The 60,948-nt window shown below is 41.2% G+C and overlaps 2 protein-coding genes across 2 annotated transcripts; one reads left to right on the plus strand and one right to left on the minus strand.

The window, feature by feature from the left end:
* The first annotated feature begins 23,926 nt into the window (after positions 1-23,926).
* On the plus strand, positions 23,927-35,524 carry SBSPON (somatomedin B and thrombospondin type 1 domain containing). The gene is made up of 5 exons (XM_076329553.1): positions 23,927-24,143; positions 32,297-32,491; positions 33,052-33,142; positions 33,976-34,152; positions 34,837-35,524. Exons 1-5 carry the CDS (start codon positions 23,927-23,929, stop codon positions 34,952-34,954), a joined length of 798 nt encoding a protein of 265 aa, XP_076185668.1. The 3' UTR covers positions 34,955-35,524.
* A 1,408-nt stretch (positions 35,525-36,932) lies between these two features.
* Positions 36,933-60,698, minus strand: TERF1 (telomeric repeat binding factor 1). The gene is made up of 10 exons (XM_076329552.1): positions 60,419-60,698; positions 56,719-56,814; positions 54,384-54,514; positions 53,618-53,704; positions 52,096-52,245; positions 48,456-48,562; positions 47,301-47,366; positions 47,170-47,213; positions 45,383-45,447; positions 36,933-37,664 (listed from the first exon to the last, which is right to left on the minus strand). Exons 1-10 carry the CDS (start codon positions 60,696-60,698, stop codon positions 37,506-37,508), a joined length of 1,185 nt encoding a protein of 394 aa, XP_076185667.1. The 3' UTR covers positions 36,933-37,505.
* Positions 60,699-60,948: the final 250 nt, after the last annotated feature.

The following is a 60,948-nucleotide window of genomic DNA, read 5'->3' on the forward strand; positions in this document are numbered from 1 at the left end:
TGCTTACTAAAATACTTTGCAGAAAGAAGGCTTATTTTCCTAAGCTTTTCAGTTTAAATTAGCCAGAAGAACCCTTTGGACTGTATTATCTTACAAAAAGGTATGCTCTTATAAAAAATGCTGTGTAATCTTATTAAAAGTCATCCTCTGTAGCTCCACCCAGCTGGGATATACATCCTCAGAGGGACTGGGGAACTACTGTCAGTATCTACCAAAACCACAAATGATGTAACTAAAGAAAAAGAACTGGTGAAAATGTGCAAAGAATTGACTTCAAATCAACTGCCTGTAGAGAAATATTCAAAACTACAGATGACTCTAGGGCTTAGGGCCCAGCCTACCTCCTATTGGTGAATGCAGAATAACTCCTTCAAAGGCATCAGGATTGTGTTCATATATTTTCGGCTTTTAAGAAGCTATTCCCTCTTCCCAGTGTGTAACATACATCCAGATACTTCATATGGTGTTACATGATTTAATGAAGTTGTGACTACCCGTGGCTATAAAGGACAAATTCTGAACAGATTCTCAGTAGAGAAATAGTATGCTAGCAAAGGAACTTCCCTGGCTACTCAATCATTATCACTTGCCTAAGCAATACTGTGGCAATATTGCTGTTGCCTAAGCAATATCGTTTGGCCTGTTAGAACCACCATAAGGTTAATGAGAATGTATGCGCGTTGTGCTTGCAGAATGCAGGGGGAATGTTTGTGCGTGGTATTAAAGAGCTATAATCTGTGGGATCTGACTGAAGAACAATGGTCTTGTGAAGGTTCAGCTGGTCCAACCCTCAGCATAAGATAAGAGGAAGAGCTGCAGGAGACAGCTGGTCTCACACAGGACTGATGTTCTTAATAGGATTAAGAAAAATTGATGCCATTGATAAGACCAAGAAAGAGCAATGCCACTGAAGTAACAGATGTGTCAAGATGGGTAATCTTTCAAAGAACAGGGACTGCAATCTGAAAGATAAATGACACTTGTGGGTATTCTCCACATGAACATTGAAGGAGCATCCAAGTGCTCTGGACAGCAATCTGGCTCCACTTCCCAGTGACTTGGTTAGCCACCAGACAGCACGGTGGACAGCTGAGACTGGTGAATTGTAGAGACTAAGTGAGCATATGTTTGTTCCTGCAAGTAGTTTTTGCTAAAAAGAGGCTCTTCCTCTTGTAATAATCTTGCTTATTTAAGACACAATGACTACTAACGTTAAGAACTGTTGGTACTCAAAGGTAATCGTGTAACTTGGCATTGTGCAGACATCTCTCTTCTTCATGGTCAAACTCCCTTCATTCCAGTTACTTTCAGACCTTTTGACTATGGAACTGCAAAAATTACAACCTGATCTGAGTGTTTTATTTTTGCTAAATGCTAACCACAATCATTTCACCAAAATACAATGTGCAACATCTGACACGTTTGCATTTTGTGATCTGACTGGAAAATTATTAAACATATATTAGGTTATATTCATGGACATGTAGTCTGGAGAAAGTATGCCAAAACTGATGGTTTGCGTCTCTTACTGTGACAATAGCTACCTGTAGCTACCAGTGTCTACAAAGTATTTTACACATAAATATGAGCTCTTTCTCCCTGTCCTCTCGCCAGGCACAAATCTCTTGGCTATGTCATTGTGGCACCGAACCCCAGCTAACAGACAGGGTATTTTAATGTCGGCTTAGGGATGCATTTAGCATAGCCACATAATTCCTGGTCAGTAGGCAGTGTGAGCTCATGCCTGTACTCAAATAATTGTGCAGACATGCTTTCTGTTGCATTTCTGTAAGACCGAGAAAAAAGTCAAACAATGACCATCATTTACCAGATGAACAAACTTTGAGATCTTAGGGGCTAATCCCATCCCTGCTGGTACATCCAGTTCTGAACCAAATCCTTTTTAAGGCAACATCTGTTTACAAAGCATGCTATTCTCATAGCTTGTTCAGCTTATGTGACTTTGTCAAATCATATGTTTCCTCTCATCGTTTATCTGCATTCTTCATGTAATGTGAACCAAATGGCTGTACATTTGGACAACAAGGAACTCTTATTTAATACAAATGAGATACAACGAAATGAAGGTGCCCCAGTTCGGCAGCATTTAACCTCCTCTCAACACACCACCGTGGCTTCTTACTCCTTCTTCTAGCTCTGATCTTTCACTGCTTGCAGTGTTTCACACAGGGAGGCATAAGTCCATCAGTGAACTAGACCAAGTCTTGCTCTACCCAAATCAATAGGAGTTTTGCTTTATTGTAAGCAATTTTGAATAAAAGAGATAAATATATATATTGGTTTGAATACATTCACAAAGGTTTATTTGAGCAATAACGACATAATTAAAAATCCAAACACATTTCAATACCTTTTGTATCTAACAGTTTTTTCTCTTCCCTCTCAATTCAGACTGCTTTGTCTCAGCCATCTCTCAGTAATTCTCTTTTTGGCCTATCAGTACTGTTAGTTGTCTATTCTTCTTGGACAGTAAATAAACTTTGTATTTCAGGATGACTTTCAAGCACCATCTTACTGGATAACAGCTAAACCTTTATCTTTGCTGACCCATACTCTACCTGAAAACAACTGGGAGGTCCTTTTCAGATAAGCATTTTGGCAGTTAATGTTGGATTGCAGTATTTTTATTAGCACTGAATGAATCCCTCAACACACTTTGACAAGTAAATGAGAGAGAAATCATTAAACATATCTGTGCAATTAATTACCCTAATGTATTGCAAGCAAAAATTATGTCATGAGTAGCTGAACAAATGAAGTCTAGTTTCCTATGGATCTGTGTGTTACATTTACTCAGTCCCCTCTCCGCGCTGCGGTATAATCAGCTCCTTTGCTAACTGCTTTCTGTTTGACTGAACAAGAAGTAGCAGGGTGCATTGGTCAAATGGATGCTGCACCACAGAGTAGAAACACAGCTATATTAAAATTGCCTTTCCTTGGTAGGGGAACTACTTTGCTCTTTCTATACACCTTCTGATTTTCCTAAAGCTTACAGGGATTCAATGTATTGAAGGTTTCTCTCTGTCAAACATACTTGAGGTCTCTATAATTTTTTTTCCAAATATATGTAAAATCTCCACCTCTTTGTCAAACCAATGAAAATATAAAAGAGGGACAGACAGTCAGGGTGTGTAAGTCTTGCTTCCTTGTAAAGCCTGGCAAAAAATACCCGCTCTTACAGGAGACTGCATGAATATTTCTCCTAAGTTCTCATGCGACGTGTTTAAACTGTCTTACCAAAATATACTTTGGAGTTGTCAGAAATGTTCTCCTCAGTTATTTGTGTTATTGTGTTAAGCTGGACAAACACATTTTAACATTTAACCTCTCTGTTTGAAACATTTGGGAAAATTCTGCCCGCTTTTTATTTCCAAATCAAAACTGGCACAAGTATATTCCTACTCTTTAATGTAAAAAAGGTAATTAAAATTAAATGCATTGTCAATGCAAGATGTTCAAGAATTTATGATAACAAAATTATTTGCTAACATCTTTGGCCATAGTTTTGTGATTATGTTAGCTTCAGCCTGGCCAAAGTCCTGCAGGACAACCCCATAAAAGTCCTGTAGGACCGCCCCATAAAAGTTAGTCCAGAACTGCAGCTGGAAAACCCTTAGTGATTCCTCGTTATTTTCAAACATTAAATTAGGAAGTTTGTTCTGCGATTTTTCTAGAAAACTTCGCAAATTGATTTTCCAGGTATTAGGGAGAGCCTTCTGCTGCTGGCAGAGCAATACAGAAATGGACATATTTTGAGGAGAAAGAAGACATCAGTTCCCTGTGCTGCTCTGGGAAAAAGTGGGCTATGGAAAACCCGCTAGGAACCTACTGAGAAGTAAGTGGGCTATTGCTAAAAGTCCATTCTTAGCTGGACTGAGCACCTCTTTCCAGACGTCTGCTGTACCACTAGAATCAAATGCAGTGGGAATGTTTTGCCCATTTCTAATCCTTGCAGGAGCCATTCACTGTTGCTGGAAGGTATTTACCTTTGGGCTAAGAGCATTCATGCACATCAACTGGGTCCAGGACACTTTGGCACAAAAAATATGCCGGAATAAGGTTGGAGAAAAGATGTTAATTGCTATCCAGCAGAGAAAAAGCAACATTATTGGCACGAGAAAGCGTATTTCAAGAGGTGGTCTGGCATCTCATTTGCAGCCTATTTGAACGCCATTTCTTTCTTTGTGAGCAGGGATCATGTCGGATTTTTTTTTCATATGAAGGGCTTATGTTAAACACAACATGAACTTTCAGCTCCAAGTTCCTTTATACTAATGGAAGTCTAGAGTTAACTCCACAGCCTTCTGAATCTGGTTTATAGAGCTTAATCAAAAGAGCTGCATAGCTCTTCTCATGTATTTAAAAGGATTGCAATATAAATGAAGTGAAGGAAAAATTGGGTCACAACTTTGGCAACCCTTTTTCCTTCCCTCTATTTTTGGTCTCAGAGTCAAAGCCTTCAACATTTCCTTGTATGGACAAAAAAATTAATAAAAAAACAAACCTTACAGTGGAGGCAACCATACAATTAAAATGGCTTTACTTTACCAGTGAGGAAAATACATAAAAATGGGCAACAGCCTGTAAAAGCCCCAATATCATACCACATATGGTGTGAACTGATAAAATTAGCGTAGGTGATCTGCAGATAATGTCTGGGAAATGTTAACAGTAAAACTGTATGTGCCGAAGGCCTCCAAAGTTTAAATAAATATTCCAAGTAAATGTTATGAAAACCTTTACTCCTTTCATGAGAACCTGTTCCAAGCAGGCTAAATGAGATATAGTTTATTTACATGAATCCCATTTTGATCTTAAATAAAAATAAAGTACAGGCTGTGTTGGACAGGATGGTATTGCACACCCAGCAGGACAGGGCACAATTCTCGTTCATCCCAGAGATATGCCCAGCCTGTGGAAACAGGAGATACTGTCCTCCTAGGAAAGCAAGCAAAATTTTGTTCTATGCATGCTCCAGTTTTGCAGCCTCTAGGGCGCTTAAAAATGCAGGTTTGATTGATCCTCCTGTAGGCGAGAATCTAATTCCAGTTTATTCCCTTTAGGAAAGCTATAAAAAGCCAAAGGGAGGGGAACATGTTGTGAAATGCTGTGTCCACACACAAGGCCAAAAAAGGCCCCCTGGTCAGCAGGGAGAGCGTTCCCCTGATCCCAGCCCAGCAGGACACTGTCATTTGCTTTGCAGACCTAATGTTTGCCTTGGGTTAAGCACAGCCTGAGTTGGAAGCAAGAGCAGAGGAGGTTTCGTGAGATGAGGGGAAGGTGGAATTGGGACACTGAAGCAGGTCCATGATGTTTCTGGGGCTGGTGAACCTAACAAAGCTTTAGGTGGGCATAGGGACAAGAAGAGGTTGCAGGCGCTGCAAATGGGAAAATATTTCTTGAGAAACTACAGGAACAAGGTTTCTTTCTTCATCTCCCATCTTCCCAAGAACTCTCTCCCTCACACAAAATGCCCAGCCGCCCTCTTGTACCTCCCCACTTGTGTGGCATGTGTGGCTAAAGGAAGAGGACGGAGGGAGGAAAAGGATAGGGTCGAGGACCATTTCCCCTCGTCAGGGGAGGGACAGAAACACAGCTGGGCTAGAGAGCCAGCAGGAGAGGCCCAGGGGGGTGCGCTGCTTCTCTCCCTGTGCTGGTGGACCTCTACAGAGGGCAAAACCAGCTGGAGGAGGGAGAGGCAGAGGAGGAGGCTTGTTGCCAGCCTGGGGTGGGCTGGCTGAGGGTCGGGGTGGCAGTGCCTCTGCAAGCAGGGAGCCACAGCCAGCCTCGCTGCTTGAGAGTCCCTCCAGGACTTCAGATCGGGGCCAGGAGAAGCCCCCAGCAGGATGAATGCAAAGGCTGGCTGAAGCCAGCTTTCCTATCATTGCTCCCCTTCACCCCTACTGCTCCAGACTTCATTTACGCTTGACCGGAAGTCCCGCTGTGTTTTATTTACAAATGAACAAATTCCTTGTAGTTTCTGGACAAAAGTTTCCACAACCCCTGACTTTCAAGTGGAAATGATCCTTTCAACATGGTGGATCACCAATGCATGTTGTGGGTTGTTATCGATGGGCTTGGGCAGTGGGATCATGCCTTGATACTGTAATTTCGAGACATTTTGAGGTAGCATAGAGGTGGGGACAATGCAGAAAGCAAAAGCAGATGCTGGGGCCGTGGAGAGGGCAGAACTGCCTCCCTCAGGGCCAGCTTACGCCATTTTCTGTCTGAGAGAACGAGGCCATTTGATTCACCTGCAAAAATCACTTTTTTATAGATTCAAACCATGGCACGACAAAGCGGGTAGAATCAAACCTGAGTGACCCACATTTTCAATTCTTGATTATTAAATGCTAAAAATCTGAAATCCCAACAGAATCATGTTTGTCAAGTTTTAATTTAAATGAATGTCTTCAGTTTCATAAACCAGTTTGCTTTCGGGCTGGTAGTATATGTGTCAGGTTTCGTATTTATGACTGAGTTACAGACCCTGAATTAAATAAATAGTAAGGAACCATGAACACATTCTACTTTTGTAGCAATTTTTACTTTGTAGAAATATAAAAATAAATATATGTGTTTTATTAATAAGTTTTAGCTTGGTTGCGTAACTGTGTCGTTAACTTTTCTTTGTGTTCATTTAGTATAAATTAAATGGCAGAGAAAAAGTATGTCTCATGACAGCCATGTAAAATACTCCAACAACAGAGTTTCTCCATTTACTGGATAAGCAAATTGCTCCTTGGATTTTTGTGGTGCATAACTTATGGGGAATACCTAAAGACAGGACATAAATAAACTTTTATACTTTGCCAGGCTGTGTGTCTATCTATAAACAGGTCAAATTGATGGGGGAAATAACAGTGGAGAACATTCAAAAAACCAGTTTTTCACTTCTGGCTTGCGCTCGTGCCTGTTTCGTGCATGATCCAGTTTTTAAAACCTGAATGCTAAAGAGAATGTGAACTGTACATTGCCTCTGCTAACATCATAATATGATAAAATAATTTCTGAGGATTTTTTTTTCCAATATTAACATTTCAATGGGTATATTTTCCACAGGTAGGGTAGGATTTTCTTTTATTTATCTACATCATTACATTTGATATTCCCAGATGATTCACTGAATACAGAAATTTTACTATCAGATGAAGTATCTTTGACAGAACAAACAGCAACATTTAACTTTTGGAAAGCTGGTAGTTTCAAAAAACTCCTTTGTAGTACTTAGAGATTGCCAACCTCAATGACCTAGGGTTAAAATAATATTAAGCTGAAATAAACTAAAAATATCAACAACTTGGGTATTACTTAAACATCATGCTTCCCTTGACACAAAAGCAATTTCATCCATCTGCACCATTTCCTTTCGTTTTTATTAGCTGTCCAAATCCTGGAGGCAGCTCTGCAAATCCCAGTCCTACTTTTTTTCAATTTGATAGGTCACACTGAAAACTGATAAAAGATGCTCATGTTTTTTCCTGCTACATTTGCAGTGCTGCCAACTGCAAACTTAAAGAAAACAAGAATATAATCCCCGTAGTCTTGAAATGGCATAAAAGTCATGAAGAAGAAAAAGAAAGGTGGGTTATTCACATCTGACTTGGGAGTTTTAAGCTCTGAAACTATAATTGCCTCACATTCTTCATACTTCGTCTGCAAGTGAAAAAGACAGAAGCTTTGCTTTTAATGCAAGGGGAGATTCTTATGAAATAGAAAAGTTTTAGATTTCTCTCAGCCAGAATCTTGAGGCTTTAAGAAAAAACATAAGTAGTGAGACTCGTGAAATTGTGAGAGCTGGCAACACCTCAATCAAGCTTGTTCTTCATTTCCGTTGAAGTTGAAAGGAAAAATGCCAAAACCATACTTCTGGTTGAAAAAGTGATAAACTAGCAGGAAACAGTCTTGCCCAGTCAGCTTTTTCCCTGAAATGAAAGACAAGCATCTTGTAAAAGGTCTGCTCAGAGTTCCAATGAAGTCAAATTGCAAAATAGGCTCTCACTGACTCCAGCGTTAAAATAGTGTGCTCACTTAAGGGGTTGTTCAAGGAAAGAGAGGGTACTCTGCTATCAAATTGAAATTTGGATATTCTTGGACTTGATAAGCCTGTAGCTCTTCAGAAGCAGGCTAATGTAGACAAATATTTTTCTTATTGCCTCCTTACCAAGATGAACTTCTGCTGCTGGCTTTGCTGTGAAATATTCAAAAGTGACACTGAATACTGTGTTTCTGTTTATGTTTAAGAGAAGCTGAATTTTCCAAGCTAAATTAAATATTTAATAGAAGTTGAAGTTAGCAAGCTAAATTAAATTTTTTCAATTTATTCAAGAAAGCAAGTTTATTGGGTAAAGCGTACAAACCTAATAGGATGAGATAAGTTAAAACAGTGTAGGTTTAAGGGTAAATATGGCACCATGATTAATAACATATAAAGCTGTATAGTCATTATCTTTAAAACATGATGGCAATGCTAGTGCCAAGTCATATTCAGCATCACAATATGCTTTCTACAGGTGGTGTCTTAATCCAATGCAAGGTCATGTTGCCATCAAAGATGCCTGTGCAATCATCTGTGCTCCAGTTGTGTGTGCCCACCATGTCTTTCTCATTAGCATTGGCAGTTAAGCAATCTCAGAGCTGTTGGATCTGCTTGCACAGCTGCTTGAAAATCAGCTCATCAAAAAAAACCCCCAAAACCAAAAAGAAAATAGGTTAGCATTTAGCTGAATCAGTAAGCTGACCTGACTCTCTATTTGGCCCAAATATCAGACCCGGGTGGTACCAGAAATATGCACGTGGTGACAGTGGGAAGGTAGGACTACCCTCTCCTCAGAAGCACAGGCTTAAAAAAGCTTAAGCTAATCATTGAACTGGACCTTGGCATTACAAGTTTGTCTGGGGTAACAAGGTCTGGCTGGTTCTAACTGTGCTGCCTTTCCACCACCTTGCACTTTAGGAAACCCTTCCAACCTGTGCAAACTGGGCTTAAAAAACAGAGCAGATGAACTGACAGTTCTCTGTTGGCAGTGCTTTCTATCTGCTTCCTGCAGGTGTAAATAACTCCACCAGGTGCTAAGCAGAAAGCCCAAGGGCTGGATTCATTTTTCTTCCTTAAGATTGCTTTGTACTACAGTAGTAAAAACGAATATGATCATAGTAAAAAACTGCAGGTCATGACAGTATCTAGCTCAGCATTAGCTTCTTGATGCTACCAGAGTGCAGAACTTTAAATTTTCATTTATATCTACAGATATCTAAGGTGTTCATTTAGTCTTTGCTTTATTTTATTTCCACCTGCCTAAATCAAATGAATTTCATATTAAACACCAGATTTCTATTAGGAATCAAATTAACAGGCTGGAATAGCTACCAACACAAGATTTTGCTACTTACTGTAGCAGAGAGTTGTATACACTTCACTGAAAATCTTAAGCCATTGCTTTAAGAGTTTCTATGTCACAAAGCAAATTCCCCACCACCCTACTTGACAGTAAGCAAAAAAATCAGTGCTTGAAAAATTAAGGAAGAAGAAAATTAAGATTTTCAACAATATAACATGAAACTCTTTTGTGGAACAGAAAGGGCATTGATCTATTAGTGTGGGCAAACACCTAATGAGTAGTGGTGTGTCTTTTACTTTGCCACTGTAAAGGAACCAAATGGGGGCAGTGCAATCAAAATTAACTGTTTACTGTGTGTAAATGACATGTCAAGTCCAGATACACAACTGGCTGTTTGATATGAGCAATCAAATACACAGCAGTTCAGAATTATTAGTCTTGCTCTTGTTGGGAAAACAGCTATTTTTTTCTCATCAGAAAGCAATTATATACTTGATAATTAATCGAGCAATTAAAATCCTTTCGAAGACAAATCCTTCGCTAAGCTAAGACTTAGACCATCTTTCCTTTCCATGTTCACTAGACATCTGCAGTTTCTGTCCTTTTTCACTGTATAGCAGGATCCTGTCTCTCTATTTTGCCTGTTCCTCTTCATACAGTGTGCAGTCCAAAGGAACAATGTGGGTGAGGTCCAAAAATCTCCATTTACTCTGTAAATACTCAGTGTGTAGTGTGCAAGGCCACACAACAGATAAACACCATTGCTTTGACTGAGTTCTGGTGGCTCTGAAACAGAGGACACAGTCAAGGTCACTAGACATTTCACAAGCTGTGAAAGGGATACCCCTCAATTCCTATCGCTGCAGACATATTGCTTTAGTTTGAATAAGAGGAGAGCTGTATTTAAAATCATAAAGTAATACTAGTCTAACAGGACCTCCAGAAGTCATCTAGCCCAAAGCAGGGCCAACTTTAAGGTTACATCAGGTTGTCTGAAGTCTTGTCCAGTCTAATTTTGAGTATCTCCAAAGATGGTGGTGATACCACAGACTCTTTGGGCAACCGCTTCCAGTGCTTGACCACTCTTACTGTGAAGAATTGTCTGTTCTTTCCCAGAGATTCAGTTCAGGAAAAAGAGGGGATTACACCAAGCTTAGAGCTGAAGAAGAGGGGTAGCATGTGTCCTAGGCAGATGTTGGAGGGGCAAGTGGCACCAGAGGCACGGAGAAGATGGCTTCCAGAGCTGTGAGGTCTTTTAGGTCACATGCTGGGTGGTAACAGTGGGAGCACTAGTGCTGTGCAGGGCTGGAGGATGATGTCTGGATCCATGAGTAATAGAGTGATGCAGAGCTGGTAGTTTTTGCTTCTATTCTTTTGAAGGTGAAGATCTTCTATTTGAGGCCACTTCATCTCGAGGTCAAGATGGTATTCAAGCACTCCTATAGCTCACACTGTGATGAGGGCTGTGTAAAGAGTTTGCATAGCCAATTGCAACCTTTTTAAAATCCCTTGTAAACTTGGGTTGACTGTCAGAAAAAGGCCGTTTACAGTATCTTCCCTAGCCTGGGAGAGATTACTGGGGATTAGTGATCCTGCAGAGCCACCCAAAGTGTGATGTGGCTTGCCACATTGCTCTGGGGAGCCGTATCGCTTGCTTACGGTCAGACTTCAGGCTCTCCAACACAGCACCGGTTGTTGCAGCCATTCATTCCTGACACTGTGCTGCAGCAGCAGCGTTACAGGCCTGAGGGTCTCTGCTTGTTGGCTGCTTGGTTTTTACCACCAATAATAATTCGGCTCTATTAACAAACATGCTATCTGTACTACATTGTTGCCTTAGGCCACAACCAGAAGTTGGGACTGCCTTGTGCTACATTTTCTCTGTGTGCATCACAAATCCATATGCTACTTTTTCAGGGGATCAGTTTTAGTCCTGCTGCTTTAACTGAGCTGTGCAGGGCAGTACTGATCTTATACTTTTAAATCTGGTGATGTGTAAAGAAGTAGAACCCCATTTTTGTCAAGTTTTTTGGATCCAGTTCCTAACTGAGAGGGCCTGTTGATTTCAGTGGAGTCGTGCAAGTGATTAATCTGCTTTTTGTGTACAGTAAGTCCTGTCCTGTAGACAAATGAAAACATATTAAAGGGCAGTGTTCACCATCTTACCAAGACACTTCCAGAGGGGATGGGAGTTGCTTTGTAAGGAGGTCAAGAAACCAAGTAACACAACAAAGAAACATTCTTTTTTTCCCTTAAATGTTTGCAGAAAAGAGGATAGGGGCTCTTTTAGGCATGCCAGGCTGAAAATCTCCATTTTAAGAAGCTGTTTTTTCCTCTAGAAAAAACTGTTGAAAAATCTGTTTAAAGCCTCGTCTTTTGCAGCACAATCAGCTACTGCCTGTGGCATCACTTCCAAACCAGTTTTCTTTTCCCCATAAATAATCAAGTCCATTTTGTTTGAAGTATTTTAAATCCTGTGCTAAGGCACTCGTCTCATGCACACATTTAAACATGCACACACAGGAATACGCGGGGAGATTTTTTTTCTCCAAGGCCAAGACAGGGAAATGGTGGAGGCCAAGTCTGAAGTCTCTTGCTGTCAGTGATGGAGATTCAAAGGTTACTGGATAAGCTCTGACCCTCTGTGTGAACATCTTAGATCAGCTGAGAATGTGTCAAGGTCTATAATGTTACTTTAAAACCTCTGTGGATTAGGAAAACCATTCCCACGGCTTACGTTGCCCCTTGGGCAAACATTGTCATCTGAAAATGGGATAACTTATGGGACATTACAAGTCTAGCGGCTCTAGGCTATTTCCTTCTGACAGCGCAGTTTGGTCCTTGTGGGGTATTAGATGATTGCTTTGATTTCATTCCTAGCTTCACCTTCATCACCAGTCTTTGCAAAATAAGAAAATGAGACGGATCAGTTTTGTTGTACTTATCTGTTGGTGCCCCCATAATTCTAGAAGATAGAGTTAATTTTGGCAGAAGACATACTCTTTTCCAGCAGTTGCACCCCACTGATGAAACATGGATTTCCATTAAGCCTGAGCAGAAATAAATAAGAGAGAAAAAAAGATGTAATTCTGCTAAAAGTTTTGATATTTTTTTCCCAGTAGTTAGCATGGGAGAAACAGAAATGGGCAATCCTGATACAATAATGATTACAAACATAGCCCAGCACTGAACTTCAGGTCAAGTAGGATTACAGAAATGAAGGAAAAAGCAAGTAGGCTAAGAAACATAGAACAAAATATACCAACTAAAATTATACCTAAGTTGGAAAAAGCCTTTGTGTATGAGCTCATTTGTAAAACTGATGCACTACCCATCTCAGGCAAACTGCTGATTATTTTTTTCAATTCCAAATTCTCCCACTTACCCTGGGAGAAAATGTTTGTTGGAACTTGCTGTATTTCTACCAGACTTTTAATTACCCTACTGGGACGCTATTTACAGCCAGCATTTTAGGGCGAGTCTTGGAGGTGCAGTTCCCATTAACATTAATGATGTGTGCATGCTGTGAAGATAACTATAATCCCTTTGCAGATTAAACACTTGGTGCTGTCAAACCTTTTCCTAATGCTGTAAATCTGAAAGCATTCAAAATGGGGGTAGGGCTTTTTTTTTTTTTTTCATATAAGTGATTGCAGTATTTTTGATTACTTTGGATGAACAAAAAGATCTCTCCAAGACTGATGTTGTCTGCCAGAAAGCATAGTTATGAATGGGTGGCCTAGTTAGTGTAGGTATTCAGGATCTTTGAAAGTCACACCAAAAAATCTCTACAGTATATTCTTTTTGGAGCTAATGTAGTTGAAATGTATAAAAAGTTACAAATTTTAATTCTTCAGTTTAACTTAAATCCACTGTCAGATTGCTGGCAGCCCATTCTGCATTGATATACATTCAGTGCAGCAAGAGGACGGTTCTGTGAGTTTCACGAGTTGTGGATAAAACCAGAATGTGATCCCATGAGAAAAGTAATTGCTCTCTGTTCTGAAATACAAGCTTCTCCATGCACTAAGTGCGGTGTATCTAGTTTTGCTCTCCATGGATACGTTATATCTCTAGCTGAACACAAAACTGATGTAAAGAATTTCAACATCAAATTTGTAGACATGCTGTGCTGGTCTACAATCAAATTAATGTGCAGATAATTGCACGAGGAATTGATAAACATGTTTCAGACAGAGAGGCCTAACTGCGGGTATCCTCTGCCCTGGAGACCTCTGCTTTGTAACTAAGCCAATATGGGAATCCAGAGAGAGACAGAAATACAGCTGAAGTACTCACATCTTCAAGCTAGATAGCAAAACAAGGCATTTAAGAGAAAGATATAAACAAATCAAGACACAATGTAGCCCTAAAAATAATTCTCTCTTTAATATTATGCAGTTACACACATAATACATAGATTTAAACGCAGAGATATTGACATAATTTCAGGCCCATGGATAAATGGGTTTCCTGGGTGGGAAAAGCTCTCTCACTTGTTGGCACTGGTTGATGAGATGGCTGTTCTGGTTCATCTGCTACAGGCAAAGCTGAGCTGGCTCCTGTTGAGTTCAGGGCTTATCTGCCTTTGCCACCCATCCACCCCAACAATGTAAAGCCCAGCCACATTTATTGCTTCTTTCTTCTTCCAACCATGCAGTGGTAGTAAATTGTTAATTAATTCTTAAGGGAAATCTAAAGGTTTAGCTCATTAAAATGGCCCCAAAATACCTTGTAGTTATTCAGGGAGATTATCTGGCCTACCCAAAGCCTTATGGAAACCTGCTTGGGAATGGAAAGCAAATGTTCTGGGAGAGTCTAGGAGTTAGTTACTACCATCTTAGAATCCATCTGAAGTACCCTTGAAGGAAATGAAGTGTCACCTATTTGCATCCAAATTACAATCTGCAGTTGTGTGATATTAAGAACAAAAGTTTTAAAAATGGCACAATAGTAAATGTGTGTTGGGGAGAATTTGGCTCAGGCTGCATAAGCTGTTTGGGCTCTTTAGCACTGTTCAACACTTTATGAACCTTCTGTACACTTTGGGTAATCTCCATTTTAGGTGACAAAGATGTGCCCAGGCTGCATGTACACCAGGCCAGGCTTGGTGCTGTTACTACTGAAGTAGCAGTAAAAAGAGATGCATCCATCCTGTGTCCAGAGTCTGAACCGGAGGCAAACTCAACACCTCAGCAGAAAAGATTATTTCTCACTGCTTGTCCCCAGTTGTTGTTCTCACTCCTTCACTGCTTGCAGCTGCCGTCTGGGAAGAAAGCTCTTACAAATCTTTTTAATATTTGAGAATGTCTTTTGAAAAAGGGGGAGGAAATGCAGGTATTACACATCAGGAGGAACACCAGGAAGAAACCCAAATTAATTCAGGGCCATTTTATGAAGTGCAGAGCACTCCGAAAATTTCCAAGTACATGAAGTAGGTGAAACACGGAAGGGCAGATCTCCATCTAAAATAGCATATTTCCACGTAAATCACGTGGAGTGATGCCAGCTGAGACTGGGGATTGACCTCTTCTTTAAAGTTTATATTATTTATCTTTAAAACAATACACAGGTTTTGTAAGTGGAACCGCAAAGCACTCAAGAATATTTACATTGCAGCAGGAGGGCCTTTTGATTCTGTGATCCCCGCTCCTGCCTGCACTTCTGGTTAGTGTTTCTATAAATAAGGAAGTATCTGTTACTGGTAGCCCAAAAAAGGAAGCGCGTAGTAGTCCTCCCAGTGGGGTAAGTGCTAAGAAAACACCAGCGCACTCCCAGGCCCTTCACATGCACTCCTCTGCGAGTCCGGGAGAGGCCACTTACCTCCGCAAGGAAAACCTTGAAAGCTGGAGATGGGGGTATACCAAGTGATAAGTCATTCAGGGTCTCTGCGGAAAATTTCTGCCAATTCAGCTGGCTGCCTCTGCCCACCTGTCACAAACCCGTCACGTGCTGCAAGTGCAGTGAGTGCAAAGGGCCGGTGGGCAGCACCTGGCCACGCCGCAGGCAGAAGCAGCAAAGTGGAGATGGTGGTAGGAGGGAGAAGCAAGTCATGTTTGGTGGGTGATGCAGTCCTGAGGACACCTGAAGAGAATCTCCTGAGAGAAGCCTTGAAGGTCATGGTGGCAATGGAGGGATCTTCCTAGACTGGATCCTCCACTTGATGTAAGCCTGCAAGGTTAACTAGTTTCTTGGCCTTATATGAGAAGGCTCATTTTCTACCACATGCATGTATTGTGGTTCTGTGGTAGCTTAGTCAAAGGATATTGCTATCAAGACAGATTTGAACACAAGAAGACAGTGGTAACAACTGGACTAACTGCATACTTCTGAGCTTCCCTCCCTGCGGAGGTACCTACACATCCCTTGAGGACCTTCAGGTCCTGATGCTGGTACTTGCAGGTAGAAGAATATACTCAGATCCCGTGGTTTTGAAAGGCCAGAGTGGGCCATGGTGGGCCTAAAGCAGACCCTCCAACCAAACCAAGCACTGGGGCTCATCCCCTCACCCTCTCTTCTCTTTGTCATCCAGCCCTCTCCCACTCCGGCTGAAGGTCACTAGTGGATTACAGCAGGTTTGGTAGTTACGCTGCTGGCATGATCCAGGGGTGGGAGGCTGAAAACACAGCTGAACACCCATGAAAACATGGCTATTTGGATTACTGTAGGATCCGGTGACTTCTCCATTATTTCCAGTCTCTAAACCAATGCCTGATTTCTTCCTGAAAGCGATTCTCTGCTTCAGTCGTTATCAGCTTGTGACCTGTGTGGCTCTTCTATGGGCTGCTTCTAAGATGATTAAGAAAAGTAAATTTTTGTATGCTAGATATTGTGAGTTTTCTGCAGAGGTCTAACCTGAAAAATGTTGAAAATGTCTGCTACTTTAAAGCAGAGCTACCTTAACTGTAAGTCGTCTGCCTCTGCATGGGAATTATCTGGTGAAGTGTTAAAAGCCTGCATTGCACAGATGACAGATGACTGGAGATAATACTTCTTTCTCTCTTTCTGAAATACTTGGTTTCTTTTACTGAAAATAGTATCAGGACACATTTCATATACGCAGCTAGGACTGATCCTAGACTTGACATCTTGCTTTTCTGGTTGCCATAGTGTTGGATAAACTTCCACAGATGTGTTTAACAACATGAGTAATATTTGTCTCTTTTTTTTTTTTTTTTTTTAAACAGGGAAAGTGTGCACATTGCAGTGGCTTATTTTGGTAGATTTTGGGGGGTCTTTTCTGGTAAACTTATACGCTTCTTTTTATTTAGGCAAGATCAAAGAATGCGGTAGTACCTGGCATACAGAAGGCACTTGGTTCTTTGGGAGAGCTCTTCGTTTCTGGTGGATTCCTCCACGGGTTCCCATTATGGGTACTACTTCCACACAGATATGCTCTCCCCTGGTAATGGAGCCCTCATCGCATTAGAGGAATTTAATGGTTGACTAGAGTAGAGTCATAGTGTGGGACTGGGCTTTGGGCAGCCATGAAGAAAAGGATCAAGACTCTGAGCTTGATTTGAAATTCTGCAGGAAACTGATATGACAGGGCTCCATGTCTTGCCTCTCAGCTGAGACTGTTACATATGGAAAAGCTTTTTCTATTTCCTTCAGACTGAATTAGGGCTCACAAAATCTTGCTGTACCTTTACCTGCATGGTGCACGCACATGTGTGTACACACAAGGGTAGAACTCAGGGTAGTGTACGGTCTGCCTACAATGCAGGGGCTCTAAGATCTCTTAGAATTGATTAGATGAGTTACAAAGAGGTGCCTTATCAAAAATGACATTTGCTTAAGTCCATCATCTGACTGAAAAGCTTTGTTCGTTGTTCTGCTCTTAAACAGCAAGATATGCATGGAATTTGGATGGACAAAATAATTCAGAATATTCTAGATGCTGCAGATGCTAGCTGTGTGTGGTTCAGAATATTTCTCTGCAGCCTGAGAGCCAAAATCTGCCCTGTACACTGACTCAATTACACTCACTTACGTGAAGTGACATGGCTGTAACTAATTGGACTAAGCATGCAAACTTTCACTGCACATAGCCAAAGACAAGCTCTGGCTCCAGATGTTTTTCTCTGAATACATTTTCATGGTACCTGGCTTCATTTTAGCCAGAACAATACATTTTTGTCTACAGACACTAAAAATAGTTCATGTACTAATTAAAAAACCCCCAAGCTGTGACAGAAAACAACAAAGGGAAGGAAATGGGAAAGCATTTTTACATAGCCAGCAGCTTCCCTGGCACCATTTCTAGCTATGAAGAGGGTTATTAGCAAGCCCAGAATTATATAAACAGTTTTGTCTGCCAGCCAGTGTACACCAGAATCATCATTTACTTTCAAATTATTCAAGTCAGCAAAATCCACTTTTTCATCAGACCAGTGAAAAGATTGGCAGAAGTTTTTAAAAGTGGGATTATGATCAGAAAAATTACTCTCCTTCTCAACAGTTCAGTGCCCTTATTTCATAAACTCATTGTTATTCCTGCTTTCTTCATTGACAAAAAAAGCGTGTTTATTCCTGCTAGCAGAACGCGCTCATCCGCTGCAGGAGGGGGAGCTGCATTCTTCTCTGCAAAATGCACCATCATCAAGATCATCCACTATCTCCAAGACGCTGAATCTTTGCTACTGGATGTGATAACTGAGAAAGAAATAAACAGATTGAGTTTTGGACTATGCTGATACTGGTTATAGTTGAAAACAGCAGGGAAAATCTGATCCGGAGTTAATGAGAAATAAACAGTCTTAGCCACTTTTTGCATGAATTTAAATAACAAATTGAGGACAAGCTATTAATCTCTTCAGCTTTATATCCTGATGAAAAAGGAGCTGACTGAGCCTAAATCAGGGCTAATGTTTGCTCTAGATCTGGCAGAACAGTGAGGATGCTCTGAGGCTGTGCAAGGAGGGGCTGGTGGCTGCAATGTGCAGCTGAGAGTGAGGGAGCTGCATCTCAGGGAGCCCTTGGGCACACCAGGAGGCCCCGGTTCAGTAAATCCTCCAGGATTGCATAACTTGGAACAAGTGAACAATCCTACAGTGGGGTTACTATGTGCCTCGGGTTATGCAAGTGCTTAAGTGTTTTGCTGGATAGGGGCTCTAATCTCTCAGTATCGTTTTCTCCTATCTTTAAAGTGGTAATAATGATTCCTCCATCAGGAAGGGAAGTAATTGATTTAGTCATGATTACAGAAAAGAAGGGGTCTGAAACTACCAAACAAAATAACCCAAAAGCAGGAGAAACAGGGAAGTATGTGGAATAATATCATGGGATGCTAATTTTTAAGAGGCAGTTCTGTTTTGGAAAGTGCTTATGTTAAACTGCGACCTTCTCTTACTCTGGCTAATCATGTGCATTTAAGAAGCAAAACTACCTGGTAAACTCTGCAGGAAGATAGCTAACAGGAGTCAAGTGGATTGTGTTCCTCACACATCAGGAATAGATGCCTTCACATCTGAGCAAAGCCTTTGAAAGCACGAGTGTCCTATCTGGCCTGAAGAACCAGGACAGGTTGTCTGAATAACAGGCTGACTTTCCAGGACCGGGAGTTAGGAAACTCATCGCTTTGTGCATCACTGGTTATGCTGCAAATGCTCTTCTTCAAACACAGCCAGCTACTCGGCATGCTCCCTTGTGAGTGATCCCTGGGGAATATTGTTCTCAACATCGCTAAGACAAATGGAAATTGGAATGACATCATGATGACACTTCTAGATTATAATAGCATTTAGAATTAAGACAAAATAAGAACTAATATGAGAAAATGTACTTATGACTGCAATACTATTATTCCATAAGCCATAGGCTGTTTATTCAGACAGAAGATGTAGCTGTAGCCTGGTAGAGTAAGGGGAATGTTCTACCACGTGCGCTAGCCGAGCCAGTCTCATCGTTAATTGCTGCTGGTGGAGGCAGTCCTGCTGCCCTCTGCCCGCCCTGCCCTGGGCTACCTCCCCGTCCTCCTGCTGGCTCAGGCCCTACATTTCAGTTCAGCTCCCCAAACCTGTAAAAAGAGAAACTCAGGGAAAAAAACAGGAAAGGGATGTTTTCCAGCCCTGATCCGCTTAGGTTGGGCATACAGATTTGCCTGACATCTTCCTGCGTGGCAGCTCAACAGCAGCTCTGTGTTCATCTCAGTACTTGGACATTTCTTCAGTAACTTACAGGGAGGGTGAAGGCCTTTAAAAATCAGCTAAAAATATCCTGATAGATAGCTCTGCTATATTCCCACTAACCTCTAGAATTAAGCAATTTCATGCATCATTACCAACCCCAACCACAATCAATGGTTGTAATTGAGACGCAACAAGCCAATGTGTCTCCCACGGCAGGGTTGCACCCGAAAGGACTGCCAGGGCAAAGCGGGTGGAAGGGGAAGGCTGTTTGCACAGCAAATGGCCTCTCTCAAATATAGCCAGGTACTCAGCATGCTCTTTTACGAGCGATTTGATGTAGAACAGCTCAAGCTAGTCACTGAAACAGTGTTGTGCTTTCTGTATAACAACACAGGCTACAAAGCTATAGAAACCTTCTTTTATGTATCATCTACTGTGTTCTTACACAGGCTGATCATTAGTGAAGACAAATTAGTCCTCACTTTTCTTACATACAAAATGTTGCTACTGCTTTAAGCTGTCAGCTACACTAGCAAACACCATGATTTGGTTATTCACTTTAGCAGGGATTATTTCTTATCAGGAGAAAGTCTACTTTTTCAGAACAAGGGGAACAAGGGCTTCTTACGACAAACTCAAGTTGTAGCTGGCTGTGGTGCTCCCAGGAAGCGTGATCCCGTGTAACAGGATGAAGACAGCCTGCAGCCTTTGTAGTCACATCAGTCACCGTGTTGTCTCAATGTAAAATGTAAGCAGGTTGCTTTCGGAAGGGTATTTCTGTAAAATAAATAGAGCTGTGTGCAAACACGGGTCTAAAAGAAAAAGAAATGCCCTGCAGGATCTTTGAAGTCTTCTCATTTTGTTGCCATCGGATTAACCTCCTAGCAGCAAAGAAAAATGAGCTCTATTTGTGCAAGTTAGGACCTTCCAGAGAGTTTGCTCGTGAGGAGGTGTGGGCATGTGGAATGCTGCGGGCTGACAGATAATGTATTTGAAAAAGACTTTGAAGTTGAGCTGAATAGTCCTTATATCAGGTCCTCAAAGTAACTGCGGCTGTAAGTTAAACTTGAAAAATAGAAGAGAGGTATTTTACTATCAAACATATATTTTGTTCCCATACTGAAGCTTTTGCCAGTTGCAGGTGTTTCCAGTCTTCTGCCTAATATTATTGGTAGACACACACCGTAGGAATGGACAGAGTAAGAGTTTGGCTCTGCTTTACATGCTTTATATAGAGAGAGCATAAATAGCCACGGTAAATAATAGAGTTGGTAAGTATGGTAAATAATAGAGACTTCTTCTCTTTCTAATTTACTGTTGGAGCTCATTTAGCTCAGTTTTGTCTTTGTGATATTATAAACCAAGGAGAACTCCATGTAAGGCAACAGGGACAGTTTGGTTGGAAATAAGAAGACAATGGAACGAGACTCATTGGAACCATTTACATATTGGAGAAATTAGTTGAAAAACATGTTTCACAGTCTCGGTTTCTTTTCCCCTCTTACCATATAATACTGCAGTTATGTTCTGGTTTGGGAATTTGAGTTTTGAGTACCCAAAGCTAAAATAGGGCAGAAATGGCAGAAAAGTACAAAAATGGCTGGCAACTTGAGCTAGACCATGGTTTTCAAAATCTCAGAGCCAGCAGCAATACCTGTTTTTGAGAGGACTACAATACAGTCCTGAGACTTCTCACCTCTGGGATTAAGAAATAGTATTTCGACACCGAGGGCACGTGTGGAACAGATGACTGATGACTTCTGTTCCATGCAATGCTCCTCCTTGGCTTACGAGGAAGACAGAGCAAGGGCTCTGCCCATTCCCTAAGCTTACCTACACATCCTTTTTACATCAGCCTTGCCCAAAACTGCTTTTCCTTGTAAAGTTATCTGCATGACAAAAAGATAACCAATAGCAGGGCATGAGCAACACCTACTTTCTGTGGGCCATCTCACGTCAAACTAGAAAGAAATCTCTGCCTATTTTGCTGGAATTGCCTGTAAGGGTTTCAATGCTGCTTCATTGCCCGAAAACACATCACTGTGCTTCTTTGTCCATCTTACTCACAAGTTACCTGCTGCTACTCCTAATAGCGAGGAACGAAACAAAAAGGAAAAAACCCAAAGCTGGAACAAACTGGGTGAGCTTGTTCTCTCCTTCAATTAAGATTCTTTTTTCTGGTTGTTATGAAGAATCTGCTTTACTGCATCTAGTAGAAATTTTAACATTTTTCATTTGTATTCTGTTTTCTTTTACTAGACCATTGCAGACATAGTTTCTTGTTTTTCTGTAAACATATCCACTAAGAGAAAGCCACTCTTTAATCTGTTCCAAACTCGTCCAAGTTTTACTGACTTACCCCTTAAGCATAAGTCATCCGCACACGATCTATCTACTTATAAAGGTAGTTTCTACATTAATTTGCTAATATTTTGCCTTTCAGGTGAACCACAGGAATCCAATAAAGGAAAGGAAAACATAAAGAGGCATTCCTGCTCTCACACTGCCTTTTACCAAGGCAGGCTGCAAGTCTTGCTCTCCTCTCACCCACTGCAGGAACTCCCCCAATGTTCGCTATTCTCGGGTTCAAGTTTTAGGCTGGCAACATGCCAGTGAGTTCATTAATGGCACGCTGGATAACAGCGCAGACACAATCCTCTGGGATTTAAACAACATTTTAACAGCAACATTGTGATTGCTAGAAGAAATTAAACTCTGGCTGGCCCGAGCTGTCTCAGGGGGTCCAAGTACCCACATGTAGCAGATAATATAATAGACTGTTACCTCCCATCTGTAGGCAGCTTTGGGAGACCAGATGTCTCTTGCCTTAGTAGCTAACTATCTGCAAACTGAAGTGTGCAAAGCTAACATATTTTTGCAGTCACCTCACTGCTTACTTTGGGGATTTGATTTTTGGCTAAAATGATCAGGTCTCATTAATCCTGAAAACCTCCTAGGACTGGAGATAACTGAAAACCAGAATCCAAATCTTCATGTTTTAGGAAGTTACTTGGGGATCCATCCCGCTTTCCTCGTGCACCTGCAAGTACAGCTTCCTTTGTTTGTTCTGGAAACAGAGCTTTAAAAAAAAAAAAAAAAAGAAAGAAAGAAAATGAAAACCATAACACAAGCAAATGCTCCTGGCTGTGTGGGATGTTCCCTGAAATGAGAAAACGCCTGTACCAATAAACCACGTCCAGTGGCCCCAGGCCATCCCCACTCACTGGGCTGTGTGGAGGTGGATGGGGACGCTCTGGGACATCTGTGCGGGTCACTGCTATGTGGGTCACGGCTGTACAGGGCATGGCTATGCAGTTCACAGCTGTGTGGGTCACTGTTGTGCAGGGCACCACTGGGTGGGACATTGCTGTGCAGATCAGTCCTGTGAGGGCCACTGCTGTGCAGGACATGGCTGTGTGAGACTGCTGTGCAGGACGTTGTTCTGTGGCTCACCATGACATGATATACCACTGTGCAGGACATCGCTGTGTGGGAGGGACATCACTGTGCGGGACATTGCTGTGGGGGTCATCACCATGTGGGACGTGAGGGACATCACTGTGGGAGACACTGCTGTGGGGGACATCGCAGGTCACCACTGTGTGGGTCCCTGCAATGTGGAACACTACTGTGTAGGCTATGGCTGTGTGGGACGTGGTTGTGTGGGTCACTGCTGTGCGGGACTTCATTGGATGGTACATGGCTGTGTGGGACATGGCAGTGCAGGACATCCCTGTACAGGACATCACTGAGAGGGTCATGGCTGGGCAGGACATCACTGTGTGGGACATTGCCGTGTGGGACGTTGCTGTGTGGGTCACTGCTGTGCGGGACATTCTTGTACGGGACATTACTGTGTGGGACATCACTGTGTCAGACGTGACTGTGTGGGTCACTGATGTGAGGGACATCCCTGTACAGGACATTGCTGTGCGGGTCATGGCTGTGCGGGACATCAGTGTGTGGGACATCGCTGTGTTGGACATGGCCTGTGTGGGTCACTTCTGTGCTGGACATCCCTGTACAGCACATCACTGTGCGGGACATCATTGAGTGGGTCACTGCCATGCGGATCCCGTGAGGAACATCCCCGTGTGGAACAACACCGCCTCGCAGGACACCCCCGGAGGCGCGCATCCCGCCCTCACCTCCCGTTCCCCCCACATCCCGAACCTTCGCCGCAGCAGCTTTAGCGCTGCCGGGGGCCCCTTGGGGCAGGGAGCGGAGGCGGCCGGCGCGGTCCTGCCCGGCCCTGCCCGGCCCTCCCTGCCCGACCGGAGCAGGGAGGGCCGGGCAGGGCCGGGCAGGACCGCGCCGGCCGCCTCCCCTCCCGCCCCCGCTCCCTGCCCGCCGAGCCCGCCCCGCTCCGCCGGGTGCCGGTGGCGGCCGGAGCGCGTAGCGTTGGCGGGATCCTCACGTCGGGGCGGCACGGTGATGGGCGGCGCGGCGCTGTCGGGAGCGCTGTGGCTGGGGCTGCTGTGGGCCGGGAGCGGGGCCGGGGGGAGCTGCTCGGGAAAGTGCTGCGAGGGCCGGGACGCCGCCTGTGTCGGCGAGGGATGGAGGGAGGGAGGAGGCTACGGGACCTGCTACTGCGACGGGGGATGCCGGCGAGCCGGGGACTGCTGCCACGACCACGGCCAGGCGTGCCCGGGTAGGTGCGTCCGCCCCCCGCCCCGTCCCGTCCCCCCCCCAACCCTGGGGGGGGGCGGTCGGGCTGGTCCGCGGCCCGGAGCGAGCCCTTCCGAGAGGGGCGGGGGGGGGGAGGGGGGGGAGGGCAGGCTGAGCGGGGATCCCCCGGGCACCCCCGTCCCTTTCTCCAGGTATAGTTAGCTGGTTGCCTGCCGGTGCTTTGTGGGATGGAAGTTTTCCTGGGGTTTGGAGGTGGGGTGTGCGGTAAGGGTCTCAGCTGAGAGTGGGCTCTGCAAGGCCAAATTCCTCCCCGGTATCACGAGCCTCGGGGCGGGGGCATGAGCAGGGACCAGGCTGGGGCTGCGTGAGGGTAGCAGCAGGCACAGGAATGGGAAGAGGGACTTTTCCCACACTAGGCATTTGCTAGGCTTCTGGATCAGCTGTAGTACAGTGCCTGGGGTTTGCCTGTCTGAAGTTATTTTCCCTCCAAAATGTGACGTTACTTACTTTTCACTCATGCTCATCCCAAACACACATTGATTACAGTGAGGATGTAGGATTACGGAGACAACAGGGAGATTCATTTAGCACCGTCTGTGCCTCTGAGCTGATTCCTCGTGTCTTGCCAAACAAGTATCAATGAAATAACAGGGGAAATCCCCAGGGTGAGGTTTTGTCCTCATTTCTAGGGGCAGGAATCAGCAAGGATCCACCGTGAAGGCAAGGACTTCAAAATGAGTGTGGGGAATGAGGGAGAGGGTCTTCTGCCAAGCTACAGGGGAAGGCCTGGCTCCCAGGGGAGCAGTGGCAAGGAGGGGAAAGTGGCCCAGTTCTACCAAATTGGACCCAGCAGTCTTGTAGGTATTTACACCCCCTCTTTCTGTGGTATTTCTATCCTTCGCGGTCTTCACAATTTGTCCTCCCTCCCTCTGCGGTGCGGGACACTGCCCTGGCTTTACAGGTGCAGCACTAGCACTTGGAGAGCCTACCGTCTCTTCCCAGATGGCTGGACGCACACCAGCCTACAGCCAAAAAGTCATGAGTCTCCGCTGCACAGTCCTGCTAATTAGGGTGTGTTTAGCAGGCTCAGCGCCGTGCTGACATAGCCACATAGCTTTGGGACCCAAGTTGGCTTGTGCCTGCCTGGTTTGGGAAGGGGGAGTAGGACCACTGGACGGTGTAGACCCGTCCTAGGTGATGTAAAATTGCACAGAAAGACTCAGCAGAGCAGAACTCTGACCCCAGGTCTCTAGAGGAAACACAGTCAGTTCTCTGATCGCTAAATATTCTCTCCAGAATAACAAGGGAAAAAAAACCCATGCACCATGAGGTCTGACAGAAGGCAGCATCTTTAAAATCAGCATTTTTTAATATATTGATCTTTCATTCAGGAAAATCAGTAGGGGGAGAACTGACAAGATGCTTGCTTGTCATATAGTCACAGCATATTGTGCCTTTTCAGTAAATCAAATTATTTTTAATATTCAAGTATAACGGGAGAGAGCTAATAAAGGTGCGTAGTGTTAGCATTAAAACAGAGCTGTAATCCGATAAAAATTTCTATGCTCTTCAAAAAGAAGCTCAAACTTGTGCTTGAAAAGTTCTAGTTGAGACACTTCTTACCATGACTTCTGGCATGACTTCTGGCGTCTGGTGATGCCTTATTGTTATCGAGATGGTAGTTTTTGTCCCAAGGTCAGTGGTGGTTGCCTCAAAAGGCACGATGTGTTTGCGCCGCCTCTCTCTTGTACCCTGCGTGGACAGTGGGTGCCCTAGATCCAGGCAGGAAGATGGAGTCTCAGTGAAGTCTCTCTGTCTCTTTCTCTCTTCTGCACCAGAGCTGGAATTTGACAGTCTCTGGTGGCTCAGTTCAGGGAGCTAAACCCGCAGGAAATGATTTCTGTTTTTTCTATTGCCCGTTGCTGGCTGGTTTGAGTCCCTGCACTGCCTCGCTGCCCAGTTGTGCGAGCACCAATGCTAGCGCAAGCAAAGGGAGCAGGATGTTTTGCATGAGTGTAGCATGGGAGGCCGGGCAGCCTAGCGAGGTGGTCCTGGAACTTACACATCCAAAAACTGCAAAACTGATCACAAGAAGTCATTCTTTTGAAGGCAAATGATCATATATACTTTCTATTGCAAGCAGCCAGTAAGTTAGGTTTTGTATAATCAGAAATTCCAAGTAGTTCCAGTGGCAGTTTATATCAGCTTAGACAAGTATGGCTGGAAATTTTGAAGTCATTTTTGTTCCTGTTGGATGTTGAGGTCTCCCCATTGAGTGTTTCTAAATTCTGTCAATGTGTTTAATGACACCAAGGGTGTTTATTGGCATAGTTCACTCCGAAATACTGTTTTGAATGTAGAGTTCAAAAATTTAAAACAGAAACGTGAAGAAAGGTGACCAATGGTTCTTGTGCTACAGCTTGTTTGTCAGCCTGTTCGCCACTCATTATTTCAGCACCTTCTGAAATGACATTTCATCCTTTTGCAAATATTTAATAGGATGAAGAATTTGGGGAAAGTGTAAAGTGCCTCAAGTATATGCAATCAAGAAATGTGTTAGGAACAATACAAAAACAATGCTCCAAAATAATAGAAACCACTGAAAGGAGGGGCGTCCTAAAGCTGCCAATGCCATGGTTAAATTCTGTCATGCCTAAAAATCGCAGTAGGTCTGGTACTTTATAAATAGATGGTCCATGGGCTGCTGAACCTAAGTCCAAGGGTTCTTAAATGAATTTCCTTATAGTTCTAACAATGAAGAAAGAATATTTTTGTACACAGAGAGCATTTAAAATAGGAACTACTGTACAATGAGAAAGCCTGAAAAAGGAATGACCTCGTCATTTGAATGGAAGTGGTTACTCTGAGAAAATCCGCAGATCCTTATACATTACAACATATGTTGTGCAGTGATTCAGTGAAGATACTGTAATCCTCTTTTTTCCAGAGATGGGAAAAAATTAAATAGAGTGTGACTCAGAAAAAAAAAATCTATGATTCACAGTGCTGTAAATGGGGGCGGGGGGGTAAGTCCTGACCACTCAAGCTGTGTTTCATAGGATAGCAATGTAATTTTTCTGTGTATTTTTGAACTTCCAAGTGTCTCATTAGCTTCCAGATTTTGGTAGGTACCTGAGCACAAATCCTGTCCTTCAGGTTCCTTTGACTTGCATCCTTCTCATTGTTTCAATGAAGCATCATCTACCATCGTGTTAACTAAGCTGGACCAATAGTAACATAGAGACCATAAAGATGTAGCTATGGGTCCCTGATACTTCTTTTTGTATTTCAGGAGACGGTGCCATTCCTTTTTTGTGTCAGTTCTGGGACCCATTCTCTGTCATACTGAGGAATTTGACATTTTTCCAATGAGGCACAAAACTGATGTACTGTCCCTTAATAGTTGCTGGGTACTGACTGCAAAAGTGACATTATTATCCCACTGGCTAAATTCCATTCTAGCAACCCAATATTCTTATTATTCCACATGACTAAGGCAATTCATACTTCTTGTTCTAAATCTTGATGGTCATAAAATTGCCATGTATTGCTGCAGACGATCAATATTTAACTGTCAGCTTGGTTTAACTCCAGTAAGACGTGAAGTCATCGCTTTATTTGTTATGCAGCTACTCAGTCCCTTTGGGAGTTTTCTGCGTGGAAAATGTGATGTTAGACCTGATGTTATCTGCATATCAAGGTGCTAATATGGGATTAAAATTACGTGGAAATTCTTACTTCTGCAGGTCATTCATACAGCCAGCTTGGAAGAGAGTCAACAGATAAGGAAATCGGGCTAGATGACACTTACTGTCCTTTGGGTACTCTAGGTAGAGCTAAGATGGATGATCAGGCATTGAAGTCTATGCTTGTACTATTAAATAAAGTGGGGCTAAGGACTGTTCTCTGGCTCTGCGACCAGGTGGCAAAGACTGTGAGGTCCATACTGCACTTAGCACTTGTCCTGGCTAGCCCATGGTGGGGTCTAAGACATTTTTACTATCACTGGTTTGATTTTTTTCTAGTTCAAAATGCTTGAAACAAATGGCTGAGGGTTGTGCTGCAATGTGTTAGAGTGGTGCCTTCACAGCCACAGAGACTGTCTCGTGTGCCTTGGGGTACCTAGATGTGTCTGAGGGCAGTGCCTGGTGGGGCAGCGTCAGGTATCTGCGTGTGGCGAAGGGAGCCATATGCATTTTCCATGTTATTTTCCAGTGCTGTTCTACAAATCATACCCAGGAGCTGTCTGGGAAGGTGTTTATCAGTAAGTAGGAGAAAATGCCAGAGAATGCTAACGGCTAAGCAGGATGGACAGCTGGTGGCCCAATGCCCAGGGCTGCTCTGTGGTTCTGTTTCAGCGGAGTTCCTTAGGGCGTGGGATGCAGCATCCTCGGCCATGCGTACGCCTGGCGCTGTCAGACCACTCAAAAGCGGGCAGGTTTGGTCAGAACAGGTGCACAGTGAGAGGAAAGAAGGGGAATTGTAATAGTGCAGTAAGGACATCTGCCGGGTAGCCTCTGTCAGGGGTTTTATCTGCTTTATGATGTCTGTAGCGCTCCAAGAAATTAGAGATGTAGTGACAGAGCAAACCCAGCAATTTCTGTCTCTTATGAAAAGAGTCACAAACACCAAAGAGGTTATCACATTTTACTCTTTCTTCCCAATGTCTTGTACTGGCAGAATCCCAGAGGGCATAAAATACTTTCCTGAAAGGCTAGTTTGGTCCCATCACTTTCCTGCAACGCTGATACAAGTACGTAACTAGTGGTTAAGCTGTAAAGCTTCTTGGGGATTTAAATTGTAATCAGAATTGTAATATAGGAAAAAAAAAAGATTGAAAACATGTGATATGTTCCATTACAAGCTAATGGGAAACAGCATACATGGGAAAGGAAAAAGCTTCATTTAACTAATGAGAGGCATGACCCAAAACAATTCAGAACCAATTTAAGATAGCCCAACCATTGATTATAACATGTATTTTGTACCATTCTCTAAGTATCACGTTGAAGACCTGCCTTTATAAAGGAGTGGAAAAGCAAAGTAAAATGTGATTCACACTACATGGAAAATAGTTTTAAGCCTATTTGCAATGTGCAATGAAAACAAGTCTTTGAAGAACTGGGCAATTTCCATATCAATAAGAAACTCTAATATTAACATAGGTACCTTTAAGTTTTTATAAGACACTATGTGCTAGTATTTCAATTACATGACATTAATTATAACTTTATTGAAAAAGCAAGCCTATCAGAGGACAAAAAGCAGCTAATGATATTAGGGAAAGCAGCATGGACTAGTACACAGTGCTGCAGCGTTTTGACTGCTTGTCTCATTTCACGGTTAAGGAAAGCCGCAGACACAGCCGTTCCCTGCTCGCCCCTGTCCTGGTTTCGGCAGGGATAGAGTTAATTTCCTTTCTAGTAGCTGGTACAGTGTTTTAGATTTAGGATGAGAACAAAGTTGATAACACACCGGTGTTTTAGTTGTTGCTAGGTAATGCTTACACTAGCCAAGGACTTTTCAGCTTCCCATGCTCTACTGACTGAGAAGGCTGGAGGTGCACAAGAAGCTGGGAGGGGGCACAGCCAAACTGGCCAAAGGGACATTCCATACCATGTGACGTCATGCTCAGTACATAAACTGGGAAAAGCTGGCCGGGGGGGCCGCTGCTCGGGGACTGGCTGGGCATCGGTCAGCGGGTGGTGAGCAATTGTGCTGTGCATCACTTGTTTTGTGTATTATTATTATTATTATCATATTATTATTATCATTTTATTTCAATTATTAAACTGTTTTTATCTCAACCCACGAGTCTTTCTAACTTGTGCTCTTCCAATTCTCTCCCCCATCCCACTGGGGGGGGGGGGGGGAGTGAGCGAGCGGCTGCGTGGTGCTTAATTGCTGACTGAGATTAAACCACGACAGCCCCGCAGCATACCGTGCAGGCACGGGAAAGCTGGTACTGCCACTGGTGTCCAGGCAGAGGACATTCCCTCCGGCCACACACACTGACGAGAGCAGAAGCGGCCCGGAGGAATGCAGCTGCCCAACCTGGAGCACCTACCAGGTGGCCTCCAGGAAAAGAGGCTACTGGGGATGGACCACTGGTCAGATTAAATGTCCTCGTAGGCCACAGGTTGAGGACTACTCGTGTAGGGAAATGACTGCTTATCCTCAGGGGATTCTTCATCTTGATGGATGCCCATGTGCGAGACAATTTTCTTACCTGTTCTTTTGCTGCTCTGCCTGCCGAGGCTGTGTAGACTTTAAGTTCCTTGTTGGAGGGGTTGTGTTTGCTCCATCAGTAAGCACCCAGACATCATCCTCATCCAGCCCCACCAGGGCTCAGCCCTCAGTACAGGTTTGAAGAGCTGTAGTATTCATTTTGCCTGCTAAAAGTGAAATTGTTAGGCCACACAGTTTTCAAAACCTGGGGCTTGGTGTTCCTGGAGATGAGGCTAAAGAAAATTCTGTTTCATGGAAACATGTGAAACGGCTGTGTGTTTCTTACTGTTGTGTACTGAGTTAATGCACAAATAACGTGAAGACTTCTGTGTTACGTAGCTTCTTACTCCGGAATAGTGTGTCCATCACCTCTTTCTGTATTCTGGGAATCAGGCTGCAAAACCTTTTCTTCGAGAGTAGATTATTTGTATCCATCTGGAAGATATCTGGCATATTGTCCATGCTTACATTAGCAAGGTTGACACAGGGCTACTGTTTTGCCAGAATATAAATGAGAAATGCAAGAGAAGGGAGAACTATAGATCGGAAAAACGCGTATCATGCTTAATATAAATGAGAACTACAAGGAGCGTGCCATCATTATTAGATGCACTGCAGAGAATAAAATAAGGAAGGAAATGGCTAGTAGATAACAGATATGATAGATCTGAGCATTTCTGAGTTTCAAGACAATACCGAAACTAAGAGATGCTTAGTCTATCATTTACACCTCTCCTGGAACGGTTACAAAAAGTGACAAACATGAAATAAGGGCTCATTCTCTACATAACATGACGACTTAGTTTTTTTCTAAAGAACCTGTGTGTTATTTAATCAAAAAGTTGTCAAAGGCCATAAACTGGGCTAAAGGTTTCAACAGTTGCCAGAAAAATACCACAGAATACAAAACAAAGCATTTTTCTTTCTTTCTTCATCTGAGACCTTCAGTGAGCTCACCTAATATATGTGAATTTAACAGATGAAAAGAGAAGTTCATTGTACCTCTGAGTATTAGGCTGGGTTAGGAGAGACCAAAGGTACAAGTGTATGGTACCTGTACTATTGATGCTCTGCCTGAGGGAAATGCAGTTTCTTATGATTCAAAGTTTACTTTCAAAATAATGGCACTTTCCCCATAATGTTTTGGTCAAATTCAGAGGAAGTTTGTGATCCATGAGAACTAAAATTCAAATATCCAGTGGACTATTCTATAGTTGGGAATGAGCAAAAGAGGGCCTTAAAATCACATTTTTATACATTTTATTTAGTAAGTTTAAATAGCTGCATTGTTGTAAAGCTCTATCTATATCAGTAGCTATACAGACACAGAAACAACTCTACACAGGTCCCTGCATTGTTCTGAGACTAAACAAAACCAAAATCATCACCAAAAACTGCCTTTGCAGCAAGGACCGTGGAGCAGGACACCCCGTGTTAAAACAGGGCAACAAAGCTGTGGCAGTGGAACTTATTTCAGTGTTGAGGAAAAGGGGTTAGAAATCAGTCTGAGGGGAATCAAGAGGGCTGAAAGGCTTCCTGAATTCTGCTACTTTATCTTCCAGCCTTTAAACAAAATCTGGTGGTGTAGGAACTGCCAAGGTAGGTCAGACCATTCACTGGTCTAGATAATCCATGAGCTGGTCTCCTCCGGGGCTAATACTGTATGCTTCAGAAGAGGGTACAGAAGAACCCCACAGCTGTAGTGAAAGGTTTGTGTGAGGAGCTGTTTCCTTCTGGACAAGGGATGGACTAGGGAGCCAAGCACTGCAGGCAGGTTTGAATGTTAAATTTGAAGATGCAAACTCCTAGAAGAGCATTTAAACCACTGTAAATAAAAGTATGTAAGAAAGAAAAAAACAGACACAGTCTTAGTACTCAAGCTTTTGGGAGCAATTAGGATAAAACAGAGGTCTTGACTACTAGTAGTGTTTTAATACCGCTTTGCAGCTCTTCCCTGCGTCGTGGGGGAGTGGAGTCATTGGAGTGGCTGTGCAGAACGATGTCAACCCGATCTGCGGATACGTAGGCGCTATGTACAACAGGAACCTAAAAACGGTGGGGAACCTTGTCCTGCTCTAGAAGAGAAGGCTGGCTGCCTGGAATACCTGACTTACCAGGGAGAGGACTGCGGCCATGAACATGGTATTCTCTTTGATTTACCTGTACATTGTGCCCATCAGGGCCTTCATAAATTTTCCTGACGTCAACGAACAGAAAAAAAAGCATCTATCTGCAGCTAGCTGGTTAAAAATACAATTTCAAACCTTACTTTCTACTGTCATATTGCTCTTTATACTATTCTTATATTTTTTTCCTAGTCAGGCTTTTCTTAGTTTCTATTAAGTAAACAACTAAGCTGCATGCATTCCTTCAGTTTCTTGATTTAAGCCCCTCAGTAAGTATCAAATTATCTCGGTGCGAAGTTAGAACACAAATTCAGTACGAAACAGGAAACAGAGCTCCTTACAGGATTCCAGCACACCCTATTTCCTCACAGACTAGATGGCATGCATTTCTAGATATATTTCTTCTGAATAAGGAGAGAGCTTAGCTGTAGGGAATGGGGTTGAGGTCTGATGTTGCCAACGTTTTATCACTTTTTCAATACAGTCAGCATCACCATCCACATTCATTCACCCACTGTTACAGTAATTGAAATATGACTCAACTGTGTCTCGCTGCCTTACTGTTTTCTTCCTCAGTCCCTGCTTTCATAACTACCTCTGAATACAGTAAAGAAAGAAAACGACGAGCAGCATCTTCTCTCTGGCCTTCAGACAAAGAAGCAGCTGGGTAATCTATTTATCATATGCATGTGGGTCATCTCATTCAACAGAAAATAGCTGGCTACAGAGAAAAATGCAATTGAATTTGCAATAATTAAAAAATAAGCTATAGCTTGTACTCTTTTTCTGTCCTGCAGTTCATTTGCATGTTCTAGATGTTGTTTTTCATTACTTGCTAATTGTCTTGAATTAGATATTGGGGTCATGGCAAATCTGAGGATAGCTGCCTTTGAAAGGAAACAGTAAATAATGCTAAACCAAAGCCAAATGTATCCCTAAGTGTAAGTCTGAGAAATCAGACGCAGGTCTCTGAACAAACAAAAATGGGCTGAATGTGATCAGTCTCGAGAGACCTTTTTCTTTAAAATTAATTGACACAAGGAGTAAAAAATTTTGTTTGGTTACCAGTAGTGACAGTTATGAAGTTTAAATTAGGCTGTCACTGGGTCTGTAATGCTCATAATGCTTTGCCCTATGCTACTTTCCCCAGAACAAGAACCTATCTGGTATTCTTAAAACCTCTTTTCCATTTTCTCTTTTAGCAGCATAGAAGAAAAAATACGGGTTTTCATTTCAACATAATTTAAGAACACAGAACACAACCAGAAATTGAGATTATACATAAAGCACTGGACTGGGGCATGGAATGAGAAACAGCTTGCGTAGTGTTTTTAAGAATCTGTTAATTAGGTTAGGGTCAGAAACAGACTTGTTAGCAATGATGTTGTCTAACTTGCACTTCACAAATACCACCCGTATGATATGTAAGTACATTTAACATGTATACCTAGCTTGTGCTTCATCTATCACAACTAATTTAGTACTTTTCCTTCTGAGCAGATACTGCGTGGAATTTAAAACAGAATCACTGTCACACCACTGTGCTTCGGAGCATCGGCCGTACACTCGATGGATGCAGTACCTACGAGAAGGACATACCGTGTGCGTAGCTTGCCAGCCTCCAGCTATGAACACTGACACGCATCGTTGTTCTGGAGATGGCCATAATGCAGATGGGTAAAGAAAGCCATTTTTCTGCTGTCTCTTCTGTAGCAAAACCCAGTACAGAAGTTAAGACTTCTCAAGGTCTCATTAAAAGCTGCATTTATTATACCTAAAAAATGAAACGGCTTATATCGCTTGTAGAGCTCAGAAGATTTACCCTTTCAGTTCTCACAGAAATTGCTTTTAAAACCTAGATAAAATTGGGAAATAATTTCAGTATGAGAGTTCAGTGTTTTGAATGATTTATTTACTATTGTGAAGGGATGATGCAACTTCTGTAGTGCAAGAGGTCTTTTTACAGCTACGGGCACTTTTACTTAAAACCGGTATTTCCTGCCATGGTCCAAATCTGATTTCAGGTTTAACAGCGGTGGATCAGTACTCCCCTCAAACCTATACACCTGGTTTCTAGAACAGTAATTTTGAAAGCAGACATTTAATATTCGGAACAGATTTTTATTTGGTCTGTACATTTATTAATATGTATACGACTTAATACCTGTACAACCAGCTACTCAATCCACCATCCTATATACTATACTTAGGAATATAGCGCCTGCTCCAGAAAGCATTTTAAGAGCTAGACGAGCTAATTAAAGTCTAATCTAATCTTCTGACATGTTATACAACACAACCTAGTAACATGAAATACAGAGTTTTCAGTGTTTTAATTCCTCATTTATTGTCACATTTCAGAGGTAAAATCTTACACTGGGAAGCAGTTGGCAACTCTCAGTGCCAAGGAACCTGGAAGAAGATTCGGCAACTGGAGAACTGTTCATGTCCCCTTGTGCATAGCTTTATTTTTACATAAGAGTTTAAAAGACCTTTAAAACAGCAACAACAAAAAGATTAAGAAAATTAACACCAATGCCAAGAAACCTACATCTTTCTGCTGCATTTTTGGGAGCATAAACAAACTTTAAAGGAGTCAGAACTTTGAAAAAAGCATTTTGGGAAACTCTCTCTGCCTTTATACAAAACGCTAAGACTGATCTAGAACACTAGAAGCATGTTTCCATGTTTCTCTTCTGTAATTAAAGAGCTAATGTTTCTAACTGTAGTAGCTGCTTTTTCTGAAGTTCTCGTTCTTTACTGGCCTGTCTACAGGCACTGCTCCTTCTCAGTAGTGAGCCAGCCAAACATTCTTAAGTCTGAGAATAGTTACTGTCATCATTAAATAGCAAGGGTGAATAAAAATGAAAGCCTGAGAGCTAAAACCGGATTTCAGTTTAGATCCTTTGTTCCTTCTCAATATCATCTAGACAGTTGTTTATACTACAAGTGGATAAGTTATTCTTCCTCTACATTGCAGTTTTAATGTTCAGCCACCTTCATAAAGCTGTATGACTAGTCAGCGTTGTTAAGGAAGTAGTCTTGCTCAGAACTTCATGTCACTAATACACAGTGTGAACATTATGGCAGATGAACCTAAACAAGACTTCGTGAGTAAAGCCTTGGCTAACATTAAAAAAAATTACTTATTACTAGTTAAAACTGCTCATGTACAATGATTAACAGAAACCTGCAATATTAGAGCACTGGCAAGACTGCTATGCAGATAGCTCAAATCCTTATTTTGTTACCTATTACTTACCTTGAATTATTGTTACAGCATTAAAGAGGCTGCATACTGCACTTTCTCACGTGTCAGATACCTGCTGTGACTTTCTGAATTGTTGGCTTACAGCTGCTCTAGCATTCCTTGCTGAAGGACGAAGCCTGTATTTTATCAAGATCCTGAAATTCACAATGTTCGCTAAAAAGAAATTATGTCTTAAGGTTGAGAAAATTTACTGGTAAGACATGCAGCATCTCTGTGGAACCTAAAGACTACTGCTTGCCACTGCTTCTAGCAGCTGCAAGAAGAAACCATAGCGTCTGGTTTCCTGCAAGAATGAGGAAGGTGATCTGGCTGAGGTCCCGTCCACAATAAGAGTGTGAAACAAACCTTTGTAACCGTACTTTACCGTTTTATCTTAATGGAAGCAGGCTTCCAAAACAGAAAGCAGAGAGATTATCTTAATACTTCCTGGACATTTCAGCCTTCAAGAATATATCTCTTCATTTGTAGCCAGGAAAAATATCTCAGAGAGGTTTATTTTATTATGACCAGTTTGGACAGATGCTTTTCCTTGTAAGGTTCTTGTAAAATAAAAACCTTATCCAAAGACAAAGGTACAGAAAACATCTGAATTGAAGAGATTTCACTTTTAAAAGAATGCTGCGATACGTTAGTTCAAGTCACTAGATTCACACCAGTATGACAGTAGAAAGTATGGGTTTTCTGAGGTTGTGGAACTCTTTTCCACACAATCTGAATCAAGAGAGACAGCGTAGTATCATCATCCATTACAGTCTCTCACGAGCAGGACATTTACAGTGACCAGCTGACACCTCGATAGTTAGTTACCCCCATCAGAGCATATCTTTGCTTTCTATCACTGCAGACAGAGACAGTGGAGAACATAGATGAGACGTGTCTCACGAGCTGTGCTATCAGTGTCAGCATAGACTCGTTACTGAGCCCCACTTTGGCCATTCGTTTTTGAGCTTTCCCTTTCCTGCTGGTCTAGAAGAAGCCACTTCTCAGGACAAGGTAGGTGGCACAAGATAATCAAGGGAAGTTAAGAGCTAGTATCATACTGTTACTTTCCATATGTTTTCCATCTCTTCTGAGAGATAAAAAGTGCTATTATGCCAATATACATAAGTTCAAAATAATCTTCCACCTAGAACTTAAGCTTAATTCTTCACAAAAAAAAAAAAAAGGCAGCACCTTTACTACTTATAAATATAAAATTACATGGAATATCACATTTTTAACTGCAAAAAAAGGAATCAGTTTGTAAAATTAGCAATACCAATACATACATATTTTTTGGTATAACTTACTGACAGAGATGACAAGTCTGACCAAAATTTCAAAGTGAAGCAAATCGGATTAGAATGATCTGGTTATATGGCAGGAAGTAAAATGATAAAAAGCTCAGTCTAACTAGAGATACAACCCTTTAAAAATACAGAATGCTTGACTCTCTATTAGCCTCTATCAAGCTAAACATGTTGCCAGGCATTTAATACCCCTATGTACATAACTGGCCTTTCTTAAATCACTGCAAGCATTTTCAGATTTCAGAAATTAGGTCATCTATTGCGTGTAGATAAAAGGCCAGGCTTTACATTTAAGTCATCATTACCCGAGCAAGTGAGCTCACATGAATGTTTTATGCCTATTCTGTTTCATGTTTTAGGGCAGCAACACTGCTGGACACTCTGAGACTGTAATAAGTTATTATTCTGAAAAGCTAGACTAGGTCCTTATTTAGGGAAAGGTCAAGAAGAGTTGATTCCTGTAGTCCAAATTAGCCTTGTTCGATCCTGCACAGTGTTCTCCACCGGTCTTTTAACATGACACTAGTTCGGTTGTTGAAGTCACCATGGACCAAAATTTTAGCCCAGTTACCCACTCCAAACTCCCTTATTCCTGATTTCAGTTCCAAGTCTTCTTTGTAAGTCCATCGCTAGGGGAAGAACAGAGAAAAATACCGGATATTTGAACAGAGAAAGGTATTAATCTAAGAGCTAAGCTTATAGCAAATATAAAAGCAAGTTTTTGTATAGCTTTCTAGTTATTAAAGAGTACAGATGTCTGAGGGTCATTCTGATTTCTTTTGAGCACCATAACTTGACACTAAATACAACAACAAAGGTTACCAAGTCAAGTGTTACAACACAGTAGCAGACATTACCTGGAACGAGAACCACATGCTTCAATGTTCACAAGTTACAGGAGGGAAAGAAAAAAGACATTGGGCAAAGTTTTCCTTCATTCAAAACATGCCTTCCAAAACTGTGCTTTATTTGCTAATTGAGCCAAGACAAACCTTGATTGATCCTAGTACGCATCACAAAAGAGAAAGCATTTTGTGACACATTAACCTAGGGACTGAGAATCAAGACACCATTTACCAACAACAAAGGAATTTCAGTGTGCTTAGAAAAAACAAATCCCAATATTTAAAATGCTGATAGAAGCAAAATTATACATATTGCATTTGAAAGTGAGATCAGCCATATCCTCAGGTAACAGCTATGTGTTTGTTTTTGGCCATTTGTTGAGCCCACTATTTAAGTCTCACTGCCGTGACCTACAAACTTTTTAATCTTTAGGGGATGACATTTCTCTCATAAAAGGAGAGAAAATTACTTGCAGTTATACATCTGTAAGCAATCCCTTCCAATGAAGTTCTCCAGTGTACCAGTTCTTCCTTAGTTGCTTCTCAATACAAATATCTCAATATAAACAATTTCAGGACTGCACACAGAGTGAAAGAAAACTAATTTTTTAAAAGTCAAATACTTGATTTTTAAAAACTTACCTTTACAGTAAAGTGTGAGGGAGAACTGAGTATCAACTTTCTTTTATTGTAGTTTTATAGAACTATGCATATATATAACAAAAGTTTACAGATCCTATATATCCTATCATGCCTATTTTTAACCACTGCATTTTTAATATGGGTGTATTACATACAGTCATTTTTCACTCTGGAACAGCAATTAGCAACTTTAATATGAAATTTTTTTAAAACAACTTATTCTGCTAGAATCTGATCCTCTGCAAATGTCTTCAAATCCTTGCTTGCTTAATACAAACTAATCATACTGATGTACGATTATCAGCACGCCTCTTTAGGCAAACTGAATTGCATATCATCTATGCAAATACAGGACAGGATCCCCAGTTGAAACAACTGTGTAGGAAAACTGTTTCTAAAAAGTACGTATCAACTTCTATTTCAAACTGCAGTTTGCTAGCATGTTCTTTCTAAATTTATTCCCCAAAATCTGAAATGTAAAGACAACTTACAGAAAAAATGTAAACTTAAAAATGTTAATGAGATTGAGATGTAGAGAGACTTGTATTGTATAGCTGTTCCATTTAATTTATCTGTGTCCACTTCTGCTTCTTGCACTGGAGATGTCCTGCTGCTCCTGATGATCTCATGGACCATAGTAAATTATGAAAGGAGACAAATGGTCAATTTTCACTGGTCTCATGCTGGTGTTTCTGTGAGCACCAGCAGATTCCATATTAAAAATCATTAGTTACCGGACTTTTACTAAATCTGCATGTGTTTATGTGCATTTCACGAGTAAATGACTGCTGAAAATCACACCAAGAAGCTCTCTTATTTCTGCATTTAACCATTGCCTGTGCTTTACTTATTTTGGAGTTGCTCTAAAATAGCAAAAGTCAGCGTTTTTGTTCATAAGAGCACTATGAAAGTTACACAGGCAAGTGATCAGAAGCACTGCAATTGCTTAGTCACCTTCAGTGTGTGAAAGCAAGATAGTTAATGTCTCACAGGCCTTTGCAGGCCTCAGTAGTTCAGAAGCAAAGGATCTTGCTGGTCAGAACAATTTAATTGACAAAGGAGTGAACTATTTGTAAAAGGATGTACTGTCTAGAGCCTCCTTGTCTGATGAATTTCATTTGCTGTTGTTATGTACCAAATGCTGCTTATCTGACACAGTTTTGGTGAAAAATGGGTTGTAAAAGTTATAGGAACTCTGTAGCTGCCCCAGCTGGGCAGAGCTCACATGAGCAGAGGCTGTCACTCTGCTGCTCCCTGTCCTCACCTATAGCCGTAGCAATAAACCGCTTCTGCTCTGACCTGATCTAAATTGCAGTTTGGGTTATTTCCACGACAGCCTCAGGTGCCGCGACTGGGATTCACATGTCCTGCTTCGCTTGGGAGGACCGTGGGCTGCTCCCTGCCACTGCTTGGAAAGGTACAGGACCTTTTGAAATCCCTGCTGGGGCTTCAGCCAAGGGTCATCTGTAGGCTCCTGTGGCGTGCAGGAGCTGCTGAATCCCAGCTTTTAACGCATGTCAGTCCAGCACCCCACTGCCAGCTAAAAGAGGGAAAAGTAATTGTAATTCTGGTCTGGTCAAGGTAAGTCTGGTAAAGGTACTTCTGGTATCTGGTAAAATTTAGGAGAGGTTGGTTGGGGAAGTCTAGGTTGGTTTCAGCTATTAACGTGGTATGAACGTGCAACGAACAAGCTGGGTTCGGGACAGGGCCGAAACATGCAGCCGCCCCAGCAGGGACTGGCGTTAACTCGGCTGCAAGCGCGACAGGTGGAGGTTTGGTCCTGGATTGCCAGTTATCCCCTCCCCTTCCCTGTCTCCAGTATGAGCGGGCTCAGGATAGACATTGTGACCAGGAGGAGCCCTTGTGTGTCTTGTAGCTTTTCCTTTGAGTCTCTAGTTATCATCGGGTTGGAGGGTCAGTCCCACAGCAGTAGCTGCGAGCTGACACCCAGGCGGTATGGGCCCCCTCTGCCTTTCTTTCGTCTCCTTGAATGAGTGAAAATTTCACCTTTTGCCTGAAAGGGAGACATCTTGCAAGTCTACGCTGGGGTACGACAGGAACATAGAGTGCCCATGGGATGAGTGTGTGAGTGCTTGTGTTTGGTGCATCCAGCTGTGCCAGCCAGCAAGTAAAGGACCCTTGAAGCAGGTGTGAGGGCCAGGATGGAGGCAGGGGTACCAGGTGTGCAGAGGGGCCTTGCCCATACTTGGGCATGTGCAGACATCCATGTGCCTGTGAACCTAAAGGCATACGTGTGCTTTCACCAGTGAACTGACACATCTACCAGAGAAAAGGAGGGGACTTGGCTGCCTGTGTTTACATCTTATGTGGGTACTGCGTGTGGATGCTGTTGAGGGCAGCACCTTGTCCATAGCAGTCTATGTGACCAGCCGTGTCAGTGTCACGCACATGTGTGTGTGTGTGTGTGTCCCCTGTGTCTGTCTCTGGGATTTGTGCTCAGCCTTGCTACCGTGCAAACCTGCAAATGGGAAAGTGGCAGCTGCATCCCCCAGCCTGAGCAGGGACCCCGGGGGCTGGGCTGGGCTCCTGGAGGAGGTGGCTGCTCCTAACATCCCTTAACAGTTTTGTAGCCCACAGGATCTGGTCAAGTTGTGAGTATTCCTGAGATTAAATGTATAAGGGGGATCAATCCTTTGCTAATGCGCCTACAATGATAAATTTGTAACCAAACATGTAGAGCCCTATGGGGGCTCCCAAAGGGGACCTGTACTAATAAATCCTCAGGTTAACTGGAATAACTGGATTGGAAAAAAAAATGTTGATAGAACATTAGAAGAGCAATAGGAGGTGTAAATGGCTGAAGCTGAAGGTTTAGAATTTGTAGTTTGGGGCATGAAAAAAGAGGTTTACTAGAGCATGTACAAGACCTCCTCCTGTAAGAAACTTCCAACTATCAAATGGACAAAAGGTGTTGGCTATAAAGCAGGAGGGAACCTGAGAGAATCAGGCTATGGCTGACCTTTACAATTGGAACTTTCAAAACTGAAGAATTGGGTAGAAAGGGAAATGCAGTTGCAAAGAAATAGCCTCAACTTTCAGAAATTTAAACTTGATAAAGCCATCTAGTAGAACTAAGTAGTAGAGAGGAAATCTATGAATTACAGGTGAACAAACATCATCTAACTCTGCAAATAACATACCCAGTGGAAATGTAAATCTCATGGCTGCTATCATTAGACAAATGCATACCATCCTGCTTGTGCACAAGGGGTGGCTGGGCAGGACAATCCAGGGCCAGCCAGTATGACTGTCAGTGGCACAAGAGGTCCATGTGTCCAAGGATGCTCAGATAAATCCCTCATCCATGGAGGGTTTTTTTTTTTTTTTTTTTTTTTTTTTTTACTTTTTCCTCTCCTAATGAGCTGGAACCCTTTTGGGGATCCTTAACAGATTCTGCCCTTAAGAGCAACAACAATTCAGGCACTGGAGATGGGCCAGGTGACAATTTTGAGTGCCATTCTGCATGGTTCCTCCCTTCTCTTGAATTTAAGCTACTACAAGTGGCAGCAGCACTCAGAGGTGAAAGGTGGGGGGGTGTCTCTGGGGGCAAAGGAGCTTAGATAACATTCAGCCTGAACAAAATTGTATTCTGGTTATTCTGCAAAAAGCAAAAATTTGGCATCTACACAAAGTAGAAGCTGAGGTATGTGAAGATCAAATTTCATATCTGAAAGTTGGACTTATTCCACCTTAATGCAACTATCAGTGCCTCTTCAAGAAACTATGATCACTGATAAACCCCACTAACCAGTGAAAGAATTGAGTAGTAGTAGTTCAGCTACTGAGCTATATGTTTCTCAAGTTAGAAGTCTAAAACTTCTCTAAAGTAGTCTACCCTTTATCAGAAATACTTCCTTTTCCCAATACTTCCTGTTCCACAGATCTTTTGCAACATTAGCAGTGAATGGTGGGGTTTTTTACTATTATTAAAAGGCCAGAGATTCCATTGGAACCATTTAGTTCATCTCATTTCGGAGCATGCCAGAAAACTTTCCTAAATAAAATCTTTATTCAAGTAACACAGTTATGCTTGACCTACACCACCAGATAATAATTCAAATACTTCCAGCAGAGACAACCACAGCCCTTGTTACTTGTTGTAATGATTAATTACATTTGCTGTTAAAAGGGTTGGGTTTTGCTTGTTTTGCTTTAAATTGCTTACATTGAGCTTTTTAAAAAATAAATTTCTTCAGTTTAACATGTAAACAAGGAAACTTCCTTACAGGTAAACCAGAGACTGACTCATTTTTTTCTTCTTTCCACTGAGAAACTATATAAAGCAGTAACTTGCCTCCCCCCCCCAACAAACTGCCTGTGCCCTCTGGGATGGAAGTTATGTAGACTCTAGCATTGCACTGTTACAGGCTGGCAAGACTGGTTGAGAGACGGGACATAATGCAGTATTATGCTTGAGCTAACATAATCACAGCGCCTACTCCAGAGCAGTGTGACATTTGGCTAGCTCAGGACGCTGGCAGAGCAAGCTTGAGTTTGCTAGACAGACTGTGTAGACATACCCTCACATACCTAAAGGTCTTGTTCTTCCTTAGAGTCAGTTTTGCTCTAGTAACCTGTATTCCTTTGATTATGCATTCTGGGACTCTTCTCTGGGTTTTTTTGCCTCAGAGTTTAAATATATGGAATTTTTTTTCCACACAGGTCTGACTAAATTCTGAAAACCCAGATTTTCAGACACATTCTTTTAATTTAAGCAAACTGTCAGTCAGTTTTTAAACAACTCGCAGGACTTGCCATACACAGACAGGATATAAAGTTGAGTACAAACAGTTCCCTACAATCTGTGACACTTGCATCCCCTAATTTAGGAATGAGAAAATAAAGTACACTTCCTTTCAATAGCACTGCAGACTGTTGTACGCAGCTAACTGAAAACACAGCAATGAAAGGCTGAAAACGGGCACTGAACCATTGCAATGAAATGCCATTTACAAAACAAGAGCAAACAATGCCAACATTGAAAGAGGGACTACATGGAAAAGGAAGTTCTAGAAGTCAACAGCTCTGACATTCACTGCATTCTTTCATGCATGCAGACAATTTTATAACCCAGATAATTAAGCAGAGGAGCACATTTATTGTTTAAAAGGCCAGTATCATTGCTTTCTATGCAATATTTATGAGAGGTCTCACTGGCAGGGAGTATGGCATAAATTTCAGGCAGACAGCAAATGCCTACTTTTGTAAGTGTTTAAAGAAACATAGTTCTAAATTTTAATTTCTTTCAAGTTTTTATAAAATTTTTAATGAGCTCTTTGCTACTATCAGATGTAGTTTTACTATAAATTTAGTCTTTACATTTCAATTAAGGTTTAACTATAACAACAGAATTAAGTACATGACATTATTTTTTTTTTCTAGTGAGATCTGTGCACAAGACCTAGACCAGGATACAGTTCTTGTAGCTGACCCCAGAACAGACTACATCAACATAAAAATAGGTGAATACAAAGCCCTCATTAGCTCTGTGTTGGTTGTGGGTCCAATTAGTTTAAATCTTCATGTTGAAAACAAGACTGATGGAAGTGTGCATGCTTACCAGCAACTGGCTGACAGGGTACCTATCCAAGTATAAATTGGAAAAAAAGTAACAAGCAAACCCAGTGAGCACCAGTATTTTGGTTTTTAGGGCACTGGCTGTATTTGCAGCTTTTAAGGAGGCTCTCAGTGATTTAACTATTCCTGAGATCTGTGAGAAAGTGAAAAACTGTTTATATGTAGCAGGGGGCTTAACCTCCAAGGATAGATGAACTCTCATTAGGATCTCAACCAATTTGAGGACAGCATGTACTTCAACATCAGTAAAAATGCTTAAAGAACTGGGAGTAAGTACAACTCTCCTCAAGGAGAGTCTGGGAAGAAAAAAAAAAACACTTAAGCAGGTTTGTCCTTCCCTGTTACATGAAAATGAAGTGTCAAAATGAACATCAGAAAAATGAAACAGCTCACACCAAAATGGATGTATGTTGATAACTTGCACTGTTATCTAAACAGAAAGACTCCATATTGCTTCCTAAGAAATATTCTCAAGAGGAATTCAACAGCGGGAATACATTTATTTAATATTAATTTCATTCAGAAGTGTTTATCATTTTATTGTAACTGAAGAAAATTAGCTACGCACAAAAATCAGTTTGTAACAGTTCACCCCAACATCAAATCAACTTCAAATTCCCTTCTATTAAGGCATACACTTCTGTACTTCCCACCAATAGGGAATCCTAGCATTAGTGAACATATAATTATTTTAAAGTCATTCAGTGAAGCAGGCTTACCCATGAAGAGAATGCAAAGGACTATTTGAAATATAGCATTACAGAAAGACCCCATTATTTGGTTTATAAAAAAATAGAATAGTTTCCTAAGTAAATATGTTTTTACCTCATATGAACAAAGTATTAAAATTATAAAATTGCTAAATCTTTAACCTTCTAAAGTTAGACAAGAAGTCTTTGGTGTTTGCCCAAAACTCTCACAGGCAAATGACATCCTGAATTCTTTAATCCAAACAGCAAAAATAATTTTTTATGTTTTCACATGTTTTAAAAAGACTCAGACTAAGTTTTAGTAACAGTGTATTTCAGCAAATTAAAGGCTTATAAGCATTAACAACATTTGAGACTGCACAAAAAAGTCCTTTTCTTTATTAAAGACAGGAATTGGAACTTAAACAGTTTCAGGAGCTGTAGCACAGCTTCAATAATGTGGAAAATCTTAAACCCAGGCATTTTTGAGACAGAGTCACATGAAGTTAGGAAAAAATTCTATGCAGTGCAGATTAATGTTATCTCCATTTAGAATAGAGAACGGGTACAAACCTGTCGTCTTCGGCCACAAGCCAAAGCATCTCCATGTTTTTCCACATTTTGCAAGCTGTTCAGACCTAAAACACAGTTAATATACATCCAGACAAATGAGGACTCAACATTAAGGCAGCAGTTTTGCATTCTACCATTTACATGAGACAAGAATGTACACGATTCTGCTATGCTTTGACAGACTAGGAAAATTTCAGTGTGTGTTTATATATGAATATACTTTTATATATGCATACACATGAATCTCACCTTAGTCCAAGGACTCAAAAATAGGCTGTTCGAAAAAGTCACTATATTTTCTATGCGATAGAGCTCATAGAAGTATTATATTTTAAACGATTACCTAAAAATTCGTACATAATAATGAAACATTGTTATTTCATTTTGGTAAAAACATTTTTACTATATATACTGCTCATTTACATACATAGAGAGAATGGAAACTAGCCAGCAGAGCTATGATACTTTGTATTCAGGTTCCATCATTTCCACAGAACCCCTGTCAGGTTCTAACTGTGGCAAGCATCCAAGGCATCTTAAGAGTTTGTCCTTCTAAGTACAACATGGCCACATGCAGATGCTATATAATATCATCTCTTTGTGGTAAGAGGGTGCTAAAGGTTTTCAGAACCTACTTATAAATATTATATAACCCATGTTGTAAGTTTTAAAAAAGTAATACCAGAAAGATGCACAAACATCCTAACCGTGCATTTTACACTACAATTTGTTTTTTCCAGTCAGCCAACCTCTTTAGTTCCTTCACCCATGCTTGTTTTGGCTGGGGTAGAGTTAATTTTCTTCACAGTAGCTAGTATGGGGCTATGTTTTGAATTTGTGCTGGAAACAGTGTTGATAACACAGGGATGTTTTCATTACTGCTGAGCAGAGCTGACACAGAGCCAAGGCCTTTTCTGCTTCTCACACCACCCCACCAGCAAGGAGGCTGGGGGTGCACAAGAAGTTGGGAGGGGACACAGCCGGGACAGCTGACCCCAACTGGCCAAAGGGATATTCCATACCGTATGATGTCCGTATGGAATATTGGTCCTCCCAGCATATAAAGCTAGGGAAAGAAGAAGGAAGGGGGGGATGTTCGGAGTGATGGTGCTTGTCTTCCCAAGTAACCGTTCAGCGTGACGGAGCCCTGCTTTCCTGGAGATGGCTGAATGCCTGCCTGCCCATGGGAAGCAGTGAATGAATTCCTTGGTTTGCTTTGCTTGCGCGCAGCTTTTGCTTTACCTATTAAACTGTCTTTATCTCAACCCACATGTTTTCTCACTCTTACCCTTCTGATTCTCTCCTCCATCCCACCGGGGGGGAGAGAGCGAGCAGCTGTGTGCTTAGCTGCCGGCTGGGGTTAAACCATGACACCCGCAAAGTTATCTATGTCAGAAGTCAAAGAGACAAGTTTCAGTACTCCTCTGGCAGCTTTCTTTTGCTTTACTGGGATTTATGGCATTCTGTGCAAACGAGTAAAACAAAACTCCAAGCAAACCAGAAAATAGTGAATGATTTTACAAAATGAGTTGCCAGAGAACCTTAAGCCATTTCATAGTTTCCCAAATGTGGCAAGCACCAAATCTGCATTTGGGCAGAAACCACCCGTAACAATTGGGAGAGGTTTTGTTTTGTTTTCACCATAATCATTTTTCTATTAATGCAATCACATTGGATAGCAGTTATCAAATCACCAACACATTTATTGCAGGGGGGTGGGGGGTGGGTGGGGAGAAAGTGTTCGACATGACTTTGTTTTGAAAGTGTGAAAGTAGGCTAATACTCACTCTGAGGAACGCTGCTCACTCTGCATTTCCGTCCTGAGTGAGGCCTGCAAGGAACACAGAATGGAAGTAGAAATACGCACAACGTCATGAAATGTCTATGACCAAGAGCAACAACAAAAAATAATTTTTACCTTACTGTGGAATTTTTTATGTCTCCGGGTGACTGACTTGTAATACTCTGTTGCTCTTTCATTGATCTTTAAAAGAAAAAAATCATTTCCTAAGCAGCAACTTACCATTTATGTGATTCAACAATATTTGAATCAAAGAAAATCCCAAGATTTCTCTACAGAAACAGTGGCATACAAACACTAACTGCTTCAATCCATTAACCCTTTTAATCTTGCCTCCCTATACCTGGAGGAGAAATACACAAGACATTACACGTTTAAGTTGAAGACATGCGGCATTTCACACATCTATTTTTTCATACCTTCTTCACAATCTAGGAATTGTTTCCATAGGTTTTTTGATCAAGTCTTTCATCATACCTCTCAGATGTAATTGTGTCAGGAGCTGTCCTTCTCAAAAAGGAAATCTTATGACTTGCCCTCTTGTATAGTCTATCTGCATCAGTCAATTTCCTTAACTAAATGATGCCAAGTACTCCAGGTATAAAACTGCACAAATACAAGCTCTATCCCAACTAAAGACTACAATTTATTCTCCATGAAAAATAAGTGGTGATAAACCTAGAAAATTAGTATTTTTCAAAATAAAGTCAAAGAAGGGGGAAGGAACTAGACTTCAAGTTCCCCCAGCATTTCTTTGAAAAGTGTGTAATTGTTTTGAGGGTTCACATTGCCAGAATCATGAAGCAACATAACTATTTCCCATCACACTAGTATTACTAAGTAAGAGAATCTTGTGTTTAGCTGTAAGGAAGAAGTAATAGACTAATTCCCTTTCCTTATCCCCTTTCTTCTCCAGATGACCTATAGCCTGAAATTAGGAGGGCAGGACTAAAAGGAGCTCAATCAAGCATAAAGAAAAAAGTATGAAGTATTGCTGTGTTTTTATTGTTATACAAGACTGACAGCTGTTTAAACTGAAAAATGTGCATCTTCAACAAGTACTTAAACTTAATGCCAAGCTATTTGATATAAATGCCAAAAGTAACAACTATAGAAAAGCCCAAACTTAAAAATAGAGAATGTGCTTGCAGTTTATTTTCTATTGGACAGCAGTTTGGAATTTAATGTCCTTCCTTCTACCTACTCTTAGTTCTACAAGTTTCAAGTTACTGTCTGAGCATGTCCCTCAGCAGTATAACGCTTAATACAAACCTTCGTTTTGTTTCCAAATTCCTTTTGTCATTTTCATTGACATTCACAGTTTTGTTTTGCAATGCTGTTGCTCCCAATCCTTTAGACTCTACCTGTTTTGTGGCTGCCTGTGAGAAATGGAATTGATACTTTAAAATTAAAGCCAGCCAGTACCTAGATAGTAGTTTACACTAAGATTAATATGTGTACCCTCTACTAGGACTAACAGAGTACTTTTTTCACAGACCCTTCAGAGGCATTACCATTAAGTAGTTTCAAAACAACTGTAGTGTGTTAAGTTGAAATCCATCAAGATCTTTATCAGCTAATAACTCAGACATTTTAGTCATAGCCGCAAGTGATATTTGTATGGACACACAGAAATATAATGAATACTCACATGGTAAGTGAACGTATAGCTGTGTGAAATACATTGCAGAGATTAACTTTAAGTCTACAAATACTATCAAAGTACTCCAAAGTCTATTTTTTTATAATTAGATTAGAAACTGAAACCTGATAGGCCTCTCAAGTTCATCTAGTTCTGCAGTGCATGGCAGGATCAAACATACCTATAACACTTTCAAAAGACACATGTCTAATCAGACTTTAGGCTTGTAATGTAACCTTTCCTGTATTAGCAAAAGAATTTTGTAACATCCTGCCTAAACTTATAGCCACAAACTAAGATTATTTCTCCTCCATTCTCAAGAGGAGGAAGGCTAGTTCATTACTCTTTATAGAATGTCCACAGGATTGTAAGATTTGTGCTTTCCCCTAGATTCCTCTCACTTACTTGCTATAATAAATAACAAAAAAAAAAAATCACTTAGTCCACATGAGGTCATTCTTGCCACTTTGCTATCAACTTTCTTCTCTAGCATCTTAAGGTATACTTTGCCCAAACCATAAAAAAAGAAATCCTGATTGTGCACCCTCATTACTAAGCAGAGCCAACCATCTTCTACCCAACACTGTCTATACATCCCAAAAGGTGATCTGTTTTGCAACACTCAAATATCAAAATGATTGAAAGTTGACAGATTCACTACAGGCCCAGTATTAATTCTTTTTCTGATTAGCCAGTTGCTCCCACTTTTCATCTATTTCTTCTTTCAGGGCTTGCTTTTGCCTCCTGTAATTTTCTGTCATCCATCCAATTTTCAGTCTTCTTGCAATCTTAACCTGTCCTTCACAGTAGCTTGCAGAATCTCTCAACATTTACGAAAGTCAGATAATATAAAAACATTCTCTATTTCACTCATTCATCTATGAAAATACTGGAAGGTATTCTCGTCACAGAATACTTCCAATCACAGAAGAAAATGTTTCACTGTCAGAAATTTCATAACTACCTAAACTACCACATCTTTCAACTGTAAGTTTTCAAAATACTGGCTCTTTTACAGTGGTTGATGGTAGCAAAACACATGTGAAAGTGAGGACGTGTTTCCATACAGATAAATGGGTAGAAAGGATTTTGTTAAAAAAAGTTTAAATCCACTATATTGTATTTTAAAGTTAACTAGCTTTCAAATTGTACTTGTCCCTAAAAATAATTCTTTTGAAAGAGAAATGAAAGTTATAAAGAAAAATTAGCAAGTATTCAGATCAATGCTTTCTTGGTATAGGTCCTTTTTCCTTGTAATGCATTATCTGCAGACTGTTCTTAGGGCAGCTAACCTATAAGTGTTTCTTGAAGTGCAAGAACTTCATCAACAGTAGGACCTGTGATCTTGGAGATTCCAAGCTTGACAATAACCTAGAAAAAAGCAGCCTACAAAACAGTCTAGCAATGTAGTAATCCTTATGATTAAGGATGAAAAGCTGGACATGAGCCAGTAATGTGCGCTCTCAGCCCAGAAGGCCAACCGTATCCTGGGCTGCATCAAAAGAAGCATGGCCAGCAGGTCAAGGGAGGTGATGCTGCCCCTCTACTCTGGCGAGACCCCACCTGGAGTACTGTGTCCAGCTCTGGGGCCCCCAGCACAGGAAAGACATGGACCTGTTGGAGCGGGTCCAGAGGAGGGCCACAAAAACGATCAGAGGGATGGAACACCTCTCCTATGAAGAAAGGCTGAAACAGTTGGGGTTGTTCAGCCTGGAGAAGAGAAGGCTTTGGGGAGACCTTATAGCAGCCTTTCAATACTTAAAGAGGGCCTATAAGAAAGATGGGGACAAACTTTTTAGCAGGGCCTGTTGCAATAGGACAAGGGGTAATGGTTTTAAAGTAAAAGAGGGTAGATTCAGACTAGATATAAGGAAGAAATTTTTTACGCTGAGGGTGGTGAAACACTGGCACAGGTTGCCCAGAGAGGTGGTGGATGCCCCATCCCTGGAAACGTTCAAGGTCAGGTTGAATGGGGCTCTGAGCAACCTGATCTAGTTGAAGATGTCCCTGCTCATTGCAGGGGGGTTGGATTAGATGATCTTTAAAGGTCCCTTCCAACCCAAACTATTCTATGATTCTATGATTATACTTCTACATATGGCACCAGAAGAAAGAAGAGAGATTAACAGTTAAAGTTAGATTGTTTTTCTGTAGAGAACGCACGGTACACTGCCGGGAAACAGTTATATGTGTATTGCACAGCAGATGTGGGAATTCTTCACAAAGTTGACTCCTCCACGTCCCAGAGTAACTCGGTCCAAAGTAAAGATTTCAGAAGTAAGATTTGCAACATTGGTGCAGACAGTAGGATGGATGTGCAGGCAGTGGGGGTACAACACAGAGGGCCTAGGTATGCTAGTATGGAGTTCTGGGCCTTCCCTGACACCTCCAAACCTCCATCTCCTCTTAGACTCAAAGAAATAGCCTTGAAAAATAAACTTGAAAACTGACAGCTGAGTGAAGCCATTAAAAGATATTCCTTGTATTATACTTTGAATACTTTGAATGCATTTAATAAGTTCTCTAGTCTCTCTTTCTGGTAAGAAATGAAAACCCCAGAGGAACTTCAGGTTTGTTTATTCAAAATTTGCTTCTTATTACCTTTAGATGTTTGTGCTTTTGTAATTGAGTAATTCAATATTCTTTTATAGGAAGTAAACATAAGGGAAATTCTTTACAATCCTCCTGAAGATGAACTGCAGGGGGAATGTTGTTCTTGCCAATTTTAAATCACTTTGAGCAAGATGGTTTGTAAGGAGCTTTTTTTTTTTATTTACAGGAAAACAGCAATAATAGTTTTTTTATCTCCTAACTCCTCTGACATTCCTGAAGCTTTTAGTCAAATTACCAGGTCTTGATCTTTTAGTTTTACTATGAGAAGTCACATAGATTTAAACAAAATGAACATTAAATATATAGTTACATTATCTTTTAAGGAGTCTCAGATCAGAACTGCTTCTCTTAAACATACACTAATGACAGACCTCATTTTAATTATGCTTTTTTCCTAACTATTTTTCTCATCAAAACAGTTGTGTTGAGGAAAAAAAATTCACAAAAGATAGTTTAGAGAAGTCTTACTCCTACTAACTTTCTTCTAAACATATATTCAACCTTTTTTTTTAAAGACAATCCAAAGGAACATAAAGCTTCCTTTTCATCTAATACAATAACTAAATATTGTCTGAACAACTCCCTTGAAAGTATAAGTCTATTTAATCTTATCAGGTACCTCTTTTGAAATAAGTTTTGAAAATAGTTTTGACATACCTGTATTAAGAAGTTGCTTTCATTTTCTTTCATGAAAAGTTCAATGTAAGACTTGATTTTACTTATCAAAAGATTGTAACTGAAGCTTTGGAGAAGAGGAACATATGGATCCTTGCTTTTAATTACAGTTGCCAGCTTCACCCTTAAAGGCTAAGAAAAGCACAGCCTTATACAACACAAAAATATATCCTGCTGTAAACACCTATGCTACTAAACAGGACATACACAAAGCTAAACATGATGATTGTACAGTTTTCTGAATATGCCTATACAACTTCATGCTACAGTTTGAAAGTGTTCTAAAGTTAACTAGGCATAATACCAGGAGTTTATTTTACATGCTCATTAAATGGTTATGTGTAACTTTCCAGAGATCCTCATTTTCATTCCCTTTATAAACAACACTGAAAGCAGGGTTGTCAATGGAGCAAAAAGACCCAAAAAAGGCCACTCATTACTGGGTTCTCTTTTCTCATTTGCTGCCTCAAAGAGACTGCCATTGAAAGGGGTTTACAGTGTTCAGGGAAAGGACTATTTAGTACAGTAGCATTAAAGACACATCGATACTGATAATCGCAACTTCACATTTTGTCTACCAACCACTCTGAATCTTACAGAGACCAATATAGCCAAGAATTAACTTCTGTGTACAGGTTGCATTCTTATTTATGAGTTTGAATACTATTACCACAGCCTACACTTTCCAAACATCTGAATCCTCTGAATGAAGAGTGTATCCGAAGAGCAAGTCATACACATGCTACTATTTACATAGAACATGTGTCCTAATATACCAGAGGAAGATAAAGGCAGCATTTTTGCCTTTTCTTTTTGCCTGCAGTCCTTCCTTTTGCTCTTTTCTCCGCCCCAGCAAATTCAGGTGTGTGCATTAGCTATTACTTTAAAGAGATATGCACTCGAACTTGCATGTTTCTGAATGATGCAGTCAACATCAAACCAGGAGATGGCCTGACCCACATGTGTTATCTTTTCCAGATAGAGGCATAATAATATCCACTCTATACTACAGATGCTAATGACTTTTCCTTCCCTGTGATGCTTCAGTATGTAGAACACTAATCAACAGAGATGATAAATAGAGTGCACTACAATGGTTCAGAAAAAAAATCAGCAGACTGATTATTAGGGAGTTACTATGTCTCTACCAGCATGTTTATACTGCCTTTACTCTGAGAAAACAGCAATACCAAGTCCCCAGAATCTGTAGTGACACCTCACTCCTCATATGAAGTGGGAAAGGGGATGAAGTTTGGACTGATGCTGCCCACAGCGAAGAAGAACTGCTGCTAGAACCATTTTACTCCCCCAACTCACCCATTATTTCTGTCAATCCCCTAGCGACAAATCTCCTTTTGTATTTACAAGTGCCACGGTTGTGTAAGTGACTGTAGGCAGTAATTAGGATGAAGCTATGCAGGTAGCATTTGCTAGCTTTGGAAACCCATTCCCCTCTTCTCCTCTGAAAATGAGCGTGCTTAATGCAAGTTAAGCAAGTTACTACCTTATCTGATTCCGAGTCTGTAAATAACCTTTCAAGAACTTCAGCAGCCTCCTTGAAATATCCATTTTCCATATGGACTGCTACAATCTACAACAAATATAATTACAAGATATCCTGAAATACATTTCACCTGAGATTCAGAAAAAACAACAGAAGTCACACTTTTATAGTTTTGTAAGACTTCCAAAATCCAGAGGATTACATATTTAAGGGTTACCAACAATTATCTAGTTATAAGTTAGTTCTGAAGTAATATTAAACCTCATGTATAAAGGCCTAAAACCTCTCCAACAGGCATTTAAAAGGACCCTCACTGATGCAAAATGTCCCATACTTTACTACTAAGTATTGGTTTTGTCTTTCCCTGAAAGACTTTCGCAGTCCCAGTAGCTGTCAATATGTTTTTACATGTTTCTCTGAAATCAGAAGTTTTGTAATACAAAGAATTATTTTTAAGCAAAAAAACCCTATTCATAATATATTTTAAAGCTCAAGATACTAGTGTTTTGAAATTGATCTCCCAAATGATATCTTTTTTTTTCCCAGATTGACAGCTTTTGAAACAATTTTGAACTGGGACAAACAGGAACCAATTTAGATAGATCTGTACAGGAGACCTTTTCCTATTTACTCTGTACTTGAAAATACAACAAACTTAGAAAATTCAGTTCAGCCTGCTAAAAGCCCAAGCTTTTTGTAAAAGGATCCCTGTTTTAGCAGAACAAATAGGTAGCATCCTGAGGCATTTTGAGTAAGTCACACACACCTGAATTTGAATCAAGCGACGAATATCTTCATGAAGCTTTTCCAGTTTAATTTCTTCCCTTTCAAGTAAAGTCCAGAAAGACAGAGCAGATTCCAAAGGTGAAATTCTTTGATCATTTTCAAAATGGCATTCTTGGGGGGGGGGGGGGGGGAGGATAATAAAAAAGGTATTTGAAAAGCTTAAGGATAAAGCTAAATATATTACATTATTTATACACAATAAAGTAATGTACTATACATAATTTCAATTCCTTTTTCCTCAAATAATTTTTAGTCTCTCTCTTCAGGTATGTTTAAGAGACCTGAAGTAAACGCCTTCTTTTCAGAGAGACTGGTTCTTCCTACCCTTGCTAATAACATTACTGTTGCATTTTTAAGGGAGATTATGTGTCTGCTAATTATTGATCACTTAAAATGTCACTTGCAATAGCGCTAAGTTTAGCATCATGTGTTTGGGCTGGCATTAATAATACTCTTACATTAAGCTTGGCATCAGATATCAAAACATTTGGTATTGATACTGTAAATTTTGTAATATAACCACTATCCTAAGTTTTTTTTCCTGAGTCTGTCTCTATATTTCCATGTCTTAACTTTTTGTTCTATTTGAAAGGGTTAAACTGCGAGGGAGATTCAAACAGCTTAACACAGGAGTGTCACTGAAAAAGCAGAAGCAACCTCCCATGTCATTGTACTGCTGTGCCAACACCAAGGTTTGTGCAAACTCCCAGCAAGCAGGATCAGTGACCAGTTCTGGCAGAAGTCTAGCCCAGCCAAACAGCCATCCCCTCAACACTCCAGAAACAGTCTCCCAGTCTGGTCATTGCACATCTGCACAAGCAAGTGTGCCAATGTAACAGATGCAGTAGGTGCTGGCAGGTGCATAAGTCTGCTTTTTTCCCCCATGGCACTGCCAGCTTAACTCAAGATGTTCACTGAACTACAGCCTCACTTATTCCTTCATTTTATATGACATCATAGCAGAATCTCTTTCAATAACTTATTCCTTACAGTAAGTATTTTTCAGACAGAAGGTAAACAACTTAAGCAATAGTGAAAAAATAAAAAAATGTGATACCCACTACAGTAAAAGACAAACACTGAAAATTTAAATAGTATTATAGGTATATATACACACATAAAAACCCACTTCTGTGTTTCCCAAATTATTGTTTCAATGAGTAATATGACACTTCATATTAAGTTTATTTTAATATTGTAAAAACAGAGTTTAACTCTTAAAGAGCTGGCATCTGAAACAGCCTACTCTGTTTTAAGGCTCAGTAAAGATTAAATATTTTAATAATTGGAAAAGAATTAGGAAAGCTACCATACAATATATTAGCTTTCCTTGCACATTGTGCAATTACACCTGATGTAATACCTACTAAGCACGTGCAGTCTTCCTTCACCACACAGGTCACTCTCTACACTGATAGATAAAAACACCCATTGAAGTCATATTCCCCAAGTGTTATATACAATAACATAGGTTTAAAGCATTATCAGAAGAGTTTCATACTTTGTATACGACAAACTACTTTAAATATTAGAATTTAATTCTCAAGTTGAACTAAATCAAGAGTAGTGTTATTACCTGACAAGCAACATAAGAAATTTCATTTTATAAAAACAATCCTTTGTGGCACTGCTAGGCTAGAATACACTTTTTTCCTTCCATGCTCATGCTGACAAGACTGCTTCTGAAGTCCTTACATTCCAATGAGTTTTATCAAGCAGTAAAAACTTGCAGCAAAAAAGTTAAGTCTTCCAGAAACTTGAGCGTGGAAGCAAAATCAGCTTGGCTAAACCAGTAAGTTGTGAATAGTGCCAAACAGGAGACATGGTAGTGAATAAGAATCCCAAGGACCTGCTGCCAGCCAAAAGTCTTACAGCCTTCTGTAAGAAACAAGGGCAGTCATCCTTTTCATCCATATTCTTATTCCTACTGTCTGTCCTACTTTAACCTCTAGAGTTACATGTGCAGAAAGAAATGCGCATTCTGTGCTTTAAACTTGCAAATATTGCTCACTATGAACTAGTAAATCTTTTCCAGTATATTTCTTTTGTTGATGCTACTCTGACAGAAAAAGACCTATGATTTAAGAACCATATAGTCATTCAAACTCAAAGCAGCTAAATCAGTCAGCACAGAATAACACTGGTCCTGCATACAGCTCAATCAGATGTGGAATACAGACAGTCCAAAATGTACAACTCAGTCATTTTATTTATATATGTACAGTAAAGGCTATGTGAAAGCATACCTAATACACCTCTGTGCAAGTCCACGCAAATCTATTTAAACAAGTAAAAAAAAAGGAATCAGTATTTACCAAGGTTTTTTCCTTTTGCAATTCTTATCAAAAGCTGACAGAGATACACCGTTTTTTTCTGATGCGTAGGTATTTTGGAAAGGCCATTAATAAGAGCTGGAAAAGAAAAGTTAAGTCAGTCTTGCTCCAGCACTGCCACAGTGTGGCTAAAAATATACTAAACACTGTATTATCAGACTTTAATAATCAAATAAATTTCTAATTCATTAGGAAACTGATGAAGCACATTTAGTTAATATTCTTCCATGTTAAAAGAACTTAAATCATACTTAAAAATTTGACCAGAAAAACCTATCCCTCTTGCAGTTCATAACAGTAACCTAGAAGTGGTAAGATGCATCACAGGCTTACATTCATCAAATTAGAAGACCACAGTATGTTACATAAATAAATTAAGTTTTGTTTTGCTCAGTAGCTTACTACAAAAGATAACTGTCTGCTCCAGAGAACATTTCTGTGGAATGCCCACAAAACATGAGCCACATGCAGACTGGTAACACTTAGATGTTGCTATAGCAACCAACAGACCAAAAGCAGTAAAAGCTACAAGGAGAGCTTAGTCAGAAATGTAAATCTACAAGGGAAATACCCCTCGCAAAGTTGGAAGGTCACAAGGATTATTATATATTTTAGAATGGGAGCTATCATGAAATTATTTCCATCATGCTGGTTACTGTGAACTTCATATTTTAATGTGCTGGATGTAGTAATTAGTCTTCACAGCATAATACAGAAACATTCAAAATGAAAAGTGAAGAATGTGTAAAGTGACTTGTCTAAGCTGTAGACAGAACACCCTAGTTCAGGAAGTGTTTATGTACACATTTTGGTGTCAGCTTAGCAAAAGCCAGGATTCTGGAGCATGGGACCCCCACGTTTTGCCATGATACAACTAGAGCACATAACACATTGTTTTACTTGTAAGTACTCAGCCTACTTGCTTATTAGTGTATGATCGCCTCCCATGAACAATGGATAAGCATGAAATTACAAAGTAATTAAATAGCCCTGAATGATTACCTAACCTAACATCAAGCAGAACATTGTCGTTTGGGCTTGGAAGAACATATTTACAACTGCTTCAGTGAGGACAGGTGATACAAGAGCTTTTAATTGCTATAGCCAAAAGAGGAAGTAAAAAAAAAAAAAAAGAACATTGCTTAGAACAGCAGTAAAGTGCCACTCATTATAATCACAAATTCATGCATCTTCCATAGCAGACAGAGTTAAATTTCAGAAAGAGTTCAAATTCAGAAAGAATTTCAGTTCAGTGATAGAGATAAGCACCATCATCATGCCCTGAAGATGGAGCCAGAGCTTGGAAATTTTGGAAGTAGGCAGAATACTGTAGCTGAACGATTCCACAGAACAAAAGAGGTCATCTTGGCAAGTAGCTTGAGATCTTTCAGCTTTCTCTGTTCTTTTAAGGTGCACCTACATTAGTGCTTTAATTCAGAGTAGGGGTGCATTTTTAAAGCAAATTTCCTGTGCTTGGTTTGTACAATGGAGCAGTCTTGAGTACACAAATTGAATTCCTTTAGAGCTATTCCAAAGAAAAAGAAACCTTGAAATGTTTACTGTGTGGACACCAGGTCCTTAGCAGCAATTACGCACAAGTAATGCAGACAAACAGGAAGAGACATAGCCTTAGTAATCTTTTCTAGACTGTTCTCCCTCCCCACCCTCAAGGCAGTTTCTCTGTTGATTCGTTTGTTAATAGTGCCCTCAATCATAAATTGCTTTCCTGCCTATGGCCACTCATATGTATTTCTCATCTTAGCCTTTCATTAGAAATTCTAGAAATCCAGTTCCTTGCCATGTAGACACCTACACAAGCTAGTTCAGGTATATAGACCATAATATCCCATCAAGGCAGGATAAGGTAGGCAAGGCATGTAACCTTGCCATGCTGTCTTTAAATCCTTAATCCCAGGTAACCTAGCTATTTCTACTTGGCACTGTACTGAGCTATACAGAAATATTATTTATCTCCTAACAAAATAATTTGTCTTGGTCCCTTAGCCTTCCTACCTTTCTGCACTTGCTTCAGTTTGAATTGACCTTCTTGCTGACAGCCAGCTATCATTATTTCAGTAGGGACTCACTTTGACATATGCAAGAGTAATAGTTCTGTATTTCTATGAAAAAACCACACCCACTTTTCTAATGCAAACTTATGACTGTGCTTAGCTTCTTCCATAGAATTCTACACTTCTTACTTTGTAATCTTATAGCACCAATATGCCCAACTGTTTCCTCTGTTGCTGAACAGAGCAGGAATTCCAAATTTGCTTAGTTCCCAGCTCCATGTGACCTTGCATTCTGTACAATTTAATTAATTGTTTCTTCCTGTTCTTCTCAGAAGATATTCCAATCTGCTTGTGTTGACAGTGTCTCTGCTTCCCACCTACATCTTCATGAAATTTCAGTATGATTCTCCCACTGAGCCACAGTCCCAAGGCCAAACACAGAGAAGCACCGTTAATAATTTAATCTAGCGGCCCCCCATTCAACATACTTCATTATGTTATCTTTAGATTTCTTACCTCTTACAATTTCTCACATCAGGCTCCTTACTAATCATTCTGCATGCCATTGTAGTCCATTCTTTGCAAAAGTTTAAACGAGTCATACTATCACATTTACTTGAGTCAAGAACACACACACACAAAAAAAACCTCCAAAAGCTCTAACCTGGTGTCTTCAGGAAAATTATTTCTAACAGAAAAAACATCGTAAATCCATCAAATTTATCTGAGACCTAGACATTTGCTTCCAGCTGTTAACTACTCTAAGTATCTCCCATATTAAACACATGTTCTTCCATTCAAAATCCAGTCACCAGACTTCATTCCACCTTTGCCTGCTAGACTATAGATCCTTGAAATACTTCTAGTCTTCAACCATAACCCTGAATATAAACTCAAGAAACTCAGTGTATTTAAGTAATTCTACGCTTGTTTTTACCACGTTTGCATCTCTTCACTAAATCCTCTTCAAGTTTTCTTGAAGTTCAAGTGCCTTGAACTCTCAGCACCTGAGGCCTCAGCTTCATTAACTGCTGGTGGCATATAGGCAACCATATTATACATTCAAGCTTCATAGAATCAAGATGACAGATTAACACCAATGCTGGTATTCCCCAATCACCTAAAAGACCTCACCCCAACCCCTCAGTAACCACTGTTTTATTGTAACAGTTCAGTTTGCTTCCCTCCCTGATCTCATTTAACTAAACCAGCAAAATTCCCTAAACCCGTGATTATCTTACAATACTCCAGCAGAGCTGCCATTGCATGCCAAACTCAAACACCCCTGGACTAATAAAAAAAAATAAAAAAATAAAAAATCAGCTTGCACTGTTTTATTTCCACCATGTGCAAACGTTGCTGATACTGTTAAATCACCTCAACAGACTACCCTGTATCATTCTAGGAATCTTCTGAAGTCCTCAAAAGCCCTGAAAACCTCCTCAACACTAGTGACCACGATCATTAGAAGGCTAAGTGCACGTATAAAACGTGCTTACACGAACAGTAAGTGCAGAAGCACTTCTAATGTGCTAACCACTCTTCAGTGTGCTAAAGAAAGCTGCCCCTCACACTCTGCAGGAACACGCTGCCTTCAGAGTAGCCGCAGCTGTTTGAGAACCACAAGCGCCCGCACCCTCAGAACCCCGACGGCCGCTGCCGCCCCTCACCCTGCGCCACGTCCCTCCACCGCCGGAACTCCGCCGGGCACTCTTCCCCGAAGTGCCGGCACAGGCAGCAGCAGGCGAACTCCAGCATCCAGTCCGCGGCTACGGCTTCCACCTCAGCCGGCGGGGCCGAAGGGACCCGGCCGCCCCCGTCCCCCTCTCCCAGGGAGCTCCCGGCCGCCCCGGCCATCTTCAACCCCCGCGCCAACGGCTGCCGGCTCCGCCCCCGCCAACGGTCCGGCTCGCGCTCCCCCAGCCCCGCCCCTTCCCGCGCGGCAGCCATTCAGAGCGGCCGCCTTCCTCCGGCCCTGGCCGCCGTCACCTCCGCCGGTGGGCGGGGCCGCGCCAGTCAGTCCTCTGAGGCGGGGGAGGGGCGGAGCCTGGGCTGGGTGCGGCGGTGACGTCATGCGCCACCACGCCGTGGGGCGGGCGAACGGTGGCGGCCGCCTGGTGCGTGTGGGCCGGGGGGCAGCGGGCCCCACGCCGGAGCGCGTCCGGCACTGCCCCGTCGGCCTGTAGGAGCCCCTCCGCAG

The sequence above is a fragment of the Aptenodytes patagonicus genome, chromosome 2, assembly GCF_965638725.1.
Source record: "Aptenodytes patagonicus chromosome 2, bAptPat1.pri.cur, whole genome shotgun sequence".
In the NCBI taxonomy this organism is placed as follows: Eukaryota; Metazoa; Chordata; class Aves; order Sphenisciformes; family Spheniscidae; genus Aptenodytes; species Aptenodytes patagonicus.

What these genes read in the sequence shown, in the direction of transcription:
- SBSPON (XM_076329553.1), top strand. Translation starts at nt 23,927, where the DNA reads ATGGGCGGCGCGGCGCTGTCGGGAGCGCTGTGGCTGGGGCTGCTGTGG. An exon ending in CCACGGCCAGGCGTGCCCGG is followed by an intron (nt 24,144 to 32,296) that starts GTAGGTGCGTCC and finishes ACCGCTTTGCAG; the next exon opens with CTCTTCCCTGCGTCGTGGGG. An exon ending in TCAGACAAAGAAGCAGCTGG is followed by an intron (nt 33,143 to 33,975) that starts GTAATCTATTTA and finishes CCTTCTGAGCAG; the next exon opens with ATACTGCGTGGAATTTAAAA.
- TERF1 (XM_076329552.1), bottom strand. Translation starts at nt 60,698, where the DNA reads ATGGCTGCCGCGCGGGAAGGGGCGGGGCTGGGGGAGCGCGAGCCGGAC. An exon ending in AGTGAGCAGCGTTCCTCAGA is followed by an intron (nt 45,448 to 47,169) that starts GTGAGTATTAGC and finishes ACTGTGTTTTAG; the next exon opens with GTCTGAACAGCTTGCAAAAT. An exon ending in CTTGTGGCCGAAGACGACAG is followed by an intron (nt 37,665 to 45,382) that starts GTTTGTACCCGT and finishes TTCTTCCCCTAG; the next exon opens with CGATGGACTTACAAAGAAGA.